Source organism: Poecile atricapillus, chromosome 1 (genome assembly GCF_030490865.1).
Source record: "Poecile atricapillus isolate bPoeAtr1 chromosome 1, bPoeAtr1.hap1, whole genome shotgun sequence".
In the NCBI taxonomy this organism is placed as follows: Eukaryota; Metazoa; Chordata; class Aves; order Passeriformes; family Paridae; genus Poecile; species Poecile atricapillus.
This window is the reverse complement of record NC_081249.1, coordinates 113,623,667-113,685,554: the sequence shown is the minus strand read 5'-3', so window position 1 is coordinate 113,685,554 and position 61,888 is coordinate 113,623,667. Positions and strand designations below refer to the sequence as shown.

The following is a 61,888-nucleotide window of genomic DNA, read 5'->3' as shown; positions in this document are numbered from 1 at the left end:
AGCATGGGCTGGAGGAGAGTTTTTTTCTGCCAGAGAAGTCAAGACTCGTTGCACCTTTATTTTTTTTGGCATGTAGCTTATGATGTTTAGCTCAGCTGAAGCTTCTTCTGTCTTCTGTTCCCTTTTTTGTTCATCTTTCCTCCTTTTTTCTCTCTCTTTTATGAAGCGTCCATCACTGGTTGCTCTGCTCCTAACAGAGAAAATAGTGCCAAGTGGAAGAGCAACACAAGGTTGAGAGCTTGCATTTAGCAAAAAAACCCCCATCTTTAGTTATAGGACTTTGCGGTGGTGTGCTGTTGGATTTCCCTGTCCTGGGGACATGCATCACTTGGGGACATGCAGTTCTTGCCTCAGTCACAAGTGGATGACTTGCTTGCTGCCCACAGGGGCCGCAGCTCAGATGTCCAGAGATGGCTTGGTCCAGATGAGGTGACCAGTGGTAGAAATCACATCAGAAATCACATCCTGATCTGGATGGGACCCGCAAGCATGACCTAGTCCAACTGCTGGCCCTGCACAGGACCCCCTGAGAATCACACCCTGTGCTGAGAGCATCGTCAAGACACTGCTTGAACGCTGCCAACGTGGTGCTGGGGAGAAGAATCTCTTTCTAATATCCAACCTAAACCTTCCCTGACACTTGAGGTCATTCCCTCGGGTCCTGTCACTGTCATCACAGAGAGATCACTGTCCCTCCTCTTCCCCTCAACGATGTTGTCACTGCAGTGAGGCCTTCTCTTGTCCAGCTGAAGAGACCAAGCCCTCCTCACTTGGCTTCTCCTCAAGGCCCTTCCCCATCTTTGTTGCCCTCCTTTGGACACTCTCTAATGGCTTGATAACCTTCTGATAGTATGGTGCCCAAAGGTGCTCCAGGTCTGGAGGTGAGGCCGCCTCAGCAGGGAGCAGAGTGGGACAATCCCCTGGCTGTCACGGTGTCCATGCTGTCCCTGCTGGCTCCAGGACAATCCCCTCAGTGTCACGGTGTCCATGCTGTCCCTGCTGGCCCCAGGACAGGGATGTCACCCCTGGCTCCCGGGTACTGCTGGCTCACATCCACAGGCCATGCAGGTACCCACACATCCCTTTCCATGGTGCTGCTCTCCAGCATCTCCCCAGAGCTCAGCACCACACCTTCAGGACGGGCTGGAAGGGAAGGATACCCTCAGTTACAAACTCTCCATATGTTTTATGATTATGTTTTTATGTATACGACACAATCCATACATTTAAGCCCGCCTCCTTGCGGCTTTGCTCCCCCGCGGCCGTTTCTCCGTGCGGAACCTCGGTGCCGGTCCCTCTTTCCAGCCGGCGCCCGGCGCTGCACCAGGCGCGCCCGCGGGGGGCGGCCATGGCGGGGTCGGGGCTGAGCGAGCGGGAGCGGGCGGGCTGCCGTGACCTGCTGGAGCTCCTGCACACCGAGGAGCTGCTGGCGCTCACCGACACCGTCACCAACCGCCTGGTGCACCCGGAGAGCCGCCAAGGTGCGCGGGCAGCGCCGGCGCCGCTGGGCCGGGGCCTGCCGAGCGGGGCCGGGCCCTGCCCCGAGCCCCGCGTTCGCTTCCCCGGGCCCGGCGGCCGCGGCGGGCGGGGCTGCCCGGGCGGGCCGGGGCTCGCAGGGCTTGGCCGAGCTCGGGAGCCTTCTCCTGCACAGCCCAGCAGCTCCTCCGGGGCTTGGCTGCTCGGAGCTTGAGGTTGTTCAGGCTGAGGAAGTTGAGGTGGCGACGGGCTCGTAGCAGATCTTCAGCTCCACAAGCATCTTCTTCCTCTCAGAGCCCTGCAGTGAGCTGCGAGCACGGCTGTGCCAGTAGTGGTTAAAAGTATTGAAAGCTCGAGACTCTCTTGCTGTTGGCATCAGTCACTTTTGCTTTCAGGTTTTGAAAGGGTGAAATACGAATCTGCATTGAACTTAGTTTTTTTTGCAGGACACTTCCAGTTGTGATCATCCACCATCACTTTGTTGAGATTTGTTTTGTAAGACTTAATTTTTTGTAAGACTTTTTGTAAGACTTTTAATTTTTTATATGAGTTACCTGAGGCCACTGGGTTTGTTGCCCTGATATATAATCATCCTAAAGCCTAAAACCTTGAGTATGTTTCATGTGATGTAACTAAAACCTGTAAAATTTGCCCAACACATTTCTTTAAAAGGTTTTTTGCCTGTAGGTGTTTGTTCCCTACCTTTTTTCCCTACTTTTTGCAGTGGTTGTAGATTACATTGAAAGATTTTTGTGTTTTCCTTTAGCTTTTTCTTTCTGGATAGATTTGGGGGTTTTATAGGTCCTGTGTTAAGTACTAGCCTCAATTCAGGGGGGAGCTGTCTGCTGCGACTGCTTTAAAAGTGAATTCAAGTTTGCCATGTTTCCTCATTCTGCCACAGAGACCTGTAGCTGAATTTTGTTTATTGTTGCCATTCAGTGCACTGTTGTGCTAGGATGCATATTCTTGTGAACACGGGAGTTGTAATCACATTAGTGTGGAAATAAAACAGATTTAATTCCATTTCCAGCAGGCTTCAGGAAGGAAGTGGAACCTCAGTTTCACAAACTACTGTGCATTGCTGAAACACTTCCCTAGAATTCTTGTCCAAGAAGCATATTTGCAAGCCTTTGGGGTGTATTCTGTGTCTGATATGATGAGGCCAGATTTAGGTTTAGAGACAAACTTTCAGTCTCTTTTTGTCCTGTCACCTTGTCTTGTACTGTGTTTGGAGGTCGGGAGTTTAAGAGATAGCTTAGGTTTGGGGTTTTATTGTGAAAGAAGGTAACTCTGACTTCAACTTCTTTCTTTGCAGAGGCCATTCATGCTATTCTGGTGTACAGCCAAAACGTGGAAGAACTTCTGAGGCGCAGGAAAGTCTACAGAGAAATCATCTTTAAGTATTTGGCGGCGCAGGGAATTGCAGTGCCTCCTTCTTCAGAGAAACACCTCCTCATCGAGCGTGTGAGGCAGCTCTGGAGCGGGCAGCTCACGGCACGAGCCTCAGAGCCAGGGCACAGAAAACCTCCTGCACAGGTGAGTGCTGCTGCTGGAAATCCTCAGGGTGCTCAGCATCACATTGCATCCACAGGATGACCAGTGCAAATGTGGCTCTGTGCCTGTAGGAAGGTCCCAATTCTTTTCAGCTCTTGGTTGGTTTGGTTTTAGTTGGGTTTGTTTGGTTGGTTTTTAAATTACATCTGGAGGTGTCTGCTCTGTTTTCCACAGTATTTGAACTGTGGGGTCTTCTCCACGCTTTGAATTTTTAAATTGTCCTATAATCTAAAATAGAAGATACTCACAAATAGTTCTGTGGGTTCAGGGACAGCTGAAAACACAGTGAATGGCGCAGAAATCCTGCAGAGGCCCTTGTGATTTTAGTGAGTTTATATATTGATAAAATGTGCAGTTTCCAGCAGTGACAGGTCAGTGCTATTTGTTTTCCCTTGGGATTTGTAACACTTAATACAGTGTAAGGAAATGTGTTTTGGCAATAATAGGTTCTTTTGAAGTTCAACTCTTTCCCATTTAGCAAATCCTCGTTGTGTAATGAACTTTAAGGGGTTTATTTGTGGTTCTAATTGTGGTTCACCTTGCTGTAGTTCAGAGCCCTCATGGGCAGCAGCCCCACCTCCTGGGCTGTGAGAGCTCTGTCCCTGTTGAGAACCTATTGCACTGAGCTTTCACTCAGGGATTACCTGATGACAGCATTTAGCTGAGAATTGTTTTCAAAATAATCTTCTGTGTGTTTAATTCGAGGGAAAAAACAAAGGTTTCTCTTAGCAAAGTTCTGTGGTTGGTGGTACATAAATGAAGTACTTAAAACACATTCATAAATTTAAAAGAAAGTCTGTGGATTTATATATCACATACATCTTTCTTTGCATTTGTTTTCTCTTAATTCTTGTCTCTTCTTTCTTCACTGCTTTGAAGAAATGGGAAACCTGAACCTATGTAACAGAATTGGAAATTAATTTCAATTTGTGGTGAAACAAATACCACATTTCTATACAGAATTCTTTAATATTCTCATGCTTAATTACTTAATGCTTATAACAGAATTTAATGCTTATTAGACATTGGTATTAACAAACTTGATGTTTGATCTACTTCTAGAAATGTCTTACAGTCAAGTCATAAATACTGAGAAGTCCTACAAAGTAACTGTACATTTAGTTCCAAAAAATGTCACTTTACATCCTTCCCCTGCCCTTTTTCAGTGGAATCAGGATTTTCCTCTTTGTAAAGAGCCCAAGACGCTGAAGCACTTTCTAGGTATTATTCAAGGAACTTGAATATAAACCTATTCTCTACATTATATAATCATGTTTGTAAAAATAAATGAGATTTTACTTCGGTGTTTCTCTTCAGGCACTCTGGCTTAGAACATTTAAAAGGTTTAATATAAGTATGTGTGTGATTTGATGTTTTTCTAAGTGGTAATCTTGCTAAACAATTCTAAGAAAAAAATTTGCTTGACTGCAGAATCATGGAAATGGACAGAAGTCACCACAAGATGACATTGGTGGTCTAGGAGGAGAATTCTGCCAGTGGTATTTTGAACTCCTGAACTCTCAACACCCTTTGGGAGTAAAATCTGAAGAGACATGGGGACCACAGCATTTCTGGGAGGATGCCAAACTGAAGTTCTGTTACAACACTTTGGAAAAAAACATAGAACAATATGTGGGTGCAGACATGGTGAGCCTGCGCCTGCTGTCCTTGGTTAAAGAAGAATGTCTCCTCTTCAACCCAAATTTGCATTCCAGTGGCCTGAAATGTGCCATGTCCCCTCATGGATTGGTGCTAGTGGCAGTGGCTGGCACAGTGCACAGAGACAATGCTTGTCTGGGTGTCTTTGAGCAAATCTTCGGGCTCATCAGCTGCCCTGTGAGGAATAACACCTGGAAAATAAAACTGGTGAACCTTAAAATAGTAGGACAGAACGCTCTGGAGCCTGGGATGCAAATTGAAGAACCTTCCATAAAATATGAGTTAAACCAACTGAGAGAGTTCTATGATGGGGATGAACTGACTGTGTTTGAACCTCAGAAATTCTGAGCATTTTGTCATGGCTGGGTGAGGGACTGGGCTGTTGCTGCCGTGCAGTGTCTCTTCTCTGAGTAAGATTTGCTGAGTGGCAGGTGGAGATACAGGGAATTAGCACAGGTGATGCTTGTGGGCACTTTACAAGAGCTAACAAATATTTCATGGGTATTCCTTCAGGTGTTGCACTGTCATTAGAGTGGAGTTTGGTTATTCATATTACATTTAAATGTGGAATGGCAGCAGTGTGTAATGAGGCATTCACAACCTGCACATTCTCTTCAGGACACCAGTTGAAACTCTTACCTGAGCTGTAACAGGAAGTCTTTGCATCTGGCTTTTGAAATTTGGGAGGGGTAAGTGTGTAAATGTGTAAATGGGCATCTGAGTCCAAAGAAAACCAATAGAAAACTCAAAACACTGAATGGAGGCAGCTGCTGTGGGTGTTCTAGATGTGATTTAATGGGACAGTGCAGGGAACTTGGCATTGTTGAAGATTTTTTTTTTAACTTCTTTGCATTAATTGCTGTCCTTTTATCTTATGGTTCCAATTTTGTCATGAGTACACACAAATTGTTCTGTCTGCATCCCCAAGCAGACAAGCTTGAGATAGTTGCCCGTTTCTAGCACTGACTGTCTGGGATCAAGAACTTGATTTCAAAACTTGCAGCAACACTGTACGAACCAAATGCTCTGATAGTTATTTTGTATATAATTACAACAGAGTTCTTAATATAATAGTTGTGATTTTTGTATGTTTTTTCAAAATAAGTATTTTGTTTACTCTGAGCTGCTTTATTACAGGTACTGAAAGTCCATTTGTTACCACTGGGTGGTTACCATGATAGGTCATGCTAAGAAAAGTATCCAATTACAATTATGGCCAATGAAAAACTTGATTTTTTTCTTACCCTGTTTATTTATAGAGAATTGGAGGTGAAATGAGGTGAAAACTTCTTTATCCCCATCTTGTTTGGATTGTTTGGGAGTTTTATTTTAATTTTCTGACTTTACTGTTTAAAGTTTTGAAAACATAAACATTCCCCATAACTTAGCAGAAGCAGAAGAACTGTTCCCAGATTTTTCATGGTAAAGTGTGGCTGAGTGACAGGGAACATGAAGGTTCAGTTATGCACAGAACTGATGTTTATGAACAGTCTGAATCTTGCTTTCTCTTTAAAGTAATTTCTTTTCAAAGCAAAAGTTCAGCTACTGTGTTGGGATGTTCTTTCTTAATAAACATCTGAGTTGTGGCTTCTCATTTTTCTGTTGTTTAGAATAAATATCCTTACTGAGGGTTACAAATTCAATTTTGAAATCATTGACACAGGCAGAATTTTTTAAGAGCAGAAAAACATTGACTGTGTGGTAAATGTGAGAAGGTACTTTTAGCTTAACCTTGACTTTAAGGGAAAAATTGGGATTTGTTTAAATGGAGTTGAAATTGTTTCTGGACTTGTTTAAACAGAGCTGGACAAGTTTCAAAAAGCAGAATTATGTACAGGAGTAATTTCATCCCTCTTTTTAGATGCTGCTGTTCAGAGCTGAAGTAATTAATTGTTGATTTACTCTTGAAAGCACTGGACATTTTAATTGTATTTAGGAGACTGAAAAAATTAAGTAAAATTTATTCAAAACGGTTATAATCCATTTTCCTCTGTTTCCTAGCATGACAATTTTAATAACAGTTTCTTATGTCTATCACTACCACTGAAGCTGCAATGCTAAATTTGTGCTTTCTAGATCTCTCTCTGGCAAATAATTTGACAAAAAGCAAAATTCTTATTTGTGGCAAAGCGTGTGGAACTTTCTGAATGTTAAACATTCAGAAGTTGTGTACCCTCTGTGCTTTCTTTGGATGCTCCCCATGAAATGAAGTTTTTAAGTGTATTTAGGAATTTGTAAAATATGTCTTCATCTGTTTAGACTTTACCAATTTTTATTCTGCCGTTTTTTTCCTGTTGTAATTGTCTTTATTATGAGAGGAAGTCTTTTATGTTCCCTTGTCACAAGGTGCTTCTGCTTCTTTCTGCATTGCTTGCTGTTTTCTTGCAATCCATTATCTGTCTCAGTAGTTTGTTCTTTTCCCCCTAAGAGTTAGATAAGGGTAAATTCTGCAAGCTGATAAAATTCTGTAAAAGGAGAAATACAGGCCTCCAGTAAAGATACCAACAACCATAGCATTTTGCCTTTAGCTCATACAATGTACTTCACTTTTCAAGGCATTTTGAAGACTTACTGCAGCTTCAAAGTTTCTTTTCTTTTTCAGGGCACACAGTAGAAATCTGAGGTTAAATGTGGGTGCAACTGCAGGAGTGATGACAGTGCTGTGAGCATCCTTGCTGCCTGCAGGAAATCCAGAGGCTTGTTAGAGTCTCAGCAGTCACAGGAGTGGCCTCTGGGTGACATCTGGTGGCAGATTCATCACTTTCCTGGAGCTGCTGTCCCGAAAACATTGTGCAGAACAGGTTGCTTTATCCCACTTCTTGCTGGCAACAAAATGCCCTGAAATTGCCTGGTTCCCACTTGCCTTGATCTAAAGGAAAGCTTAAAGGGAATCCCTCACCAGAATGAAAACTAAGAAGCCTCCTATCTTTCCAGGATAAACTTAAAGAAATGACAAAAATACAACATTCATGTGGCTTGTTGCCAGTAGTAATTGCTCTTACAGAAACCCTTTAGAGACTTAGGTTAGAACAAAGCAGAGATTTTTGTGAAAGTGGTGTTTGTGCAGAGAGGCATCTGTTGGAAGGAGCAAGGGATGTGTAATTGCTGCAAAGCCACCTTTTCTCTGTCGTCTGAGAGCATAAATCGCAAGGGAAATAACATCAAGTTGTACATGCTGCCATAAATCACACATTTTATAACCAGTAAAAGCCTGAGCTGCTCATCTGGATGAGGTCTGGGTGCCTTGCCAGCATTTTCCCACTTAAGACTATTGAAAGGAAATGGGGATTTTTAATAACTAGACTGTGATTTAACAAAACAAGCTCATCTTTGATATCTGAGCTTTCTTCTTTCTCAGCTGCTGAAGTCTATTGTCCCAAATAATGGACAGGAGCAGCTTTCAGGTAAGGAATGAGTGAATAAACTGGGGGTCTTCCACCAGGAGAGGCTGCAGCACCTCCTTTGCTGTAAGAACCGTGGGATTGAGTAAAATTTGCAGGTGCCACATCCACACCTTGTTGGACTCTTCCAGGGGTGGAGATTCCATCAGCTCCCTGAGCAGCCTGTTCCAATGCCTGACCACCCTTGCAGTGAGGAAATACTTGATAATATCTAATCTAAGCCTCCCCTGGCATAACTTGAGACCATTTCCTCTCTTCCTGTCTTGTTCCCTGGGAAAAAAATGATCCTTGACTTCACTACACTCTCTCTTAAGGTAGCCATACAGAGTGGTAATGTTCCCCTGAGCCTTCTGGCTAAACAACCCCACATCCATCAGCTGGTACACATCAGACTTGTGCCCCAGACCCTTCCCCAGCTCTGTTCCCTTCTCTGGATGCACCTCAGGCCCTCCATGTCTTTCTTCTGTTTCAGAAGCCTGTAGAAAATCAAGTGTCCTCTGAAGCAGCCTGGATAACTCTTAAGTGTTCTGTTTGAATACCATGTTATAATTCCAAAACAGCAATCCAAATATTTTGATTTTTTCCTCTTGGCAAATTGCAGAACCTCCCAGGCACAAGGAAAAACATATTATTGGGTTCTGTCTTGACAAGCTCTCACTGCCCTTACTGAAAAGGTTATTTTAGATACCCTTGGTTGTCACTGGGTCATTTGGGTTGTGTGGACTGAGGTCTCTGCTGTGTCTGGGTTTTTTGTGAGCCCTTTACAGTGCCCTGGGTGCTTCTGCTGCAGGAAACATTCTAGTGCCAGTCAGGAGGCTGCTTTTGAGGAAAACGCTGTTTGCTGCCACACCCACAATCGCTGTGATCTGATTCCCACTTCAGAGTGTTCACCCTGGTGCTCCCTTGGGACAGGATGGAGCAGGGAGATCCTGTGGCCAGGCTGTCCTGCTCTCTGTGAGGCACTCGGGCTGCAGGACCACCCTGGAGCTGGCTGGCAGCAAACCCCCAACACATTTAGAGATGTTGTGCTGGCAGCATCTCAGCAACAGCTGTTTCATGCTCCTGTTGCACAGCACTGTTTGCTAATGTAAACACAGCTTAAGGGTGATGAAAATGGTAATATGGCCTCCTTAGGATAAAATTAAATTAGTTTTCATCCTAATGTCTTCTTAAAATGTGTGTATATATATGTACATACATATTTTTAACAAGTCTTTCACTCACTTTCTAGGATTTCCTTTGCAGGATTTATATTTCAAATGGAGTAATTGTCAGCTCCTCTTTAACAGCAATAAGCATAAGACATCGTGTCAGTACTTGTTCATCTATTTCTTTTTCTCAGTTCATTAGTGTTATTTATTGCCTGGCTGGATTTTGAGTATTAATGAATTCTCTTCAAAGTTTGCATTTTTTATTGAAATAAATCGATCCATTTAATATCTCTTCAGTAATTATGTGTATAGATATATTTGCACAGTGCCCCAGCTCTAACAAGATTAGTGGCAGGAAAATCCCATTCTGCAGATTAGCATGATGTATTGAGTTGAACTTTAGGATTTTCCTCTGGTGCTTCATTATGAAGGTTTATTACAGAAAAACACTTTGTCTTCAATTACTTGCTGGCTGATGTGCATCTGAAAGGCTCAGATGAGCAGTCATTTTTTTTCTCTGAAATTAGAAACATCATCTTATGAGACACAAACTCTTTAAATGCCGCCATTAGAAATACATCTCATGACACTAAAAGGATCTCAGTATTTTCAGTTTGCAATTCGATTTTCCATTTGTCACATCTGTGGCACATCCTGACAGTGACCAAACCATGAGCTCCCAGCAATGTCTCCTGCATCTTCCAGGGGTTTGCCAGGCCCTTGCAGCTGCCCCTCTCTTTAGACGTGGCTGGGCTGGGGTGCTGTGGGTTCCTCTGGCTGCCTGCAGACCCATTTCTGCATTAAAACTTGTGTTGTTGACAGAAACGGATAGATAGCCAAGTGCTACGACAGCACAGATGACTTTGCAGCTACTGTAATAACCATAAAAGTCTCCTTCCAGCTGTCTCCAGCAGCTGCTTTCCCCAGATATAACAGGCAAGGACTCTGCTGGAGGCAGGAGAACATCACACAATTTACTTGGAGCTCAGTGAGGGGTTAACAGCAAGGTCAAAGGCTTTCAGAGCAACAGAAGGGCAAATTCTTCCCTGGGTGAGCTGAATTTCAGTGCTGGTCTTCCATGTCATTGACCCAGACTGGGATTGTGTTATGGATCTGCCAGGTTCTGTAGGAGCCCGGAAGGGCTGGTTTGTCACTGGCAAGGCTGCTCTTGCTTCAGCCCAGGATGCCACCCCTTTACAGCTGGCTGGGAAACAGGAGCAGTGTCAGTGGCAACAATAAAACCACTAGATCATGAAATTAACATGTTAAAAACATTCTAATTCAAACACTCTTAAGAGTTGCTGCATCGAGGAGAAAACCACCCACAAGAAACTTTGCACTTTGAGTGCAAACATTGTGTTTTCCCTAAAGGTTTTACATATGGAACAGAGGGTTTGGATTACAACCTAAAAAAGTTGGATGCTTCCAGGCTATAGCTGACAAACTTTGGCAGAAGGCTGATACTACTAAGCATGATGGATAGGACTTTTTTAAACCCTGGCATGGAAAATATCTGGCTGTGGGCTCCATGGGGAGAAGCTGGTGTGTGGATGAGCCCTTCCAGTGGTTCTGTGACACAAGGAGACAGCTCTGCAGCCCTCTGGAGTGAGACCACTCACCCTGTCCTCCACAGGACCTGGGAAGAGGTAAATATGTCTGCTTATCCTAAAATGTGTTTCTGGGACTTGTGTGATTCCACATGTGGGAAGCTGCTGAGAGAAAGTGTCCTGCCTCTTGCTTACATCATGTCAGCTGTGATTTCTCATGTCCTGGCAGCCCTAAGTGTAAGTTTAATTAGTAACTATGCCATGTTTCAGTTACATGGAGGTGGTGTGGTTACCTGGGATAGTTCCTTGTGTCTGATTCACTTGGAGTGCCCTAAATCTGGACTTTTCATCAGAAGGCACATGTTCTACTTCCCTGTGTGCTCCCCTGGCCTCCTGCATCCTGGGCAGGGCTGGAGAGAATCAGAGGCTTTGTATTTCCATATCTGCTCACAGTAACTAGAGCATTACAAATTAGGGAATGGGCTCAAAATTAGTTTTACTTCTTTTATCTTTTAGTTTTCACCCTTTTCACTTTGAAATTCTGAGCTTCTCACTTCATTAACAGAATCCTTCTGCTCTCAGTGTCCTCACAAGATAGTAACACAGTCCATATTGGGAAATCCCTAACATTTTCAGTGTGCAAAAGGAAAATGGTGCTGCTGGAAGGTTGTTCCCCTTTTTCCAGTCCCAGTGATTGCTTAAATAAAAGTTTAAACAAAAAAGTTCAATCAAAACACCTTCAATGTCTATTTTTAACCTGGGAAATCCTGGATCTACTGTCTGTAGGTATATTTTTTGTAGTATTACGGTTTTTAAACAGAAGTAAAATTGAGCCAGAAAATATGGCTGCAGATCCCAGGTTAAAAGTGAAGGGCTGTTGGATTGAATTTCTATTTGTAACTACTTCTGTAACTACTTTTTTTTGTGATGTAGTTTGACCTCTGCAAGTAAAAATTATCTGATGAATTGCGTGCTCCTGAGTGGTATTCAGGATGTTTTAATTTTAAATTCTTGCATTCTTTCAATGAGTATGTGGCCTGTGTGCTTTTCTATGTCTTTTCTGTCTTCCTGTATCTCTCTCTTTCTTCATCTTAAAATTCCCCCTTCTTGGAGCATTTTGAGTAACTTGACATCAAATGGGCTTAAAGTTTGCTAAGGAATGAGCCAAGTTAAAAAGGGAAACAAAGTGGCAGAATAATGTCAAAGTGGCAGAATGTCCTGAGGGGACAGGGGCCCACCTGAGGGTGAGGGGATGTGCTCTCTGCTCTGAGCCCTGGGGAGATGCAGGGGCCAGGGAGTTTGGTCTGCTGGTTACAGACAGACACATCAGGAGAACTTACAATCATATAAAACACTCTAGCAAGAACTGGGACGTTCATTTTGAGAAATCAGGGGACAGAATATTTTCCAGCTCTTCCTTCCCTGTGGCTTTTTCATACTTTTGAATTGACACATGAGCTGAGGTTTGGAATCTCTAACGTGTGGGAGGAGCATGGTAGGGTTTTTTTTCTTCTTGGGTTTTTTTTCACTTTTTTAAGCTTTGTTTTTTGTCAGGGCATTGTACAGTCTGCAGAGACACAACTCAGACCTGGCAAAGTTGTGCTGATGCCTTTGGCTGGTGTTAGCTCCAGCTGAAGGATGGGAGGGGGATGAACTGTTTGCTGAGGAAACAGATTTTTCAGGCAAAGTCCTGTAGGAAGAGCTGTGAGTTAGGAACACTGAGCTAAAATGCTTTATTCTATTTGTATTGGCTAAGTCCAACCAGACAGAGGTGATAGCTTCCAGCAGTGTTGATGTGTAGGAGGTGGAGGAGAAATAGTCAGTGTTCTTCTCCACCTCTAAGGAAAAAATGGATCAGAGGGAGCACACTGGCCCATTTTGCTGTGCTCCAACCTCTGTTCATGGGTGTGTAGATGAAAATAAAAAGGTTTTAATTTGTTGTTGAACTGTAGATACAAACTTGCAGCAGTGTTCTCTTAAGACGATAAGTGGATGGGTTTTGTTGTAAGGAAAGATTTTATGAAAACCTCACATCTGAGAAATGGCACTTGGAAAATCAAACTGCAATCCAATGCAGGCAACTCTATAATGTAGCTATAACTCATTATGAAAAATACAAAATAAATCAATAGGGTCATCCACTGATACTGAACCATGTCTCAGAACTGGGCAGGTTTCTGTGTTGTATTTGCTTGGTAATACCAATGACTGAATTCTGGTGTGATCAATGACCTCGCTCAAAATTTACACTGCAAATCACTGTATAATACATAATCTCCTCAAGTCTCCTTCCTCTGTCAGGAGGTGGTGATGGTGACAAAGGATTAAAAAAAATAAAAATAAATTGGTCATTTACTAGGCTTCTCTCTGCTCCTTGACATTATTTTCAATGACATCAATGGCACTGAATGTGGCTCTTGGGGACACCTAATGGCAATACAGAAGCAAAAGCAGCTGCACAGGGAGTTGGTGCTGAGGAATTGAGGCAATTAGGAAAAGGTGATGCTAGAGCTGGGTTGAGTCAGATGTGAAAAAATGGCACCCTCACATCACCCTGAAATGTGATGGTATCAGTGATCATAGGCAGAAAAGATGGGTTTCTCAAACTGGGCAGCTTCCAAAAGATAGGAAAATATTCAGAGGTAAAAATCAGAATTCCAGCCAGCATTCAGCTACATAGCTATTCAGAGCTGAACTTCACAACAGCTGCACTTAAAATGCTGTTTTGCAGATCTAACACTTGCAAGATGCGGAAAATAAAATTCAGGATGAATTTTAAGAACGCAACAGGAATAACCAGCGTGGCAGATGTAGATTTAGGGTATTCTGCACTTTCTGAAGGATTTGGTTTTAATGTGAAGCATGTACCTTCACACTCTGTAACATGTGCTCTGATTCCCTGACAGATTTGTTCTGCACAATCCCGCTGGAATACTGGCACTCACACCATCTATAAACAGACAGTCAAGGTTTGTGTCTGTCAGGACTGGACTTCATTTTATTTACTGCATGGTCTTTGGGGGTGGGAAGAAGGAGAATTAATCAAAAAGAAGCATGCAATTCTCCCTTCCTCCTTCCCTTTATTTATTTATTTTTGGGACTTGAAAGCTCTCAGAACTCCTCATTATTCCCAGGGTTCATTTTTTATTTTTTTTCCCCAGTAGGAAAGCAGCTGATCTCAGCAGGTGAGGGGCAGGGTGATGAGCTGTTGGAGACAAAAGGCATTTCCAGAGATCATCACAGGGATAAGGGCTCCTCTAGTGATTACCAGAGCTGATGGGGTGTAGGGGACAGGGTGCAGAGGAACTGGGGGTCTGGGGGAGGAGGGTGCAGGTAGAGGGTGCAGAGGAGGAATAGGCACAGGGCATGGGCTTACAGAGGCCCAGAGAAATTTGCCTTTCTCCATGGAATGTGTTGTCCCTGAGTGCTGTGCAGGGTATTTGTGGGAATGCCTCCCATCTGGCAGATTTCATGCCGGTGGAAATACCCGTGTTTCCTTGTGATGTACAAGTGGAGTTTCCATGTGGGATACTCTTTGTGCTCCAGCCTGTCAGTAAGGAAGAACCCTACAAGCAGGAGGCCCTTAATGGTAGTGTTGGAAATGATACCGAGTTGAAAATGTTTTTATGTAACTTTAGTCAGGGGTTTTGTTTGCCTTTGACCTGGGCGAAGGGAATTTTAAGTTTCTTTTCAAAGGACTGTTTTGGCACGCAAGGCCCGATGAGCTGAAGGTCTCAACAGACTGGGAGTAGCACAGAAGATACACAAAGGATAGCAACCATCAACCACCATCAGCTCCAAACAACACCCCTGGCATGGTCGGAGACACCTGGTCCAGAAAAACCTCATAAGAGAACCAAGGAATGAGAACTTAATTAGCATCGAAGGTGAAGAGATCAATAACCAATAGGAAACCAAATACTAAGAACTGTGTGTCTTGGAGCCAAGGAACATTGAACGAATGAATTTATATGGATTTTGACTCTATGCAAAAAATCTCGTAATATTGATGTGTGACATGGAACGACCTCCTCTGCACAGCCTGGGCCATGTGTGGATGAAATGCTTTCTGTTGCACATCCTGGCCAGAATAAAGTAATGCCTTGGTTCTCTAACACTAAAATGTTGTTGGAGTTTTTGTTTTTCCCACAGTTATGGAGACAGCAGGGAGACAGCTCAAAATGACACGTATTACAGATAACTGAGAAACTCCTTCAGGGCCAGTGTAGTTCATGACCACCAGCACAGAACAGTGTCAGACATTCACTCTGAGGACAGAAAAGTAACAGCCGGCAGAACGCTGGTGACAATCATTTCTTTTGCAGGCAGGAATCTCTAGAGGAGAGTCTTCTAGTTCAATTGAAGTAAAACAAGCAGGATTGCAAAACTTCAGTGGCAGCGTTAAAGCTGGGATAAGAAACTTCAGCGGGAATGAGAAAGCGAGGGGTTGAGAAGGGAGCGGTCCCCTCCGCTCAGGGTGATGCTTACCCGGGATTTAGCGAGCTGAGCCACAAAAGCTGAGCCGTAAAGGCGTCCAGAGCTGCGGGGCGGTGGCGGGGAGGGCTCGGCAGAGCGGGCAGAGCTCTGCGGAGCTCTGATGCGGATGGAGCCCCCGTCCCGCTCCATCCATCGCACTGCGCTCAGCGGCCGCGTTGCGGAGCTGTTGCCCCGCGGTGGCGGCGCGGCCACCGCGCTCCCGTCCCGGCCCTTCCCGCCGCCCATCCGCGGGAAAAAGGCAGGAAAGGCAGGAAAGGGAGCCCGCCCGTCGCCACGGCAGGAGGGGACGAGCCCCGCAGGCAAGTGCCACGGGATCGATGGTGGATACCGTGCTCTGCTCCACCCGCACGGGAGGGATCCCGCCGCATCTTCCGTGCGGGTGGCAGCCCCTGGCCCGGCCAGGTGGCAGCTGGCGCTGGGTGCCCTGTCCCCGAGGCTCTGTAGCTGAGCCGGGCTGGTTTAGCATCGCGGAGCCTGCGGGAGCCGCGGAGGGCACTGCCCTCCTCGCCTGCCCCGCTTCGCCTGAAGCAGGAACCACGGCTACCGCAGTCAGATTTGCTGGCTAAAACCCCGCGGGTTTGGCCTGGAGTCTGGGCAAACTCCTGGATGGGGTTTCCCCGGGGTACAGCCGTCGTTCCTTGAGCAACACGCATCGGGCACGCTGAGGAGGCGGCAGGAAAGCTGATGGTGACGCTCGTGGCATGCTGTGATGAAAGCCAAGAGGGGAGTTTGGATGCTGAGGTGACAGGGAAGGGCTTGGGGTCGCCAGTAAAGTTGCAGAGTGAAGACATTCCCGACAGCAGTGCCCGCTTCCCCTCCTGAGGGACACTGTGGGCAAGGCCAGATCTGGCTCATGGCTGGAGTTGGAAGAGCAGCAGTACCAATATCGGTCATTTCATCCTCGCTAGAGCCCTGACTATACAAAGCTTTATTCTCACTCTGTGCAAGGGTGTTTGCAGCTCAGTAAGTCTCGCTCAGGTCTGCAATAACTTGTGATGCAGGGAGGGGACCCTAATCCTGATCTGAAAACTTAAACAAAACCTAAACTGCCTAGCTTCACCCCCTGGCAGTTCATTTCAGGAGGTAGCTGTTAAAAATGTGTCTTTGCTTCTCATTTTCAATGACCTGGATTTAGCTGTCAGCCCCTGCCTGGGGTTATTCCTCTCCCTGCTAGACCCAGTCACCCTTCCTAGAGCGACAGAACCGAAGGCTGTTTGCATTAGGGATGTGTTGCTGGCCAAAACCTCGGGCTCAAGTTTGTTTCCTTTGTGAAGAAACAATGTCTGTGCTGTTGGCGATCCCCATCCCACTGAAAAACCCTCTTCCTACTCCTGCTGTGACGATGACAGGCTCCAACCTGGGACAAATCCATGGGAACAGTGGTTCGGAGGGCAGTGGCTCAGTACTTTCACACTGGAAAAGCAGCATTTGCTGGAGAGAGTGAGGAGCTTTTACCTTGGCTCTGGCCCACAGGCTTTCTTCAAAATATCCCTTTCACATGGAAATTCCTGCCAAGTGAAGATTGCTGGCTCTGGCTGGCATGTCAGCCACGGCAAGAGACACAAAGGTTCTGTATCTGTCCAAATACGTGACACAAAGGAAGGGGAAGGGGTTTGTTTTGTGCTGGATACTGTAATCAGCCAGCAGTGTGCAGGGAGTCTTTGTGGCAGAGCTGGGAGAAGGGGGAGTGGGTATAGGAAAAGAGAGCTAGATTTATTAACATTAATTCCAAACAATCAGTTTTCTGCAGAAGGCAGCACTGCTGATCTCAAATTTCCCTGCCTCCGAGTCACTTCTTGAGTCCCTTGCCTGCTCCATGGCCAAGAAAACACACCTGCATTAACTCTGCTGCACGTAATTTATTGAGCCACTTTTACCACAGTGCTTTTTTTGTTCCCCATCCCCAGCAAAACAAGAGTAACTCCTAGCATGGCCATCCTACACGTTGGTGTTTAATCAGCATTGCACTGTTCAAACAAGGCAGGTGCTGATCTGTGGTACAGCAGTCCCTGTCTGCATTGTGACTGCCTTTGAAGTCTGGCCTACAGTAAATTCCCAGATTTTTCTAGGAAATCAAATCATACTTTTGTGAAAGAAAGTTAAAGACAGAAAGGCACCACTTGGTCTCACCTTTCTTACCCCAAAACAGACAATCAGGCACTGAGTACCAAAAGCATATTGCAGATTCCCACCTGAGCTGTCTGATGTCTGCAACATCTCACAGAAACCTTGAAATTTCCCAGGAAAAAGCAAGTTATGTATTAAGAGAAGAAATCCAGTCTATGGTAGACTCTCACAGTGCACCTGACAGTGCAGAATTATTGCAGCATGAGCAAGGGTGAAACTAGGAATGATTCACCCCTTCTGAACCTGCTCAGAGATTCCAGGCATCTGGAAACTGAACTTCTTTTTTCTCTATGGATCTCTGTATTTTGTTGTACAGCTATTTCCACCACATTATCAAGCTGGAGCTGTTGCAGCACAGTTTCCTCATCATCCTTCTTGAAAGGCTCTTTGAGAACTTATATTTTCTTAGAAACTTTCAAATGGTTGCTTTAAAATTTATTCATGAATTAGTGAAGGTGATAAAAAAGTGCAAAGTGTTGCACCTGAGCTTTGGAAATTGCAGACATGAGGACCTCAGAGCCCCTTGCAGTGTCTAAAGAGGGCTTATATAAAAAAAGGAGAGAGACTTTTGCATGGACAGACAGTGCTAGGACAAGGGGAAATGGTTTTAAACTAAAATAAGAGAGATGCAGGTGGGATATTAAAAGAAATTCTTGACTGTGAGGGTGGGCAGGCCCTGGCACAGGGTGCCCAGAGAAGCTGTGGCTGCTCCTGGATCCCTGGAAGGAGGATCCCTGGGAGGCCAGGCTGGATGGAGCTTAGAGCAACCTGGGGTAGTGGAAGTTGTCCCTGCCTATGGCAGAGGGTGAAACTGCATGAACTTTGTGGTTCACCCAAACCATTCCATAATTCCATGAAGTTATTACAATGTGATTTTATGCACATATTGACTTTAAATTAATTTATTTATTCTCTCCTTGAAATTTCTATTGTAATTTTATTTTTTTCTAAGTCATCCTGAACCAAAAGAAGAAGGCTTATTTTGAAACTTTGGTTTTTAATGTATAATTTTCCTCTCTTCTTTCTGGAATACAAAATGAATTTTATTCACATCTCACTTCAATTCTGTGGATATCTGGAAATTTATGGGGAATGAAACCAGAGCTATTGAATTTCAGTGTATTTTAAATATCTGTCAGCATCAGCTTCTGCTCTTTCCTACAGGCTTACATGGTGCTGTGTCTCCAAGGGCAGCTTGCAACAGGAGAACTCACCACACCTGAAACCTTCCTGATAAGGAAAGACAAATGTTAATGGGCTTGGTTCTTTTCCTCTTTTCTGCTTATTCTCTGCTTCTAGGAGCTCTCTGCTATCCTCATTTTTAGGCAAATGTGCCTTACCCTATTTCTGTCACTCACATTTCCTTCCCTCTGTGCTGCTCACCTCCTTGTGAAGCCTTAAATATCTCTTTTGCTTCATCTCACTGTTCATTAGATATTTAGGCATCTTCCAGCTACTCCATCTGGGGTTTTTAATTGGAACAAGGATGCCTGAGGGTGAAAAGAGGAAAAGAGAAGATGAGGGAGCAAGTAAGGTGTGGGTAGGGCAGAATACAGATTTTTAACAGCTGGGAGAGAAAGGAGCTTCCCTGCTTGCAAGCAAGCAAGAGGAGGGGAAAGAGCTAGAAGGGAGCCAGGTGAGAGCCAGGTGAAGGGAGTTTAAGAAATCCTGATTAGTTAAGGTTTGTAAAATGCTGCTGAGGTGGCACAGTCATCTGTATATGCTAATCTACTAATCGTTGTTTTGTGGAGTATCCTGGTTCATGAATCATGGGGGGTTAATCACAGAAGACTTATCAATAGCCAGGGCTGATGGGAGTGCAATATGAAAATTAGGCAGCAAAGGAGGCTTTTCCTCTTTTCTGGAGTAGAAGGGGATTTTACTTTGAGAAACTTTTAGATGATTCCCTTGAGTGGAGTGAGCTCTTCCCCCAGCAGAAGGACACTCTGGTTGACCCTTGTGTGCTTCTTGTCCTGGTGCAGAGAAGGTTGGTTACAGTTCCTCTCTCATTTCTGTAGTGTTTTGTAGCAATATCAGATGGAATAACAAAGAGAAAGAGCATTGCGAGAACCCTGGAACAACCCTGCTTCATGGTACATCTTGCTTCAGATGGTACAAAAATCTCATCTCATGTGGTTTGTGTGAATTAAATATAGAGATTGGGGCAAAGAGCAGGTGATGAGAACATTTTTGTGTGGCCTGATGGCCTCTCCCACAGTCTGTGTGAGCTGGTGTGAGCACAGTCTGTGTTTCAGGTGTCCAGCTGGGTCTGGTATCTGGCAATGATAGTAGCAGTGATGGCCAGGGAGAGAGAGATTACTGCTAGAAAGAGCCTGTTTGGTCATTTTTAGAACTAGTGTTTGTTTGTGGTGAGGTATTGCAGCAGAAATTAAGTCAGTGATGGTGTCAGATGGAGGGATAGAGTTACTCCTTGCTACCTTGGTCCTGGTCATGGTGAAAGTTCTCTCAGAAGAGACCTGATAATCAACAGCTGTAGCAGCTTTTGTTCTCTCTGTCTGGCAGGCTTGTGGGCCTGAGCTAAGGTATTTTGAAATTATTTAGTGTTAATTTGTGAGTGTGAGGTATCTTTTTGGTTATCTGCCTTTTTTGGAAATGAATATAGCCTCTGTGTTAGTGCTTTACCATAGGTGGTGACTGAAAAACCTCAGTGCCTTCTTCCTGGCCTCTGATAAGTGTCTTCAAAAAGTCCTGGTGCTCTCTTCTCTCTCCTGCTCCCACACCCTCGTTTATCTACTCTCTGACTAACTGTAATTACAAGTGGTATTGCTCAAGGACAAATCAATCTCCTTTTTAAACACGGGCAGGACAGAGAATCATTTCTTGTTTTAAGAGAGAAATCAGAGTTGAAACTTGCATGCTGACAGGGCAGTTAGGAACCACACTGTCCCTTACTTGCTACTTTAATGTTTAAAGCACGGGAATGATGTGCACCTTCATCAGCACTTCAGTGGCAACAAGGGGAGAAAAAACCTCAGCCTTTGTTCCTGTCTGTGACTTTCTGTTCATGCTTTCTTCATGCCTGTGATGCCAGCAGCACTGCTTCCTTGTCTGATTCCAAGGAGCTGTGAAAGGAAAGATGTGTGTTTGGGATATCCTGGTGATTGAGGTTCTCCCCCCCGTCCCTGAAGAAACCTTGGTTCTCTGCGGGAAAATCCTAAATATGTCAAAGCAAAACAATGAACTGTGGATAACATAGTGTTCAGAAGGGTTGTGGCAGAGCTGTTTTTCTTTTGGCATGTGTAAAGGTGAAGTGTTGGTGTAATTTTCAGGGAGTGGAGAGTAAATATTCCTCTTTGAAAATAATGGATGCAGGACTCTTGAGTCATGACCAGAATAAGGGTGTTGGGAGCCCCCTAAGCCTCCTTGCTAGGGAACAGCCCTCAGTTCTCTGTGTCTACTGGCAAAGAAGGGCATGTGAGGAGTCCCAAAAGCCCGAGATATCCTGTCATGGCAGAAAGGCCTTCCCTGCTGCAGCTCCTGCTCAGCAAATAAAGAGCATCTGCAGAGAAACACTCACTGGTGCCCTGCTAATCTGCTCAGTCTGTGCTGCAGAGGGGAGCCCTCAGCTGGGTCTGGCCAGTAGACATCAGCTGAACCATCTTCATTTTATTTGGCTGTGAGATAAAACTGGGAAGTGTCCAGTGCGTTTCTCTGTCTGCCTGTGGTGCAGTGGAGGTGCTCATGGATGGTTTTGTCCCCTTGAAGTGTTGATGTTGAAAAATGTAGCATAAAATGCTCTTCTGTTTTACAGTGACACAAGGCTCTGTGGGTTTAGCAGTAATGTTTTGAGCTTTATTTTTTTCGAGGAACAAAATAGTAATACAAGATCTCTGTTCTAGTTACTATGGATGGGAAGGTCACTGGGCTAGCTCTTGTTTCTATGGCTGCTATCCAAGCCTGAGAGAGTAATTTTCAATTATTGTGCCTTCTTCTGTTATTGTCTATGAAAGCCACTATTTTCTCATCTCTCCATTCCAAAGACAATATAGGGCAAGGACAAAACTAAGGATGCTGGGCTGGTGGGAAACAGGGAGCATTTGGGCACTGATGCCCAAACACAAATATTAAGGTGAGTTTGGGTGCAGGAGCTTAACCTAAGCAATCTATCAGAGAAACCTTTGGGATGGGCTGGCTGCTGGAAAAATGAGTTTCACTTTCACAGGTAGACTGTGTAGTGGCACCTCTGGTGTCCCACAGGTTGCCTGCCCTACATACTCTGACCTATATAGTGAAAGCTCAACCAAGTTTTACACAGAACACACTTTTCCCTGTCATGTGGGAAAACAGATTCTTCAGCAAGTTCTGTTTGTCTGGAAAACCTGAATTTGTTTGTGTTCTGTTTGTGCTAGTTGCTTCTGTGGCTTCCTGGAGCTGAAATCTACCTGGCTCCTGAGTTTCAGCAGATCCTTTAGGACTTTCCTAGTAGGGACTCAACTGAGATATTTTAATATCATGTGTTTACAACTATGTGCTGAAAAATGTGCAGCTTCTCACTGACCACCCTCCTGTCCTTTCTCCCACTCTTTTATGTGGAAGCAAAACACTGCTAAAATATCAAAATCTGTAGGATTTAGATGGGAAGGTGGTTTGGATTCTGTGCTTGGCAATAACACCTTTAGACTTGTGTTTTTCCTGCCATCTTCTAGAAAATTATTCTTACCTCAAAATATATATTTATTAATAGAAATGCTCATCCTGATTAATTTCTAAAATGGAAATAAATGCCACCAGAGTTTCTCCACAATAGAGTATTCACACAGGCATTTTTAACTGTTGCTTTACGTGTTCATGCTATTTTGAGGGAAATACTATTTGAGTATTTTTTTCTTTTGGGGAGGGCTCTTTTACAGGAATGCTTCAGGATTTTTTTTTTCTTTTAACTTTTTTAATGTTTAGTTACATAAAAATGGAGGGAGGAATATATTAAGGAAGAAGAGGTAAATCTATAGACTTCTTGAAGGTTTCCCCACTGTCTCAAGAGGAATCAGGATTTAATCTCAGATAAGTGTTGTGGCTTTTGTCCTATCCCCACAGATTCTTCTCTATGTTTAAAAACAGTTAGTGAATCTTCTCTTGGATCTGTATATTCTTTCTTTCTCCTTGTCATATATCACTGAGGGAGGAAGGGAGCAGAACTTTAGAAATTGAAAAAAAATTGCATGGACATCAGTAATCTACTTTTATTCTCTCTGGTATTTCACAGGGAAATATCCCTGGAATGCTTTTTTCTCTGAAAAAGATGATTTAAACCTAAGTCAAACTTCTTTTGTAGCATGTGTAAGGAACACAAGGAGCTGATCATTATCCATCTGTACTGCCAACAATCTTGGTCAGTCCAGACCTGCAGTTTCATTTATTTCAGGTCATTTGCATGGTCTGCTTTATAACTCATTCTATTTCACTTACACAGAACTGGAAAAAATTAATGTCTTACAGCACAATTGGTCTGGTGCAGAATAAATAAAATAATAGCAAAAATTGCTGCCTGTTAAATTTGGATGAATTTTTTTTCAGCTTTTTTTTCTTTTTTTCCCCCACTGAATTTCATGTATTTATTCTGGATTTGGCATTAGCAGGGTCTGAAGTTGACCTCTACTTGGGTTTTAAAGGATGATGCAGCCTCAGGCCTCTTTAAAAATTTGTTGCAGGATTAGAGCTGTTTGATTTTGTAGTAGGAAATCTTTGGTCTTTTAATTTGATATACATCAGTGGATTTCTGGGACCAACAAGCCAAGCTGAGAGAAAAATGTCTAGGCAAACTTTAGGAACTTGGAGCATGTTTTAACAGCTCATGGATATGAATGTTCAGCTGCTCATCAGTAATTTTGCAGAACTTAGGATGTATAATTGCTTTAACTCTTTGCTTCTCTATTTAATTATTTCCTAAACTACTACTGGTGTGCCATCTTATATGTTTGGATATTTTTTAAATTCTGGATGTATTTCATGGACAGCTCCTTTGTAATTTGCTGTCCTAATCTTCGGACACAATCAATGTAGTAGAGCACAACAGGAAATGCTGCCTCATCTTCATTTTCACAATGATAAAGCTTTTTGACCTTCCTAGTATTTAACTTCTGTCTTTTCCCTCAGATTTCTTCAGTGTGAAAGCTCTTTTTTTTTTTTTTCTGGGAGAGAATAAGGAGGGAGGGGAATCTTGGAATTAAGACCATCCCCCCATCTAAACCCGTGTACCAAATGCTAACACAAAAATGAATTAATTGCTTTAAGATAAAATTAGTCTTTGATTGCAAACATGTTTGTCATACAGTGCTTAAGTCACAGTCACATTTATTGATGGGAAGTGATGAAAGACAAGGTTAGTCAGTACAGACTTGGTCATGAAATTGCAATTTTATTAATGGATGCAGAACCTTATTATTGTTTTCCAGAATATGAAAAAGAGGCAGAGGATCTGTGGCTGTGAGTGATGGATAGCTCACTAAGCTTTCATATAATTTGCTTAATTTCAGTAGGATTTGTACAGTAAAATTCAGTGTTTACAGGTATGTGAGGCTCTTAGCTTTGTATTTGGAGAACAATAATAGATTTATTGGCATTCCCTCTTTGGGAAAGGCAAAAAAAATATGTATCAAGAGTTGCATAAAAATGCCAGTAACTTGGAGAAGCATAAGCATTTTGTGACTTTTGAGCTACAAAATAACATCTCTAAATCCTTAAGTCCCAAAGGAGAATATTTTTTAAAAGGGGATTTGCCTAGTGGGAATTAAAAAAAAATAAATTTCTTGCTCTGCCACAGATTGGACCAGAAGCAAATGCTGAAGAGGGAGCTCATCATTATTCTCACTTCTAAAAGAAGAGAAAATTGAGGGACAGCAGCCTTGATCTTATTGAGAAGAAGATTGAAGCAAAAGACAAGGTTGGTTGTTCTCATTTCAGAAGGGTCTGAAAGCTAAATTGCAAAATCAATTTACTGTGGTTACTATAACAATTAAACTGACGTGATGAAAAGATGGAGGAGGAGGAGGATGGATCAGAGAATCCACCCCCACAAAATATCTGTGTGTGCAGGTGGTAAGTGTTGGAGCTGCCAAGGGTAGAGCTGCCACTACTGCCTTTCCTCTAAAGTGACAGGCGGCCATCTCCTCCCCTTTTCCATCTCGTCCCAAGGTCTGTGCTGCTTTCCCTGCTCAGATTTCCCTCCTGTGGTGATTTTTGGGGGTTTTAACCCCCCCCAGTCCTGATTTTTGGGTGTCACTTCCATAGGCAGCCATCTCCTCTCCTTTTTCCATCTCCTCTGATGGTCTGTGCTGGTTTATCCACTCAGCTTCTCCTCCCCTGGCATTTTTTGGTATTTTAACCCCCAATCCTGTGTTCTTTGGGTGTCCTTCAAACAGGTGTCTGTCTCCTCCCATTTTCCATCTCCTCCTGAGGTCCATGCTGCTTTCCCTGCTCAGAGATCCATTTTGTGGTAGTTTGTGGGGATTTTCAACCCTACTTCTGTTTTTTTGGGTGTCCCTCAAACAGGTGTCTGTCTCCTCCCCTTTCTCCATCTCCTCCCCAGATCCCTGCTGCTTTCCCTGCTCAGGGGTGGTGGTTTTCACCCCCTAATCCTGTTGTTTTGGGTGTCCCTCAGACCCGAGCATTGTCCCTGTCTCAGGCTGCCATCCTGCTGGTGCTCACACACCACAACGAGACGCCTGCTGCCCACCAGCTCCCGTGTGTGCTCTGCCATTTGTATTAATTGAACATGCTGTATGCTGCATACACCGCTGATTACCCTCATTTATTTCGGCTCCTAAAGACCCAAGGATTTCTATTGCTTTGCTCTCACTGCATTGTTTTACTCATTTGGCTCCAATTAGCCTCGGCTAATGAAAATACATTATACCGAACCTCTCGTTACCCCGTTGCAGTTTCTAATGACATAATTTGCGAGTTTTGAGCCTTCTCAAGTAGAGACATTAGGAATTGCATTACAGTTTCTTCGGTGGAGTGGAGAAATATTAATTGCAGGCATCTGGGTTCCTTCCTTTAAAGAAGGCTGGTGATTTTTACTTAACTAATAAATGTTGACATAATCAGGGAGCTATCAGCACCATATGTTGGCCTTTTGTGCGATGCAGATCTTATCCCTGCCCGGCTGGGTAAGGAAATGCTTCAGTGTTAGCACCGTGTCTTGGTATATTTTTAAAGCATCACTCAGCACAGGCAGATTGCTGTGAGAGAAGAGATGAAACCTATCTTTAAAAAGCAGGTGGGCCATTTCCCCAGCCGTCCAGGTGAGGTTATCTTTAATGATAAACAGATGCCAAAAGCTGCGTGTGCTACCGTGCTTGCCTGGCGTGGTATTTGCGAAGCCCCTTTTTGTTAGCAGAGCTTTGCCCTGGGGACTCTGAGGGAGAGGGTGGAAGGGAGCCAGATGGAGCAGTCAGCCGTCTGTTCGTGTGGGGTGCGCTCATCTCCTCTCCCTCCTGTCTCCTTTCGGGAACGTCGTGTGCAAACATCGGGCCCTGAGGATGCTGCTGCAATTAATGAGATTTGAGGGTCGAACCTGAAGGAGAGGTGTGCTCCTGCCCTTCACGGAGGGATTGATGCTACCCTCCTGCCATGGAATTAATTCAGGGGGGAAAGAAAAAAATTATCAAGATTAAAAATAAAAATTATTCAAGGATTCGGGGATGTGATTCATGGTGCCAAAAGGCAGCAATAATACTTCATTTTGTCTAGTCCAAGCTGGGTTTTGACAAAGCATACTTCAGCCCTGAAAGCTCTGCACATCCTCCCTCCTGTTCCTTCCTTACCTGTTGGCTGTCTCGACAAGGAAGTGCCACAAAACCTCCCTCTGTCTGTCTCTATTCTTCGGAAGGGTTTCTTTGGCCTGGTCTCCTCTGAATTTTTCTGAAAACCTTTCATGGCCTTGTTTCTGAGAAAAAGTGGGACATGATCTAGGGGCAGCTGGGTGGGTAAGGCTTGCTGCACCTCAGGGATGTTTTTCCGCTGTCAGTCTTCAAAACGTGTAGAAAAAGAGGTTGTTTAACGCATAAGTAGCTGTTAAAGAGGAAAGGGGAAGGTATGGGGAGGCATTATAAGCTGTGGCATGATTTGAGTGGCTGCCTGGTAGCATTCCACATAGCCCTCTTTGTCTGAGGCAGCAGTTGGCTGCCTTACAAGGACTGGGAGGATCAATTCTTCTCCATTAATCACTCTCCCCTCAGCATCGGCGCTGCCGCAGGTTCGGCCTGTGCTGCCAGCGAGAAGGATCGGGTTCCCCCAGCACGAGGTGTTCCATTTCCCCATCAATGGGGTCAGTCAGGCCTCCCCAGCCCTGTGGGGAACCTGTGTGGGGTGGCGGTGGCTGGCTGGGTCTCCTCCAGCTGAGCACGGGCTCAGAGGCCTTGTCCTTACCCCGAGGAGCCGCGGCTGGCACAGCTTCCAGGGGGATTTCTGGGAAGGACAAGTGCTCCTGCTGGAACAGCAGCCAGGTTCATCAAGTGTCACCCTGTTGTCACGACCCTTGGTTTCAGAGGTTTGTGTTAGCCTATTGAATTTTTAACCCTGGGTTTTATGGAACAGAGCAGCCCAGTACTTTGCTCCCAAGTCCCTTTCAGTCCCTGTGCCTGCTCAGAAGAGGTGAGATGGGCCGCTGCTGTATCTATCCTTCTTTTGGTTTGGCATCAGCAAAAGGGAGAATTATTTAGGAAACCCATTATCAGATTGCACTCCTAAAGCAGTACACAAGATGTGTTTACTTGATTTGTTGGTTAATATTCTTTATTTCCTGCCTGAAGGCAACACGGGAGTTAATATGTCAAGAAGACAAGCTGAGAAGAACTTATTTTATTTATGTATTTATGAAATAAAATGGTCCCCTCTCCAGTAGCTTGTCCCATTTTAGCATTAACTGCAGATACTTCCTCCACACACATCAGCAATCCAGGCAAGTGCAAGCCTATAGTAGCCCTGGAGGTAGCAAAACAATGCTTTTTAGCAAATGACAAATAAGGGTTAGAGTTAGGATTGTTCCCTAACCAGCCACATGGCATGTGTTGCCTTCCCAAAATGAACTGCCAGAGAGAGAAGTGTGATATAAAAGTACACTTTTACCTCAAGAAGATTTTAGGATGAAGAGCCTTGCTCTAATGGGCAAACTTGTGTTTTCCTGAGGATGGGAAGATGGAGGGGCATTGTCCACCCCTTCTGGGCTGATGGTTTGAAGAGGAACAATGAATTTCATTGTCTTTTGTGACTGGGATTGTTCCTGGCCATGGTGTCTCATAGCAGGGTCTGTGTGAAGGTGGGCATGTGCTGGGGTGGGTCTCAGTGCCAGCTCTGGCTTTGGAGCTCAGGCTGCTTTTTGCTTTTCTGGCTCTTCTGGGGGATTTGCAGAGCAGGGAAAGGCTGGAGCTGTGTGAGGGAGAAAAGAAGGTAGCTGAGGTGCTACCAGAGGAGATTTGGCATGTGGAGGGGGCAGGGAGCCAGAAGGACTTGTTCTCCTCTGCTGGCAGGGTGACTCTGAGCGTGCGAAGCGAGGAAAATCCACTTGAAAAATGAATTTTTTGACGAGAAGTGTCATTTAAGTAAGAAAGCAGATTGTGACTGCTCTTCTCTATTAAGATGTGACACGGAGACATACAAACACACTTTGGGGTGTCCAGAGCACTATGACCCAGTTTCTTCTTGATTCTCTGCTCCTTTTTTGTCTTAAATTTTGGAGACATAGTGCTAAAATACAAGATGAGAACAGAAATCATTGGGCAGTCTTCAGTTAAGAGGACTTTTATCCTTTAAATAAATCCACCCTGCCACAGAGTGGAAAGCTAAGTGGGGCAAGAAGAAAAGAGCCCCTGAGAGGACAGGCTTATTGATCACATAATGAATAGTCTTGTGTTAATCTTGCTGAGGCAGCGTCTCAAGACTTATGGCATTTGGCTGGAGGAAAAAACGTGTATGTGTGTGTAAATTCGTGTTTCTATGAAGTGCTCCAGCCATGTCTTGATGTGCTGGTTGAAATATTATGGCCAGGCTAAATCAAAGCTGGCTGCTTTAGTTTGCCTGCTCATATCCTTCCTCCACCTGTTTGTGAGGACAGGGGGAGATTGTTGTGAGGGATGTGTGATTCTCCATCAGGACAGGAGGCTGTGAACATCATTGGTGGGAATCCTGTTTGAATAAGGTGGCTGAAGAGACATTTTAAAATGTTTAACCTGAATAAAAGGCTTAGCCAGCTGTAGAAGCCATCACTGGTGTACCCTGGTACGTTTTGGTGACAGCCTGTGTGTGCACCTGGGCCAAGACCTGATCTCTGTGCAGTGTCCCATGTGACAGCTGCTGATCCCAACTGCAAAGCTAAGGTTGTGCCCTCTCTGCTGTTTATTCAGGATGCTGGCAAAATCTTGCATTTTTTAATAAACCAAACCCATGCTCATTGTAACTGGAGGTAAATCCAGTAATTTTGTGAAGTAAATTTGTTTATCCAAGGGTAAAATCTGGCCTAGTGGCCTTTATTTGAATGGGGATTGAGTAATGTCGCGAGCAAGTTTAAGGGCAAATGTCCTGGGGTCACCTCCTTGTTTAGATGTTGCATTACACCTCCCTGTTTTTAATTGAGGTTCACTCTGTCTGGGCCCACTTTACATTCTTCAGTATAGGAATAAAAAGTTTTGAAGAGTTTATTTTTCAGAGGTTCAGTGTACTGTTCTTGCTGGATTGATAATCTTAATGGGTTATGTTTGGAATGGTTCCAATTTCTAATTTTGGAAATTGAATTGTTTTAGTGATTAAACAAAGTAACTGAGGGCATCACCCTATTAAATAAGATATTTCATGCATATGATTAATTGTAATCTCAATGTAAATCGTTTTGATTTAGAGATTAATGTTGATTCTTTGCTTCAAATTTACTGTCCATTTGTTTTCTTAATTAAAATTAAAGGTGGAAGACAGATAGCAGAAGAACCTCTTCAGGATGTTGATGTTCACTTTGTTAAATAGAACATTTTTCATTAGGAGGCTCAGAAGTAATAGGCTTGGTATAACTATATTAACCCTCAGACAATAGTGGATAGATTGTATGGGTTTTCTATTGCTGGCTAAGCTTGTCATGCTTTAGATCACTTAAAAAATATTGGTAGCTGATCTTCTGGCTTGAATGCAGTCTCTTTCAAAATTAAAAGGTAGTCTTTGAAAAATAGCTTCCTGCTTTTTAGAGAGGAAATTTCTCCACCGCACTACTTGAAGAGAGTGTATTTAAAAGTATATCATGTTCCCAAGTCAAAATAACAGTGTGTGGGGGTAGAGGGAAAGTCTCCTGTTCCCCATCACACAAAGCATCTATATCTGGTCCAAATGGATCCAGCATCATATCAACTTTTATAAATGGTTATCTTTTCACTGCTCAGCTGTAAAACTAAATCCAGTGGAGTGTGTTAATGCACTGTGTTATGTCTGGATATGAAGCCAGGAGCAGTACAAGGGCAGTATTGACACAGCACTTGTGCTTCCAATATATGCTGAGCAAAATGTACATGAAATAGTTTATAATTCATAGGGAAACTAGAGAAAGGATTTGTTGTGTTCATGCCATAGAAAGGTAACAACATTAAAAGCTTTTTAGTGCAAGGATGTTGGCTTTTGGGGACAATGAATGTCACTGATAAAGCTCCAAAGCTGCTTTGTATTAATGGAGTCTCTTATGATACAACATGATGATCTTAATTCATCTCAATAAGAATGCAAATTATTGCCACTGCAAAGCAGTATTGAAAATCTTTGGAGATCAAATAATGACAGCAAATTCCCCCACGTCACCACTCTGGTGCCTGATTGTGGTTTACAGCAGCAACATCTCGTGCTTGTTTTCTAGGAGATCTTAAGATTGATCAAACTACAAAGGCAGAGGAAACTTGAAAAAAAGTAGTGCACCAGAGAGCCATCAAGTACACTGAAGTAATTTGTGATGGATGTCTGACTGATCTGATCCTTGGCTGCTGCTTGGTTTTCTGTGCCATTCCTTCCCAAGGCATGTTTTTATGGTTTTTGATGCAAATGGAAACTTCTCTGCCCTTTCATGTGGAGACACCTGCCCTATTGCAAGGTAGAAATCATCTGGCCCATGTCTACAACTTCTTTCCTTGAGCTGAAGTCCTCTCCTTGCATAACTACTTCTGATCATATGATACTAAGCCATTTTCAGTTGTAAGCTTTTGGAGCTGGGGTTTGTGTTATACAGCTCTAATGAAGTAGATTTTTTCCCCCCACAAAATGGAAAATTCATTCTATGTGAAGACTATAGCTACCATTTCAATAACAACCATTTAAAATGTAACATTTATTAAACTGTGAATGGTTCAAAACTTGGTTCTGGTGCATTCCTGGCGTTGCTCATGCATTGAGCACTATTAAGCATTTTGAAAACAAACTCAGTCTAGTATTTCCTAGTGTGCTTCTCCTATGGAAACTGATTTAAGCTAGTGCTACTGGGATATTACTGGGAAATACTCCATCAGTTTAATTTCCCAAAGAGTGAGTTTGTTTAAAATTTAAGGAGCATTTTCAGAAATCCTCCTATAATGTTTGTAGTATCAACACAACACATCAGTGAGATACAAGATGAAAAGCAGCTTCTGCTGTCTCAAGATATGCTTTCTCACATGTCCTGTAGGACCAGCTTGTTTTCAAGATCTGTTACTGGTTGTACTGTAGCTCCCAGCACGGTTTAAAACTCCCTTCTTTTCCAGATGTGCCCATTCTGTGTTTGAGGCAAGCAGGGTTTGGGCTTTGTGTCCTTGTCAGTTGTGCAAACACAGCTGGATTGGAGAGGACAGTTCAATGTTCCTGCTCTTTGGTTTCCCAGAGAAGTCAAAGATAATGATAGGGGAATGCTGCCTTAATTTAGATTTTATTGGAGTCAACCTACCACTTTGTAACCACTACAGACAGAGCTGTACTCTCCCACTGATCCCAGCAGTTTGCAATCCCCTAATTATCCCCTATCAATGGAGAACTTCCCATGGAGATCAAGGAGGCACTGAAGAACTGCAGAGGAGTACCTATTTATCCTTTCAAAGACCTTCTAAGAGAGGAAAAGGAAGCTCTGGGCTGCTCTCCCATTAGTTACCCCAGGAGGGTGGGGATACTTCCCCTTTTGGTGAACTTCTTAGCACAAGGGAGTAAATGCATCATCTTCTCTTTAGGAACAAGGTCTTGCTTTCATTTGTTTCCTCCTGTTAGATGTGAACCAATTTGTTCCTGATGCATTTTGTCTCTTTCTAGTTAGCTTTGTGTCTTGTCTTTAATGCACTGTGATTAATGTTGGTTCTTTTGTATTCCTCAGCCATGTAAACTTGTTTTTGACATATGATTTATGTTTCTTTCTGTTTTCAAGTGCCTCTTTCTGGCACAGCCGTGATGGTCTTGCTATGCATTCTGTTCCTCTCTATCAGAAGAAAAGCTGTTTTGCTTAAAATAATTATGTATGTATATACACATGCTTTTTTTTTTGGACTGCTTTAATCCACAGTGTTATTTATTACTCCCATATGTCAAATTCTCAATTGCTTCTCTTCTATTCTTCTGTTAGACAAGACTGGAGCAGAAATAACCCTCCTCTAGTAAATTCTCTGAATTTATTTTTTTGGTAGCTCAAAGTACTTAGGGAAGTTTTTCCAGAGATTATTCCATTGAATTCCAAGTGGTCAGTGTGGCTTTGTGCTGCTTTATCAACATATCTAGATGAAATTCTGGGCCCTGTGCATTAGTGGCTTCTTTTCATGGTGATAGTAAATAGTGACATCACCCTCAGGGTTTTATTTTTCCTTTTTTATTTGGTCTTTTTTCCTCATTTCACATTGAATTATACTTGGAATTTAATGTAATAAATTTGTGTGCTCTTCCAACAGAGTGAGTGATGCTCAGCTGTAGAGCTTGCCCAGGAAAATCTCTTCTAGTGCTGGTTCAAGTATTAGAGCTCCCATTTGTTCCTCCCTCTCCGCCCTGCTCCTAGGGTTGCTGTAGAGACATCCAAGTGAGTTTCCCTGAGTGTCAGGCTGCTGCTCCTTCTGATAGACTCTATTACAGCTCCTTATCACTTCCCCAGATTTCAGCCCCCTGGGCCAGATCGTTGCCTTTGGAACACTCGAATTTTGTTATCCTCTGCTCTCCAATCTGCCTCCAGATCTCTCCCACTTGATAGGCAAGCTGATACTTTCCCCCCTGCTCCTCTTATCTCTGTGCAGAGATTCACTTTTTCCTGGGATAGCATCCCCTAGTTGGAGGAGCCAGAGATGCCTTGCTGGTGCCATCTGCACAGCTACACAGAGGCATCTGTCTCTGTCACTGCCAGCCCACGGGCTTTGTGCCTGGGCTCCAGCCTGGCCCCCACCCAGCCCCATCAGTCACAGGTGAGTGGGAGCCTGGTGCCCTCCAGCTCCTCTGCAAAATCAGGGACTTGCTCTGAAAGAAATGGGGCAGGGGAGAGGAAAAACATCAAACAAAAGCTTGCTTTAAATGTGGCTTCTGTTCTGTATCAAAATTTGGAAATGGAGGAGGTTTTATATTAGCACAATGGAATTAGGAGGGGCTTTTCAATCAGAATGTTAAATCATAGAGGAAATTAAACTCTTTTAAGCTGCCTTGCTATGGAGTGCATAATCACTGCAGGGATAGTGCTTGCTCTGAAACCTTTCCTGATGCTGCATTCCTTGTATGGGGAGGAGATTACCTAGAATTGGAAATCAGATTTTTTTAATCAATTAAGCACAGTATATTTACTTTACATATATGCATATATATTTTATTCCTTATGTCACTGCTTATTAAACTGAAATCCATCATCATAGCTTTTCAATGACTTATAATTTAACCTTTTGCTCTACATAAATATTCAGTTCTCCTTATAGCAATCAGAAGAAAGCCCGGTGAACTTAATAATGCAGGATTTAATACAAAATATGTGCAGGAGATAATTGGTGAAATGACCTTTCATTTGTGGCAGTAACTTCATACTCCTGATTCAGAATTATTCCCCTGCCTTCTACCTCTTCAGGCTTGTTGTTTTGAATAATGACATCTCTCAATTGGCAGGTAGAAGATCTGAAGGAAGGGATTTTCAAGAGGTGAGTTATACCCCATGGACACACTTCTGCCTAGGGTGGTAAATTCTGAGAGCCTGTCAGTAAATGAACCTGGGATGCTGTGAGCATTCTTGGAATTACCCAGGCTGGCATTTCGCACTGAGAATGTCTCAGGACACTGTCTAAACATTTTTTAGCTTTTAAATATTTGTAATGAGAGGACCTGAAGGTGCTCATGGTGTTTCAAGGGTTGCCAAGTGCTGCTCTAAATCCAGGTTTTTCAGGGCTGTCCGTGAAGTAACCATGACAAGGAATTAAATCCTCAGTGTGGAGCCTCTTGCAGGAGCAAGATCTGTGGATCAGGGGACAGGCAATGACTGTGTGAGCTGGGAGATGTGAAGCACATCTGGAGGTGGCTTCCAGTAACCAAAACTTGGGGCTTTAGGCTGTCATGGGAGTCCTCCTTCACAGGAGCTGTCTTTTGCCAGCTGCTTTGTGACATAATTGTGGTTGTGTGACAGGAAGTGAACCTTTCTCTCCATTTCTGTCAGTGTGGAGGGGGCACAGCTGTCTAGGGGTCAACATCAGAGGGCAAGGGTTTGTTTCTTGTTTCTTCAAAGGAGAAGGAACCCCCTCGCCTCCTTGGTGTGCTTGGCACCATCAGCTGGAGTCACTGTGGTGAGAAATGGCAGCTCACGAGGCAATTTAATGTTTCAATGCTGGATGAGAAGCGTGCGTGCCTAAGGAAAGGCTGTTCTCCCTAACCCTGGTTTTGTAGGGAGAGAACTCCTGTCATTATTTCCCAAGAGCCAACTGTGACCATGGACAGCACTCCCTGCAACCCATCCTGCTGTTGGAGGGCATGGATGCTGTTTAAAACCAGAATATTTTCCGTTAGAAGGGATTTACAAGGTTTGCATCCAGCTGCACCATATTCCAGTTCCCCAGCACTTGGACACTGCACCTCAAGGAGTTTGTTTCATTATTCATTGTTACTTGAATATATCTGATTGGAAAACATTTATGAATGGCTGAAGGAAGCTGGATTTTATAAACATTCCAGAGACATAAGTCTGAGTACCAAATGCTATCAGAACCCAGATAACAATTACTTGTAATTAGACAAGAAATGTGATTGAGCTAATAGAAGATATTTACCCCAGATTGTCCAGTTAGCTTCTATGCTAATGTGAGTTTTTTTGTTAAGATGAAAAGTAAAAATGTGTGTTTTCAGTTCATTAATTTTAGTGCCACTGTTTCAGCATTAGCCTATTTTTTCCTTACCTTTCTCTTCCCATATATGTAAAAATAAATTATTTGCTGAAGGGGCAATTTAAAATTCACTTCAGAAGGAGGAGACTAGAAAGCTTCCTTAAAATAGTTCTCTTTATTTTGCATCTTGATTGCTCCTGAACACTGCGACTGCCCATTTCCCTATCACAAGCAGCCAAGAATTGAGGTCAAGTGCCAGCAACAGTGGATGGTGCTACAGAAACTTCCATCCTCTGTCTGCTCAGCCCCAGAGGAGCATTATGTGAGGAAAGGCATCTTACACTATTTAAAGTACTTTGGAGATGACAATTGTTAGCTTTTCCTTGTGAGGCATTGCTCATTGAGGGAAACCATCCATTTCCATGCAAATATTTGGTGGAAGGGTTTCTCATTGATTTGGTCTAACATGTATGAAATTATGGGAACTGACAGAGGCAATATCTCAATTTTCTGCTGCTTGGCAGCTCTGAGCACCCTTGCTGCAGGAGCAGCCACTGACCAGGCTGAAAATGGTATGTGCCCTAGAAAAATGTTCGAATCCGTGCATCACTTTGGTAAAAACTGACCTTCAGAGCATTGTTTTTAAAACATGTTGTGTGTCCTATGTAGAAAAATGGTATGTGTCTTCTGTCTTCATGGAAAAGAAATGGGGGAGGTCCTATAGCACAACAGTTGAATGATTTCTGTATCACTTACTTTATTTCAATAAATTGTATCTGTCCAGCCTGAGATCTGTTTTACTTTTCACAGTGTTTGGGATCTTTAAAGCTGTATTCCACATAATTTTTCCAGTGATAAATTTTTGTCATTAGGAGCCCAAACAGATTTGGAAGTGTGTGATGAACATGAAACTGGCCATGTGGTCTTGGAATATGTATTTTGCATGCCATTTACCCTTGACTTCTGAGCAGAGCGGCTAGAGGTATTTGCTTGTGGGAATTAATTTTCCAGGAGAGTGTTAGCAGATTATTGCTATGCTTCAAAACAAATGAAGTTTCCATAGTATGTATAATTCCCATAAAATATGTATCACCTACCCATAGATTAACAGCAGGGGAGAAATAAATGGGAAAAAAACCTCACCACAAAGATTTTTATGGAAGTTGCCCAGAGGAAAAGGAGCTGGGTGTGCTGGTGGCCAAGAAGGACAAGGGCACCAGGCCTGGATCAGGAATAGTGTGGCCAACAAGACCAGGGCAGTGATTGTCACCTCTGTTGAGCACTGATGAAGCCACACCTCGAGTCCTGTGTCCATTTCTGGGCCTCTCACAGCAAAACAGACACTGAGGGGCTGGAGTGTGTCCAGGGAAGGATCTTGGAGGTCTCTTCCAACCTAAATTATTCTGTGATACATTTTTTGAGGTGAATTGTTTGACGAGAGACAAACGTTTGTGGAGGCAGGGAAGGGTGAAAACCCACTGCTGATAATGGTTTATGAGGGAGTTTATTCAAACAAAATTTATTGTGCATTTCAGAGAGTTATTGGTACCATAATGAACATGCAGGGGAAGGACCCTGGGTTATTGGACAGAAAACAATGGAGAACTAAATGGCTCAGGTGAGCAGGAATGATTCTTACCTCATGACTGGTGGCTGTCTCATAACCTATTTTTGCAGTTGTATTTCCTGTCTTGTGCTCTCCCTTGCGCTGTGTCCCCTCTGGAAAGCACTTTGCAGGAATGTGAAAACTTTGGCCACTTTTGTCCAGGACTGAATGAGATTGGTGAATGTGGAAGGATGCCAAAGAGCAGTTGGTTTGTGGCATTGCACCAGGGACTTCAGCAGCACCTCCCTCTGCTGATAGAACAGGAACCTAATCTGGCTGGAGGCAAGAGGAAAGCTGTTTTAAAGTTACTCCTCTGCACATTTGTTCTGTTTAAATGATATCGTACCAAATTGTTCCCTCCCCCCTCCACATCCCCAAAGTGCCATTTACAAAAGGGAAGAGTATTTTGCTATAATATTTGTAGTTGTTCTTGGCATTTCTTTGCTAGTAAGATGTGTGGCTGGAAAGTTTAAGGTTACTGCTATAAAAATGTCATCCTTTATTAAAAAAAAAATAAAAAAGCGATACATGGCTATATGATAATGAAGCACTTTGATTAAAAGCATCCAGCAGCCCGTGATGTATGGGAGCTAGCTGGAAGACTTGGAGTGTAATTAATTATTAGCTGTTCTTTATGAGGTCTGGTTGCTCTTCGCAGGATTGATTTTGAATGGTGACAGAGAGGCAGGCTCTTGGAGTGCTGCACAGTGAGTGTCTGGGTGCTGGCAGGAGCAGGCGGTGTGTGATGGGTGATGGAGAGCAGAGCCTTTCACCTGCAGCCACTTGCTCAGGCTGCAGTCAGACAAGCTGTTGAGGCCATGGAGTAGCTGCTGATGGACTGGTTGGGAGCCAGCACAACTCTTGTGTAGGGGGTGTGGAGCTGTGTCTTAAAAATTGTGGTGGAGCACAGTGAGACTCTGCTTGGACCCTGAGCTTCGCCTCAAGGGCTGGACACACACTCTGCCACAAGGTTTTTGTGCTGTTCTGCATGCCACCTCCTGTGCTCTGGGGTTTAATCCAGGAGTTAGCATAATTTATCCCCTTTTGTGACAGCTATATATGCTTTAAATTGAGCTTTTCAGAAGGGAATAGTGCTAATTCACTGGGAGAGACTTGTTGGAGGCTGATCATCTGAGAGCTTGTTAGTACTGCAAAGGCTTTTTGTAATCATTCATTCAATAATTTGAGTTAATGAAATTAAAGTGAAATAAAAAAGATGCTTCCCCTTATTCTCCCCTCTACAATGCAAAAATCTTTCTGTTTCTTGTTAATGTTGCTCTCGGTGAAGAGTAAAGCATTTTAGGCTCTCACTACATCTGGAAGCATCAAAAACAATTTAATACAATTCTTGTGTAGATGAAACCCTCACAAGAAGTTAAAGATTTGTCTTACTGTGGTTTTTGGGCTAATTTGGCTGCCTGGACTCTTGGTGGAAACAGCCTGAGATATTTCCAAGATCCTGTTTCAAGTGAGGATGAGAAACTTTGCTGTTTTCTATTATTACAATATGAATTAATTGAAAGTTGTCAAATGATTTTTCAGGTGTACTGAATGGAACTTGAAAAAAATATCTGATGCTAGAAATGTACATACCCTGCTGCTGAATTTCAGGAAAAGCAAAAAAATCAAAAACCCCTAAAGCAACAAAACAACCCCAACACTAAAAGCATTTAGTGATAATTTGAAAAACAAACGGAAAACCTTGATTAATTGGAATGGGTCCTGGGAAGCATGAGACAATACCTGTTGACTGTAAGGTTATCCCATGAAGAAAGAGGTTAAATTTGGAAATGCTGAAACTCTGTCCCAGCATTTTGTACCCTTACTCTAGGGTAAAACTTTGGGAAAAATTTTACTTTTTACTAAAACCTGTTTTTATGTTGTGCTCTGGTCTACGTCAAAATAAAAGAGTAGAGCAATTAGGCTTAAACATTGTCATGTTGCTTTTGGATGAGAAACTTTGTATTAGAACAATTTCCTTGAAAGGGTCCTGTTTGCTGGAGCAATCAAGAAAATCATGGGTGGTATTTACCCAAGCAGTCCTTTGCACAACAAATAATGGAGAGCAGTGGATGGCAGTCAGGGTTGGGATTCTTTTCCTCTTTTTCTGGAAACACCTATTTGGGGGCAGCTGCGAGGAAAAGAGTCCGGGGAGGAGCAAGGCAAGCGTGGCTGGGGATATTTTTTATTAAATACGTGAAGGAATGAAAGGCCAAGCACCAACTGCCTGCAAGGCTCCAGTCTGCACTGATGATGTGAGAGTGAGGGGGAGTTTTCAGGGCTATGTTAAACAGCCCAGGGCTGCAGCTCTGCGTGTGGCTTTCCTGGATGTGGTCAGGAGTTCCCAGTCCTCCAGCTGAAACCTGGAAGCACTTGGGCTGCAGATCTCCAGCAGTGGTTCCTGTAGGTCCAGCCTTGGGGAGGGATGATGCTGGGAGGTGAGGATTTCTTTCCCTCCCTCTGGATGGGAAGGGGATTTGTGCTTGGAGGGGGGTCCTTTCCTTACTGTTCTTTTGGGAGATAAACAGGATCCAGCTATGGTCATACTCAATGTCTTTTCTTTCTGAAATGTCTTCCTTTTTTAGTGCAGTCCCATTGCCACTTACTCTGTAGCTTATTTCATATATGAAATTAATAGTTTATAAATTACATTGGTGGTTAACTTTTGCTTATACGTCATAAAGGGAAATATCCTATAATTATTATGGTCCCCTAGTAAATGCACTGTTATTACCTAGTTATTTTGGCCATATGGATTACACCATATTTAAGGTCCCAGTTCAATAAAAGTACATCTGGTTCCTGTCCTGCAAAAACCTATTAAAGATTGAGGAAACCATGCAAATAGATTTATATGGTCTTTTGTTGCATTTTACAGTGTTTAATTGGCCTTTCTACTGAGAGTAACCATGACAAACTTGAAATTCTGGGAGTAGCTACTCTAAGCAATATTCCTGTAGTTACTACAGAGTTAATATCTGCCATTCCCTGCTAGGACATGTTTTAAGGGTCTCACTTGTTAGCCTCCTCCACTTCCTTTGGGATAATATCCCACAGCCTCATAGATCTCCATGTCAGGAAGTCTTTGACCACAATTTATGTAACTGCATATGTTTCATATGGATTTCTCCTTGGCCTATGCAAAATATGACACAGGGCTTCAGCAGGGACTAAAAAAAAAGAAAAATATTTGAACATGAATGGTGATAGGAACACTCTCTATGTAGTCTATAAAGCTGGTTCATTAAACAAAGCTGAAAATGGGCTGAAGGGATGTTTTTGAGGGAGGGATTCCACAGCTGGAATTAGCAGCATTTCAGCTCATGGAAACAAGTTTACCAGGAGAAAAGTAATAGCTGAAATATCTGTGCTGACTCTCCACTGGCAAGGCTCCTAGCCAAGCAGAGTCTGTAGTGCTACCACAGTTTTCTGATGTTCTTGTGCTTCAGACAACCATCACTTACAGATTTCAGATTTTTTTCCCCCTATTTTAATTTACATATTCCCTCACCTTCAGAACTTCTAAGGTGCTTAGTGTGTCTAAATTTGTTATACATGTTTACAGCAAGTCTAAGACTTGCTCCTGGTTTCGGTCAGAATATTGAGTGCTTGTCCCCTACCAGAAGTGTTTAAGCTCAGGTGAACTCCTTATAATGTCTGTGAAATTGTGTGTGGTCTTTTGTCAGCTGTGAAACCCAGACCCAACACTCCTGTTACAGATGGGAGAGAAGGCTGGATGTTCCTTGGGCTTTAATCTGCTGCTGGAAGTTTGTTTGAAAAATTACTGCAACTTTTTGCCTTGGTTCTTTTCTTCCCCTCCTTCCTCCCGAGTAAATCTTTAATGAGGATCTGAGTAATTTAGTGTATCTCTGTTTCTAAAGCGAGAGGGCAAAAGTTTTGCTTTCCTTATTAAGATATTTGTCTAAGATGGTTCTGGATCATTTTCTTCTTGGCATGATGATGACTTTTTTTAGCTTTAGGCTCGTGCTCTCAGCTGTTATTAAAGCATGAAGTGATAAACTCCTTTTATCTGAAAAGATGTTGGAGACTTAATCACAAAATGTACCCAGATAACATTAATTTCTGCTAACCCGTTTTAAGGAGTGAAAATTGAAACTTTTTATGACATTCTTCCTCTTTCTGTAAGGAAAAATAACTTTGGAGGAAACTTTATCTGGTAATCCATGCAGGAATTAAAATGACAGTGCATGAAGGATACCTGGCATACCAGAGCTGAGTTCCTGTGCATTCAGCTTACTTAAAATGTGGGCAAAATAGGATTAATGTCCTTAGGATTCCCTGGATCTCTCTTTGGGACCGTGCATTTCCTTGGGGCTGCCTCCCAGGGGCATGGGCTTTGCTGTTCACTCAGGGTCTGATGTCCCATGATCTGCCTGGTAGAATCAAATCCTGTGCTCAATGTAGGATGCTTCCATAGGTTTGGAGCAGCCTGAACAGCAATTCCTGGAATTGCCAGCCCTAATTTCTTGTCCTTGCCTCTACCAGTAAATAAAACACTGCCACCAAGAAATTCTGCCTTCTTAATCTCCAGTCTTCCCTTCTCTTTTTTCCTCCAAAAACAAAACTTGAGACCGGGTATATCCAGGTATATCCAACCTATATCCAGCGTTGCTGCTGTCTACAGAGGGCAGTGATGCAGTTTTACCCTGAAAACACATTTATCTTATTATTAATTCTTTTTTTGAGGACGGGGTAGTGAACAGAGACCAACTTTGCTGTGTGAGGGCACATTCCACTGACAGCTACAGGGTGCTGTGAGTGGGAAAGGGGCAAGAGAGGAGCTGCAGTCAGAGACTCAAAGTGTGAGGGAAGGTTTTCTTCCTAGGAAGACAGACAGAGGAGAGGGCTCCAGCAGCAGGCTTCCCCAAATCCAGGTTTGAGTGAAGGGCTGTGAGGAAGAGAAAGGAGCAGGAGAAGGAGCTCCCAGCTGGGATGATGCCAGCAGGAGCAGCTGCTTGCCCCACTCATGCTCCAGCATTTGTTAAGGGCAGATCCCTGCCAGGGAAGGGGAAGCATCCAACATCTGCCGCGTTCCTGGTTTCAGTGCCTGCCACAAGCTGCCTTTCATGGGAGCACAGCAATGCTCCCCTCCGCTCTGTGTGGTGTGGTGGCAGGGATGATGGGAAATGACAATACTGAATCAAAAAAAACCCATCCAAACATGTTATTTGGCTAAAATATAAATAAAGGTCTTGCAAAACCAATGTCCTGTTTCCTGCCCTCTGGCTCCCCAGATATGTCTGGAATGAAATGTTTGAGTTTGAATGGTTTTGCAAATCACACCCTTTATTTGGATGAAAGAAGTAGGTAATACAAATAAGTAGAATAAAATTCCCCATTAAAATGAGCATGTAAAATTTTTCTTTGTGGCAGAGTTCCCAATGTCTTTACATTCAAAACAACAATTTTGAAGCTTCCAACTTCAGCTAAAGTCTGTTGAGCTCCTTAGGTCACCTTCTGTTTCATGCACAAGAAATAAAATGTAATACCAGAATTTTATTTTTTTAAAGAATTTTCTTTTTTACTTTGTGTGAAATGTACAGGTATGCTTGACAGACTGAAACAAAAAATGATCCTCAGGAAGGTGATATGTTCAGGGACAGAACATCTGTCTTTCATGTAAATTGGACCATCTTCTGGCATTTTCTCATGCACTGTGTTTGCACGATTTTGTTTATTGTTGTCAGATGAGCTGCCTTTGTGAAAGGGACATGATCTATTAACTATTTACATACACACATCTGTCTGGTATGGAAATCTAGTGGCACAGGAAAACTCATGGCCTGTAAGGGTGCAGGTTCAGCAGAGTGCTGCTCCTGTGATCTACACAAGCATTTCTTCAGCAGCTCTCACAAGCAATGTTTGTTCAGCTTTACTTCGCACATGTGAATTTCTGTTTATCATCTGAATAGCTTTCTAGCACTGTTCCAGAATATGTTTTTCAGATTTTTCCGTGGAGCAACACAACCAAGAGAAATCAAAAAGAAAAGTAATTGCATTTTCAATTGAGTGCAGAATTTCAGGTAGATCTGCCTGGTGCTTCATTAACAATGGGGTTTGACACCAGTGTGGAGGCTGAACTACAAAACATGAAAAATCAATGTTAGGTGATTTTTTTTTAAAGTAATCTGCAGATAATTAAGGTAAATGCAGCTTGAGCTGCATGCAGCAAGTGTGTGGGGTGTTTTTTCTTTTCCACTGTTCCTACTTAGATGATCTCTCAGCTTTGGAAGCTTTTCCTGAATTGAAATTTGGCACAGATATCTTCATCCAAAGCAAATTTGGAACAGATATGGTTGTAAAACCTGCTCATGTTTTCAAACAGATGTTCTAATACAGTGTGATCTACTTACCTGGTCAGTACATGAACAAAAATGTCACATTTTAGATGTGTATATTTCCTGAAGTTCACATCTGGTGATGTTTTCATTCTGGGTCATTGTATGGAATCTTTAAAATGAGAGCTCATATTGGTGAAGATGTTCTGGTTGTGCCAGGTGAGGGTTACTCTTTACAGCTGATGTCAGGAATGTTTATGGGATCGGATTTGAATCCTTGGGATTAACCAGTGTGGGTGAATCATATTTTGACTGCACTCACACCTAGGTTGATGAGTTAGACTATTCTGGCTGGCACATGTAGCAAAAAACCAGTTGTTATATTTGTAGCACTTGGCTCAAAAACTTTTTTTTTTTGTTTTTGATTTGAAAAGTTACAGGACTGTACAAACGTTCCGTTTTTTAACTGGGGAAAAATGGGGGTGAAAAAAAGATCTGTTTCCATTAGGCTTTTTCACCATCCCATGCCATTTCTGGTTAATGGTTGTTTATTTTATAAAGGTTTGGGTTGGAAGGGAGCTTAGAGAACATCTCATTCCAACCAAAGGCCCATGATCTGCCTGGTAGAATCAAATCCTGTGCTAAATGTAGGATGTTTCCATAGGTTTGGAGCAGCCTGAACAACCCTTCCTACCCCCATTCCTGGAATTGCCAGCCCTAATTTCTTGTCCTTGCCTCTACCAGTAAATAAAACACTGCCACCAAGAAATTCTGCCTTCTTAATCTCCAGTCTTCCCTTGTTTGTTGGTAGCTTGAAAGCAAAACTCAGATAACAATATATTGATTTCTGTGTCAGGCTATCATTCATTGTGTTTCCTATTAAAAAGCTGAATATACAATATCTAATTATGTGATATGTTTTGGAAGGAAGATTAAAAATACTTTAAAAAATCAATTGAATTTAAGTCTGTATATTTTTGAAATGTGGATTGAACGCAGCTGTCTCTGGCTGTGCTTTTTTGGCTTGCTATCACCCTTTAGTATGTCACTGTTTTAAAGCTGAATAAATATCTAGCAACCAAGAGATAATAAAAATGTTATTTAGTATTCAGTTCCCAGGGGCTTAGGAAAGGTTACAAACCCTGATATCTGGTTAGTGGTCCTAAGGGCTTTCCAGCAAGTTATTTAACTAGTCATTTATTAATTTAATTTATAGTAGTTAATGAGAGCTAAAATGCAGACACAGGAATCAGGATCCCAGAAAAACATACATAAATTATGGATGATTTTAAAGAGCATGATGTATCAAGTGATCATCCTGGTAAACCACCAGGAGTTTGGTGTCTGTACCACAGATGTTTGTGGTAATCCAGTTCTGCCTTCTAGGACAGAGTTTTCTTTTAGTCTTCATTGCTGCTCTGCCAGTTCCCACTCATCTCCAAGACAGGGAAAGATTTCAAAGCTGGCATTGAGAGGAACATATGAAGTGCACTTAAAAATGCAGTGGATGTTTGCAAATGGGTGGGGTAATTCTGTATGGCAATCTTACTGTCTGGTATGGAACTGCAGGCACCTCTATGTGGTGTCTGGAAAATTAAAAAAAAAACAAAAAACTACAAAAAAGAAAAACCTTGTTATATTCTATTCACCTAGATCAAAGTTAGTTCGCAAATTCTTAGTGTTATGGAACATCTTTCTTAAATCTAAATATAATTCTGTCCACTCTTTGCCAGGTTTTAAGGTCCAGATGGCTCAGGCTTGTATTTATGCTGGATGCTAATCTGTCTTAATATTCTTGTAGTAATCACCAAGAATGTTGTAGGGTCTTGGGGCTGGTTCCTTTGAAAACTTAAATGTGCTAATAGGTGTTTGTCAAAGTGAGGTCCTTGAGGATTCAGACCCTCACAAAGGTGGTTGAGTCAATGTTTATTTTTCAAGGCATACAGGGATGCAGAGGTTTATATAAGATTATGTATATAGAAGTTAGTGGTGTAGAATTATGAGCTATTTGATTAAATGGGTGCTGAAGTGTTCAACTCCTTAAAGACCAGTTTAGCCTGGGTATTTGAAAACAAGAATCCTTAATCTAAGTCATTCTAGTTTTGGTTTTGTAACCAAATATAACTGCTCTCATAGCAGTCGTGGAATAAAATGGAAAGTGAAAATTAAACGGGGGAAAATTTACTGCTGTTTCAATCATGCTGAGTTATTGTAGTCATGTAAGAACACTTAGAAAAGCATGAAGCACTTAGAATGCCAAGTTTCTATAATATTATCTGGCAAGCAAAATGGTGCAGTATTATATAAGTTAATATTTCTTGACACATGCTGACATTTTAGTTAAAACTTCTAAATTATTTTAGACTTTAAGGAGAATGTGCATATTTTTTTCTGCATTCCTGGCAAACTTTTCAAGTTGTTTGGTGTGGAGCTTGCTTGATTATGATCTGCTCTGTACACTTAGAACTTAGAAATTTTAAATTTAACTTGGGCAGTTGTTGGTTCTGTGCAGAGGTCGAGTGGGAAGTTCTCTGCTCTAGAGCATGTGCCCCCTAGTTTTAATATTTTATTGTGTGGAGGTGTTTGGAGGTAACACCATGCTGTGATGTGATCATGGTTCCTTTAAACTGTGGGAATAACACTGTAGGGAGTGATTACACTGAGCTCTGGAGGAAATACAGGAGCTGTTTCAGGAAGCACAAGCAGGTTTCAGTTAGATTTGAGATGTCAGTGGTGCTCTTGGACCTGAGAGGAATTTCAAGCCGGTTATCTTGGTGCTGTCTTGCTTAATCCCGAGTTTAGCAGGGTGTTGGGAAGGTACCTGGAGTATCCCAATGGAATAGCAATAATATGTGCACTAAATGCAGGGTGTATGCAGCAGGGACTCTGCATGGACCACAGAGAAAGTGGTCAATAAGGTCTGTGTGGCTACAGCCAGGCTGATCCCTCCTTGATGCACATCAGACACTTCTGTGCACACATTCTTGGCATCCAGAATGCAACCAGGCAGGGGACAGCCTGGTGTCATCCCTTCTGGGCCTTCAGAGGGTACAGTAGAGAGAGACTCCCCAGCTAGCTCTGGATGGGCTATTTCACATGAAGTGAGACATGATAATCCAGCTCCTTCCCTTGTCTATTAAAGAGAAAAATAACCAAGCTAGCCAGATATGATCCAAAGCAGAGACAGTGGTCAAACACCCAGAGAGCATCCATAGTGCTTTCTCCCTCTTAGCTTTCTGAGGAGCTTCCACCTCGAGACAGCGAGGGTGAGAAATGAACCCTGGGCAGATTTAGGAGTTGCTGCTTTGTGTGGGGATGGGTCTGTTGGGTGATGTGCAGTGTGTGAGCACTGATAATGGAGAATGCACTTTTAGCAGCTGTGTTTGTGACAGAAATGTGCCTGTAGCAGCTTCCTGGAGCCTGAATCCTGCTACCCAGAGGCCATCTGTGGAGATTAATTTTAGAGGCTATACTGCTTTCTAGGATTTGAGGCAGGAATGGAGGGTTGAATTAAGTGTGAAGGAAATAAGCTGAGTCAAGTTCCATAATTGTTTCATTATGGTCACCACTCACTGTCTGGTGGATAATCTCAACCACCTTAATGCATTTTGGGGCTGCAGTACACTGAACTTGCTGTATGAAAAATTGGAGAGATAGTAACTACACCTCACAGAAACATTCAAATCATATAACAGAGGCTGCATTTCACAGTTCCAGCTGCTGCCCTATGGGTCACTGTAGCTTTACTGTGCTTGTCCAGAATTCTAAATATTGTCTTGTAAGCTCTTGGCTTTGGTCTATTGCTTTGTGCTTCATGAGAAGCTCTACTAAAATATTTTAATATATGGGATAGGATAAACCTTGGAAGATGATGATAGAACTCCAAATCTTTGTAGTGTCATGTACATGATTTAGCTGCTTTGGTTACGTGAGATAATAAGTATTAAAACAAATTATTTACATCCGTATGAGCTCCTCCAGTAGCAGTGCAGGAAGAGAGCAAAGAGAGAGGTTTGGGTTTTTTTGGAAGAATTTCTGTGTCAGGCTGCATTGTTTCCTAAGCCACAAAACGAGCTGAGCCACACACAGTTGCTGCTGTGAGGTCTCTGCTCTTGCACTGCTGCTCTGCCAAACACCCGCATCCAACCACCTGTTCTCACTCAGCCCAAAACGTCCAAAAAAGAGATTCAAACCACAGAGAGAGCCTCAGAAACAACTGCCCTGTCCCATCCAACCACACAGTCATCCTCAAGCTGTTCTCTAAAATTGGCCTTGCAGTGAATAACATGGAAGGGCAGATGAGTAGGAGGCCAAATAGCCTGGAGATTTTTCTTCCTTATAAATTAGTGCTGGAAAAATTATCTTTTATTTAGAGTGGGGATTCAAAAGTCAGTCTGCATTCTCACCTATTTCTAGTTCTATTGCAGATGTTTTCTGCTGGAAATCTTCATGGTTTCAGATGTGAGTGCATCTGAAGTTATCCTCTTCTTACTTGACCTCGCTTCATGAGAAAAAATTTGTCTTTATTCTCTCATTAGAAGACCTGGTTCCAATTTTGTGAAGTGAAGCTTTGCTTTTTTTGTGCTTACTTTTTTAGTAAAGTTAATTAACTATTTTCTGAAACACGTGTTAAAATACAATTAGTAATATATTTTACTGTGTTATTTTTTGACAACAGGCAGATAATTACCTTGAAAAAACCCAGATTTTAATCTAAATAAGTATCTAAATTATAGTCGTTGAGCTGTGAAGAAAAACAAATCCAGCTAATCCGTATTTGTATGTGCCAATTAGCTAAGTGTTAATCAATCTCCTATATAAATGAAAATGAGAAGACTCAGCTCTCTGGTAAGATAATGTTTCCCATCAACAACAAGTAAAACCTCCTATTGCTATTACAGGAGCAAATATTCCACTTCTTTTCCTGTTTAACATGCCAATATAATACAGCAATAAAACACATTTTCTTTAAAAAATCAATTTTTGCATACCTGTTTGTTGAGAAACTTTTGGTCTCAATGTTATGAAGGCTTTTATGACTTGTGAACACCAAAAAGATTGCAGGAATGGTTCAATAGACAGGAAGTTTTGTTCTCTGCCTTCTTTTCCCAGAGCTGCCTCCTAGGTTTCAAGACTATCCCTTAGTACAGGCACCATTGTCTTGGAAGTATGAGCCCAGTAAGAAAATTCCCATATGGGCAATTGCGATGTTGAGAGTACAGTGATTTCTTTTATGGGGAAGAAAGGAACAAGAATTTATATATATATATATATATATTTATTTTATTTTTTTTTTAGATCATGTATATGAATGTGAAAGTAGCTATGCATGTGCACTGCCAAGAAGTTTTGTGTGCCTGTGTTTGTCCAAGATTTATCTTTCACAAGCTATGGGATGATATTTCCCTTGAAAGTAAAAAAAAACTCTGTTGATCCCACTCTGTGCAAGGGCAAGTGATGCAGACCAGGACTTAATAACAGCTCTGTGAGGATAAATGCCAGCTTTCCCTGGTAATCTCTGGATATTTCAGGGACACCACTGCAAGGAAAACAGGACTCTGTCTAGCAGCCATGAGGAATTTCTGCACATGCCAGCAATTGTCTCTATAAGCACAATCACATCAGACCAACCGTGCTGGAAGCACTGCCTGGTTTGTCAAACCACTTCAATGGATGTGGTTGTAAGCATGTGAATAACCCCAGGACTGCTTCAACAACTAACATTTCCATGCTAGCATGTATATCTCTATCTTCTTCGCACTGGGTTTGGTATAAGGTTTTGGTTTGATGGTGTTTTGGTTTTTTTTGGTGGGGGAGGCTTTGTTGTGGTTTGGTTGTTGGTTTACCAGAGTAATTTCAACTTTTAGGTGTGTGTCCTTTCAAAGCTGAAAATGGAACAGCAGGCTTGTTCTGTGAAAAGTGAACTTTTTCAGAAAGGTGTGCAGTGATCCTGAAGTGATCACCACAGGTCACCTTTGAAATGATTTTTCCCTACAGTTGCTTGATTATTTCAGGCAGTGTGTGATTTCATCTGTATTTTCAAGTGTTTTAAAAGACAAAACTGAAACTTTTCAATTTGCTTTTTATTGTCTATATACTTTTGCAAGAGGTTATGCATACACTTAGCATAAATTTTAGTGTTTTAAATATCATTGTAATTTGTACACTAGATTACAGTTCCACTCAGAGAAGGTGGACAGTGGAACTCATAATGTTTGTAGGCAAAGGGTAAAATTTGTGTGATACCTCTTTGATGAGTGCAAATGTATTTTGCTGAAAATGAATTTTATTTAAATAGCAAACAAAACCTTTTTAACCTATTTGAAATTTCAGGTTCTTCAAGGGCCAGCTTTAACATGCACAAGTATTCTCTGAAAATGTCAGCCTGAAAATTTGTTAGCAGGTGTCAGGATTTTGAGGAATAAATGTATGCACATGTAGGGTTTTAAGGTTCAGGTGTCTATTGTAGCAAGCTATTCACTAAAAAAACAAACAAACAAAAAACAAAAAAAAAAAACAAAAAAACAAACAAACAAACAAACCCCAAAAAAAGCCACAACAAAATGGAAGAGACACATCCCCACAAAAAAAGAAACAACACACTGTCTCTCCCCTCTGCAACTGGACAAGGGAAAGAAAATAAAACAAAATGTAACCTCCTGGGTTAAGGACAAATAGAGATCACTCACCCAACACCATCACAGGCAAAACAGACTCAACCTGGGGATATTAATTGAATTTATCACTAAAAAATCAGAGTGGGATAATGAGAAGTGAAGTAAATCTTAAAGACAATAAAATCTTTGTCAATAACTGTATTTAAGTTCTCAAGCTATACAACATTTTCTTAAATTATTTTTTTTTTGAAATTCTAAAATGTGAAATTCTGGAGTTTCTACTAAAATCACTGCACAACCCTTTCCCCCCAACAAAAAATAACTACATTTCAGCAAGAACCCCTGAACAACACTGGCAAACTGGTGGTACTTTGAGACTTCAGTTTTCCTACTGGTATTTAATAGAGAAAGAGGGACTGAACCTGAGCCAAGTTCTAAATGCTGCCAATAAACCACTCCCTCTCCCCCTATGGCCTTCTTCCTTGGAAACAAAACTCTCTCCTAGGTTTCATTAGTTCTTGAACTCCATATTGATCTCACACCAATTTCAACTCAGTCCATTTGACTAACTTGAACAGAATTGCTCTTGACTGAGGGCAGTGGAGAGCTGGAGACCAGAGTTATCACCAGTGAGTTAAGTATAATTACTCATTCTCTTCTCGATGGGCTGCAGTTAATGCCCAAGTTAATCTGCCACGTGGCATGCCCACTATTTTTACTTTTTTTTTCTTTCCGTGTTTTGAGATGAGTTGAAGCAGTAAAATAATTCTCGTGCATCTCGTAGTAAAGACAGATGTATCCATTTTAGCCAATTTGTTATGAAGGGTTCTTAGGCCACTGAAATAAGACATTCTTCAAGTATAAGTGCATTTTCTGGTGTAGGGATGGAGTCCCAGTTAATGCTGGAAAAGCCATTTTTTGAGTTGATTGTTGTGCTCACAGGAGTCTTTGTTTACCAACCCTAATCTGTTTTATTGCTGTGCAATGTGATGTGTGAGTAGGTGACAATTCAACACTCATGATTTGCTTCTGACCAGTCAAGTATTCTTTCTTTGCTGTAGTTAGAGAGGTGAAAATGTGGAGCAGCTTTAGGAAAATTTTCCAGTGCTGAACTCCGTGAGCATCTTTCCACACTTCTTGGAGACTTGGGTTTCCATTAATTATTTTGCCAGACAGCAAGTTGCTTTCAGAAGTATTCATGAGGGAAAACTTTGATTTCTAGAATAATACAGAGGAAAATGTGTGGAGTTTCAGCAAGTCCCCACATATAAAATGCTTGATTATGGAAAAGACTGATCTATTTTTCAAGTTCATATGGAATGTCAGTGACTGAATTGCAAATATAATCCCACTAATGAACAAGCCTCACGTGTTTTGTCTGTGTCACTTCAAACATTGCCTTGGTACCTGAAGTAAACACAAAGAAAAGCAATGAGACAGCTCTTTACCCATCCTATTTAAGTTAAAAGTGAATAACCAACTTCTTCATCCCCCCTCTTGTCTCTCTCAAGACCTGATAAGACCATTGGTTTTCAACTTTTTTTTGTAGTTGTCATCAGCCTTGTTGATGTTTGTATCTCAGAAATGATTTGATATGTGGAGGTGATGTGTTCTGGAATCCATGATTCACAGTGTCTTTCTTTTCAAGGGACAGAGATTTACAAAACTTAATTTTTCCCAAACACCGTTCCATCCTATCTGGATTTCTTGATATAAGGGTGTACTGAAAAGAAAGCCTCTGTTTCCCACCATGTACTGCAATTTGATATTTGCAGTGATTAGGAGTTAATGAGAAGGGAGCTGTGCTTGAAGATTCACTCTTGTTCTGTGATTGCCTGACTTGGAGCTACTGGTTAATGGAGAGGTCCTGAATTTGTTTAAATGTCACAGCTTGGAAGAGAGAGCACAATAAATATTATAAATTCATCTAATATTGGGAATAGAAAGCGATCTAACAGTATTTAAAATGTCTTGCACACTCATATGCAAAACAGCATGAAGAAATTATTGTCAAATCCATGTGCTGTGGGGAAGAGAGATGAACTTTTAATTGTTGTATCATAGGAATAAACTAGAAAAGAATAGTTTATTCTTCATGGAGATAGAGAACTGCCATGGTGGGCATGTATTTGAATTTTTTTTCAGTGCTGAATCTCTGTTGTATCTGCATTTGTGGTGCAGGGCTCCCCTCAGCTGACCTGTGAGCATGCAGATTTAAACTGTGATAGTAATGAGAGCCTCAAAACTCCTTTTGTGCCCTGGCAACACACTGCTTTGTTTTGTAAATAACCTTACTTCTTTAGATATTCCTCAAATTGTAGAAAGCTCAGGTATTATTTATATGAAGCATGATTTTTTCCTCACTGGAATACTCTCTCCTTTCTTTTTTGAAATTTCCCAATGATCCTGTTTCACTGGAGGCAGCAGAACTGCCAATATTGACAGGGAATTTCTTGTCCTTACATGTTCTGTGAGCAGAAGAGATTGGTTGACAGCTGCTGAAGATTTGTACCTTTTTTTTGACCATTATTACAATTAGAAATGAACTTGTAGGGACCACATTCTGTCTGGATGTGAGGATAAATGGGAAGTTATGACAGACAGCACTGCTTGTGCAGGGACATGGCAATGACTGAGGCTGAGGGAAATAATGCATTACCATGAGTTCTCAGCCTCACAGAGAGGAGATGCAGGAAGTACAAGAGTTCCCATTTCAGCTAATGCAGATTTTTCCATCAGTTCCTCACTTTCAGTGCAAGTTATTTTTTTAAGTTCTCATGTAGCCACGGTGATGCTAAATTATTGTTGTCACCAGCATGCATCCACATGGATAAATGGGCTCCATAGCTTCATTTCATATGTCTCATTTCAACAAAAAAATCAACTGATGTATTTAATATATCTCACAATGCCAAAGCAAGCTGCTACTTTTCTGTTGTTCCTTGAGTCAAAGTAGGCTTAGAAAAATCTTATGACTACCTGGAAGCAAATTGTGGTGAGCTGTATGTTGGTCTCTTCTTCAAATTAGCAATCATCAGGACAAGTGGAAATTACCTCAAGGTTGCTCCAGGGGATGTTTAGTTTGGTGATTAGGAAAAACTTCTTCACTGCAAAGCTTGTCAAGCCCTGGGAGGGGCTGCCCAGGGCAGTGGCTGAGTCCCCATGCTGGAGGGATTCAAGAGAATTGTGGATTGTGGTGCTCAGGGAATGGTTTAGTGCTGGCCTGGGCAGCGTGAGGCTGCACTTGGTGATCTCAGAAGTCTTTTCAAACCTAAACGATTCAATGACTCTGTGAAATTAGTCAATTAAAATTTCATACCAAAAATTTATGGAGGGCTGGAAAAGTGAAAGCTCAGCAAGACCCAAGCTTTCAACCAAGGTCAAGCCTTGTGCCTCCACTAGAAGGATGGCTGCTCAAAAATGGTGGTATAAAATGCAATCTATGATTATGCAATATGATGTTTTATTAAGCTTTAGTATCTTAATAGTGAGGGTGTATCTGAGCTAGATTTTGCATCTTTTCTTTTAAAAAATGGTAGCTAGAAATGCAACAAATAAATAAATAAACAAACCAGTAATCTGATTATTTTATTTGTTTTTAACTCCCAAGACCAGAGAATTAAAATAAATCTATGTTCTGATATTGTGTTTCAGCAGCAATGGGTATAAAACTGAAAAGTGAAGGAAAGTTTTTCTTTTGTTTATGCACAGTGAGCTTGTACTATATTTGAAGGTTGTTTGTTAGGAGAGCTGAATCTTTCCTTCAAATATTTCTATTCACGGATCAAATTATGCTATACTCTAGATGAAGACCTGATCCTAGTTGTAAATAGCAATTAAGAAGTCTGCTATTGATTATCAACTGCATATTTGGTTAAGATATGTCATGTGAATTTTATATCTATTACATAAAGCTCTGCCCAAGTTCCAATTTTTTGCATCTGAATGTATAGCCAGGAAAGAACTGGTGATAAAAATTTTCCTTAGGTAAGAAGTGGTAAAGATAATGAAGTCTTATATTTGTCATTATTATCTACTTTTGCAGCTAAGTGTTGAAGTAAAACGCATTGGGCTACCCTTAGAGCACATTAAAAGGACCAACAAATAAAAGAGAAAGAAATGCAGTATTTTGATAAAAGGAATTTAATCCAGCAGCATTTCTGTACTATGCCATCGTTGTACTTGCATTTAGCAAATTTTTTTTTGAACAGTGTGAGACAGCTTTTACCCCAGAGGAACACTAATTGGTGATTTGAGAGAAATGTTAAGTATTTCCTCCATTCCTTCGTTCTATTTTTCTGCTTCTGCAGTAGAAGCATAAGGAGGGGATACCTGACGAAGGAGGAACCCAGTTAGTAAACGCTTCACTGCTGGTATGTCTGTCAGGAAATTAGATCAATGAAAATTAATTCACTCCTATAAGAGTAATTTCCTCACTTAATGTCTTCATCTAACATGAGGGTGCCTTCTCCCCTGCCTGCTTTGAGAGCAGTAAATCAGTTGAGCTCTCTGTTCCAGACAGTGCTACAGAGGTCCTTAAATTCTCTGAATGATATGGTAACATTTTCCTTTTCCTTTTGTTTCTTTTTTCTGAGGCTAAAAGTACCCCATGAGCTCAGCAAGGAGTTGTGATTCTGTGGCCATCATGGTGCAGAGGGCATGCTGAAGATTTTTCAAATTAACTGCTGCTATTTGAGTCGAAAGGCTTTTTTTGAGCTTTTTGAGCTCAAAGAGACTGTTTTTAAATTTTTTTTCTGCCATAAGCTGTGCTTTTAGCCACTCCACACTTCTCCTCTTTTTCCCCACGTGGGACAGCAGCCTTGTCTAGCAAGACTCGTCCCCTTTTGTGAATATAAAGGCAATGAGAGGGGAGAGGGAATATTTCATGCTGTGATTCACTTACTGAGCAACGTTGGGACAAATGTCTAAGTTACTGTGCCTGCCTTTCTTCTCTAGACACTGCTTTCTCTTGGGTGGGATGGCAACAATATCCTGGGGCTGGAATTGTGGTTTTATCACCTGCACAATGGGACAGCTCTTCTTTCTGAAATCTTATGTGGGTGCATGGCTTTTTCCTTTGGTATAAAACTAGGGGACAATGACACGACTACATCTAAGGCTTGATCTCAAGTAATAAATACTATTCATATGACCTCCAGCCATATTTTTCTTAGGCTCACCACCATTTTCCTAAGGACTTTCAAGAACTGGTTTTAGCTGTCATTAAAGCCCAAAGAGATTCAGGGAAATGACTCTTTGCTGCACAAGTTTTCCATACTCAATACTTTGTGCTGTAACTACTGCAGTCGGAAGGCCGGGAAAAGCCCAGGAAAATGGGAACATCCAGATCACTTCAAACACAGTTGGTACTGTTTTGCAAGGGCTATTTGAGAGCTGGGCATCAAATGTTTTCTTCCAACCCAGTAAAAATGGTAAGGACTATGATTAAGTGTTGACATTTCTGCTCCTCAATTACTGTTTTCTCCTAAGCTATCTCAGCACAGGCACCTCGGTGTTATTTGGCTATGCTGACCTATAGGGCTTTCTTAACCTTTCTGTAAACTCAACTGCCAGTCACAGGCTGGATATAATTACTCTTTGGTGCTGAAACAGACCTTTTCTCCAACTTTGAAGGCTGAAAGATTGCCTCAGGTATTTAGTTAACTGGCTGAACTTTTTAAATTGGTACAAACTGTCTATAACAACTTCTGTTTGCCAGCCACGCAACAGCTTTGCTATTGTAAGCTTATACACTCATTCTGATTATATTCACTGATACAGAATATCAGTATATGATCAATGAAGCATGGCAAGATTCTGAAACATCCCTAGAGGCCATCAAGCCAGAATTAAACAATAATACATAAATTGGTATCAATTAATCTAAAATTTATATGATAGATTGGCCAAGTTCATGCTTAAAATTGGATTACCTTTTAAATGCTGTTGTAATGTTTATTTCCCCTTACTAGTTCATATGAAAACCACATTAAGGAATTCTCTATTAATTTTGGAGTTACGTGATAAAACTGAAAAAAGGAAATGTAACTGAGGTTTGTATGAGATACAAAATAATAACATTTTCTTTAAATAGTGTGTATTTGATTATATAATAGCAAACTTATTTCAATTCTATGACATTCTATCCTTCCCCCCCCCAAAAAAAATTGCAGTCAGTGTTTGTTGATCAGTTCAAATGCACAGAATACAGTAAATTTAGAAGTTAGGAACTTTCTTCAGCTTGATAAGGACTCCACAAATGCTTATGAAAATTAAAAGGAAGGCAAAGCCTTACCAGTGCCCATCACAAGGGGAGCTTTATGTGTTTAAAACATTCTTTTTTTGTATCTGCTTTGAATTGAATACCATATATGAGCACCATACCATTTCAGAAAACTTATTTTGCTTTTCTAACCAGTTAAATTCTCATTAGGAAAGATCTAATCATATGGCTCTGATATTCATAGCTAACCTAATCCATAGAAATGTCAGATTTATGCTTCTGTTCAGAAAATCCATCTTTCTCCTTAAGAGAATTCTGGTTGTCTCAATAAGAGAATGGCTTGTGGCTTACAGGATTGAATGTGTGATTTAATTCACAGATCATTTATAGACAAGTTCTGCTGATGGGGCAGGTCCCTTAAGTGCTCCTTACTCTCATTTAATTTCGTTTCTATAAGGTGGATTTGTGCACTCTGCACTCTTCCCCCATCTTTATTTTGCCCACATAGGTCCAGACTGATCTTGTGTTTACTGGCTAGCTTTTGTCCCCCAAAAACAGACTGGTTGAAGAATTATTCTAGAATGGGCTGAAATCTGTGTGGAAGGAGTCAAGGGGGCTGCACATCACTATGTCAGTCTGTCATTGCAGTCCTCATGCAGGACCCTGAACAGCTCTGGGTTTCTTCTCTCTGAGGGCACTCATCCCGTGGCTGAGGTGAAGCTTCCAAATGCCCAAAATCTCCATTTTTTTTTGTGTAGTTAAAACTCTGGTGATGGGCTGGCAAGGCAGTGTATTCCTGGCTTCACGTCTCAGTGTTCCTGCATATTAACTCCTGTCTGCATGGCCTTACAGTGAATGGCAGCTCTGGAGCACTTTTTTCCTCACATAAACAGTTATTTTTTCACTCAAAGTGTCTGGAAGCTCAGCTTTCTGCAACCAGAAAGAACAGACCCTTTAGGACTATGTGATGTACTCAGTCTGAGAGCAGACTATCTTAAACTCCAGCTACCAAGGCTCTTAGGACGACATTTAGTTTTGACTTTCAAGTTATTTGAGATATTTTTATTTTTATATTTTGTATACATGCACACATATTTATATCCATAGTGTGTACACACACAAGCACACTGATGTTTACTTTGCAATCTTTTTGCTGCAAGTAAATATTACTTTTTTTTGTGAAAGGTGTCATGGACTGACTGACTCCTGTTTTCCCCTGAGAAGTAGTGGAGCAGTTTCAGGTGCTGAATTACCTTCAGAAGCAGTACATGAATTTCAAGAGGATTAAAACCTCAATCAGAAGAGACAGGCAGGCACTTCTTGACAAGACTTAGAGGGAAAAAAAAAAAAAACCAACCTATAATCCCAACTGAAACTGCTGTAAGATTTCTATCAAATTAATATTTATCAGAAAAAGCTCTCTTTCACTGGCTATTTTGGCTAGCCTTACATATTCAAGTTCATGTAAGTGTTTTAATACTTTGATCCATTTACAACTCTAAAGCAGCTTGACATGACTGCGTTCTTTTCTTATTACTCACATTATAAAGTGCATTTGTATAGAAAATTTATGGGTTGTTGGTTATACACCTGCATAAGTTTTTTTCCTTCAGTAGATGTAGCAAAAAGAAAAAGAAAATAGTCTGAAAAAGATATGGTCAAGAGAATGAAAGCAAGACTTAAATGAAAGCTTGCATATAGAAAGTAGAAGAACCAAATACGATTACACAAATGGTTTATGTGTTGATGATAGCCAAGAGAAATTAAACTACTGCAGGACAGAATGGTTACAGGAACTGAGAGTGCTTTTAATCTGCTAAACTCTAGATCACTGGCTCTGGCTCACCTTGGGCTGTAATAGTAGAAAGTATTTAATGGATGACTAACGAAGTGTCAGCTGTACCAGCCCATTCCTCAAGGGGAGTGCAGGGAAGGGGTTTATGGCTGCAGCCACCTCATTAGGCTTTCTATACAATAGAGAAAATATTGGCTTGTGGCTTGACTTTTTAATTTTTATTATTATTTTATTTCGTTGTACAGTGAGTATTCCTGGGGCACTAGCATGATTTTGTTCCTCATCCAGTGCACGCTGTCCATCCGTGGGACCAATGCTGTGGATTTTGCTGTGCTATCAGAGGTGACATGCAGGTGTGTGTCAGGGAGCACCAGTGTCAGGTGAACCTGGCCAGTGTGCAGGCAGGGGCACAGAGCTGCAGGACACCAGTGTGGTGATGGCATGTCTGCAGTGGCACTGACCCGCGCTGGGCAAGGGGTGTGTTCCCTCCCGATCATCCCAAAAAAAGCAGTGGATGCAGCGAGCCAGGATCAGAAAGGGACAAGACCTGTCTAGGCACAGACTTGCTTGTGATGTAGCTCAGGCAATGATCAGGGCTCACTCACTGGGAATGCCAGGAAAGGGGAATGAGAAAGGTTGGGAATATCTCCAAATGCTGTTTGAGGAAGGTTTTGAAATGTGGGACAACAAAGCCTCTGGGTGTTTTTGCAAAGGCAATTTTAGTAGCCCACAAATATGAGGAACCCGTGCAGGCTGAACTTCTCCCATCAATCCAGAGTTCATCCTTTGATATTAAGTGCTGACAGAAGCATTAAAATCCAATGATTTTTGTGGACCTAAACAAGACCCATAGCCCAACATCTCTGTGGTTACTGCATGCCCCATTACAGGTTCCTCTGCTGTCAGCAGTCCCTCACTTCAGCTACTTGGTATCTCCTTGAAAATTCAGGATGAGATCTCCTTGGTAAGAGGAAGGGATTTATTTTCATCACCCGCTTCTTATATTTTCGTCTCCATGCTTTATTCCCTGCCAAGTCGCTCATGCTTGAGTGGAGCTCTTCCTAGCAATTCACAGAGCTACTTCATTATTGTCCTTTGAAAATGTCTTTATAACTCCTATGGTGCGGTGCCGCTTGACAGTTGTTGGGCAGCACTTTGAAAGCAGCCCTGATGAAGTGCTGAAAGCCTGCTCTGTCACGCTGACCAGCTCTGCCTGTCGTCCAGCCGTGTGTCCAAGCCTCTGACAGACGGACAGGGCCGTTCCTGCGCTCGTGCGTCGCCGCGCTCCCTCGCATCACCGCTAACGCCTGTGACCGATTTTGCCACCTCATAATCAAGCTTTCAGTGTGTTTTGTTGCTGTGCTGAGGCTTTTTGGCCAAGTGCCACATCTTTCTTGGCAATATCACTGACCAGACAAAGCACGTGTTGGACCATGAGTGCCCATACATATTTTTTTCCTTTTGTGGCCACTCTGAGGTTGTTTTTCTCCCGGATGAACAATGAGGATGTTGTGTGACTGCCTGTTGGGTGTTGTCACTGCAGCAGAAGGATGAATACCCCTGATCCAAGCTGTGCCTGGGAAGCACATGTGCTGGATCTGGCCTTGCCAGGAGGCTCTGGCCCTCCCAGCTCGTCTCCTGTGAGCTGCCAGGTGTCTGTGCTGGTGCTGAGTGGTGCCTGCAGCAATGAGGGGATGAGGGAAATGTGGCTGGTCCAAGAGGTGCACCAGGAGAGCCACTCTGGTGGTCTGGAGCTCTGTCCCAGCCAGCCCCCACTGTCTGACTGTGTTCTCACCTGATCTTCGCAAAAGAGAAACCTGCCTCTTATTTTAAAGGCTTATATGACTGAAATAAAAAGTAAATTGTGAGATTAATTCTTCCTCGGCTCTTGGGAAGCCGAGCAAGGGCATTGGCCATTGCTGTGCACTAAAGGTACTGTAAATCCAGCCTCCTGCAAAGCTCTGGGCAGCATGAGTTACCTGGGGCATTGCTTCCCAAGGCCCTTGGCAAATTTCTTCCTCTCTGAACAGCAGTAGGCAGCTTATAGAGACTTCTTGTTCCCCTGATAAAATAGAGGGTACCAGGGATCTGCAGCTGCACCAGATGGACCCAATGAAAATAACAGGGCAAGCCTGCTTATCTGGGATTCACAAAAGGGAGTTGAAAGCAATGCACAGGACAAAGACATTTCCATTCACAAGTGTCAGGTAACGGGGAACATTCCCAGCAGTTTCTCCAGAGCCCTCAGATGAGTTCCAAAAACTTTTCCTGGTTTTCTGTAAATGAATTGCTGGTGCCAGATCTCCCTCCACCTAAAATTAGGTGTTAAAGCTGGCTAAGCATTTGCTTTTGTTCTCTGGGGCTGTCCTGGTGCTAAAGGGGATGGCAATACTGTTCTCTGGGGAAGGGGGACAGGCACCTGGAAAAGGGATCCAGCTGATGGGAGCAGGGATGCTCAGTATCCCTGCTGGCTGCACACTGCTGAGCATCCCTGCATTTCACATCACAGAGGAAAATGGCAGATTTCACCCAAAAGCCCAGCACTATAAGGTTTTATAGCAGAACTGCCTGATTCAGAGTGAGGTATCTCAACTCTGTGAGCAAAAGTCCACCTGATACTTAGAGCTGGGGGAACAGGCTGTTCCTGCAGCAAACCAGAGTGGGGAGAGAGGCTGGGAAAGGTTTGAGAGGTTCAACAGTACCTGTGACTTGGCCGGCCGGGGAAAACCAGCCCCAGCTCAGGGTTTCTTGGGCTGTTCAATCCTGGGTGGCAGGTGGTTAATTAACACCACAGCCCCAGGCACTCTGGGTAGGCTCTTCTCAAAGGAACAGGTCCTGTCTCAGAAATTTCCATTTCCAGAGCCCGGCCAGTTTCTGCGCAGGCCACCAGAGGCCAGTGTTAGTTGTCCCATCTCTGAGTATCTGCGTGAGTCTCCTTTACTTTGTGTTTCTGTAACGCCGAGGATGAAGAGGTCCTTGCCTTGCAAAGACACATCAGTATAAAGCAAGATGAAGAGTAATCCAGTTATAGTCCTTTGTGCTCTGAGGGACCTCGAGGCTGTAAGGAGACTAGCAAGGCACCAATTTCCAAAAAAAAACCCCTTTTAACAGCGTGTATAAATTCCGAGCTCAGCAATATGAGGTGGCAGTAGCAGTGGGTTTCTCTGAGGTGTATTGTGTATCTGCCTAATGAATGCTTTTCTTTGTGAGCAGTGATCTTTTTCTCCCTTTATCCTCACTATTCCCTGTTGTATGTGATAAGGGGTATTAAAAATAAGTGAGCATGATGTAGTCTTTTTCCATTTTAAGAAGGCTAATTGCTTCCTGATAATTTGATTCCAAGTGAACTAAATAAAAGCTTCTCGATTTTGGAGACATAGATATGAAAGCAGGAAAGGATCACTTTCAGCTGTTTTATTTCATCTTGACCTAAAATGCAGTTGGATTTAATAACTTTATTTCCAAGCGCAGTGAACGACGACTGCACCTCTTTTAGGGAGAAAGTTAAATCTTGCAGTCTTGATTAAGAATCTTCTGTTGAAGGATAATTTTTATCTCTCTTGAACAACGTCTGTATAATTACTGTTTTTGAAATACAGGAAAGCTTATGCCTTTTCCAGTAATGTTTAGAAGCATGTTATTTGTCTATTTCTTTTTCAGCCACAAAAAAACTCTTTCTGATCTTTCTTTGATCTTTCTGAATCTCTTTAGGTTGGGGATAGTTTGCAAGGCTGGTTAAAGAGATGTGTGATCATCTCCAGATATAAAACATAAATCAAGACATGTCAAAATTAGAGCTCTATTTAGGACATGTAATGAAGCAGTACTCAAGGTCCTATAAAATTGAATGATGCAGCAATGGGACTAATGTCACAGCTGTGGTTTCACGGCTGTTTTGGGGTGGTGGGGTCTGCAGAATGATTCTTGCTCCTCCCTGTGTGCTCCAGTCCCTTCCCAGAGGTAAATGTGGGTCTTTGGATGAAGCCAGAGCTGGGAGCAGGGGAAGAGCTCCCATGTTGAATGGAGCTGTGGGATTTCCCCTCATATGTGTGTGCTTGGTCCTTTCTGGGTCATGTCCTGTGTGCCAGGCCTGTAACCCTGCCCCTGTCCCAGCTGAGCCTTGCATGAATCAAAAAAGAAATACCTGCTGGCCCCCAAAACTTATGCATACAGAAAGAGAGGAGAAAGTTTGATTAAAAAAGCAGAAACTCCCAGAAAAGTGACATTAATTTTAGACTAGTTCATTGCTCATATTCACTACATTAAAAGTATTGATGCCATCACTGAGATCACCTTCAGTCTGTGCATCATATTTTCTTAGGGTATTGACAGGGAAACCTAATTGAGCAAGCATTAGAGGTAGGCACTGAGAGTGGAAGAATGAGGAACTCAGTTGTACGTGGCATGATTCACAAGGACTCCTCCCCAGTCATTACTCTGTGCTGTGTCTGCAGTAGTGTATCCATAATTAAACATGGAAGGGATGTGTTAGTGCCAAAGGGATGTTACTCACAGGCAGGGAAGGAACCCCAAAATAATCATTCTTGCAGTACTGCGTGCTTTCTTTTAATATTTAGATGCCACCTTAAGGGAAGTAAATCTTGAAGCTATCCTGATAAATCTCATCTTAAATAGTGTTATTGCACTCACCTGATATGGAGCTACTTGA

The 61,888-nt window shown here is 42.3% G+C and overlaps 1 protein-coding gene across 1 annotated transcript; it reads left to right on the top strand.

Moving 5' to 3' along the window:
* The first annotated feature begins 1,319 nt into the window (after nucleotides 1–1,319).
* C1H3orf38 (chromosome 1 C3orf38 homolog) lies at nucleotides 1,320–6,275 on the top strand. Its single transcript, XM_058827177.1, has 3 exons — nucleotides 1,320–1,481; nucleotides 2,792–3,012; nucleotides 4,462–6,275. The coding sequence occupies exons 1-3, from the start codon at nucleotides 1,349–1,351 to the stop codon at nucleotides 5,035–5,037; spliced, it is 930 nt and encodes a 309-aa protein (XP_058683160.1). The 5' UTR covers nucleotides 1,320–1,348; the 3' UTR covers nucleotides 5,038–6,275.
* Nucleotides 6,276–61,888: the final 55,613 nt, after the last annotated feature.

Excerpts from the sequence above, each read along its gene's own strand:
- C1H3orf38 (XM_058827177.1), top strand. The coding sequence starts at position 1,349 with ATGGCGGGGTCGGGGCTGAGCGAGCGGGAGCGGGCGGGCTGCCGTGAC. Across the intron at positions 1,482-2,791 it reads GCACCCGGAGAGCCGCCAAG|AGGCCATTCATGCTATTCTG; the intron begins GTGCGCGGGCAG and ends CTTTCTTTGCAG. Across the intron at positions 3,013-4,461 it reads ACAGAAAACCTCCTGCACAG|AATCATGGAAATGGACAGAA; the intron begins GTGAGTGCTGCT and ends GCTTGACTGCAG.